Source organism: Coenobita brevimanus, chromosome 78 (genome assembly GCF_032717465.1).
Source record: "Coenobita brevimanus isolate Jiangsu-jjx chromosome 78, ASM3271746v2, whole genome shotgun sequence".
Taxonomy (NCBI): domain Eukaryota; kingdom Metazoa; phylum Arthropoda; class Malacostraca; order Decapoda; family Coenobitidae; genus Coenobita; species Coenobita brevimanus.
The window spans coordinates 17,762,250-17,829,842 of record NC_137031.1 but is presented as its reverse complement, the minus strand read 5'-3'; the positions used below and the strand labels follow the sequence as shown (position 1 = coordinate 17,829,842).

Here is a 67,593-nt window from a genome sequence, read left to right as displayed (position 1 = left end):
GGAGGAGAAGGAGGAGAAGGAGGAGGAAAGTATACAAAATTCAGATCAAAAGAAAAGAGAAGATAAAGTGGAAAAAAGAAGAGGAAAAGGGGGAGGACAAGGAGGGGGAAGAGGGGGAACAGGAAGAGGCAAGGAAGAGAATATATTGACAAGTGATTAAATAAATAAACACCACCACCACCAACAACAACTGGAGATGTAGCGTTTGAAATGTGGCACCAAGGACACAAGCAAACAAATAAATAAACAACTAGCAACAGAGAAAGAGAGAGAGAGAGAGAGAGAGAGAGAGAGAGAGAGAGAGAGAGAGAGAGAGACAGGCAGACAGACAGACAGACAGACAGAGAGGGGGGGGTAGAGAGGGGGTACGAATAGTCCCTGCAACCCTGTGCAACTGAACGTCGACATGCCAGAAAACGAGACTTGAAATAACGACAATGGGGGACCTTGAGCGAGAGAGATTAAATCGGTGATAGTCTAGTCTTAGCAGTAGATGTGGTCCTATGTGGGTATCAGAGTGTGGGGGCAGTGGTGTGGGTGCGTGTGGGGAGTGCTGGTATGGGTGAGTGTAGAGGAAGTGGTTGGGTGTGTTTGGGGGCAGTGGTGTGAGTGGGTGTGGGGGCAGTGGTGTTGATGGGTGTGTGGGGAGTAGCTATATGGGTGAGTGAAGGGAGTAGCTATATGGGTGAGTGAAGGGAGTAGGGATGTGGGTGTGGGTGTATGGGGTAGCAGCGGTGTAGGTGAGTGAGTGGGGTTTTGGTGTGGGTGGATGAGTGGGACTTTCGTGTGGATGGGTGTGTGGGACAGTGGTGTGGGTGGGTGTGCGTGGTAGTGGTGTGGGTGGGTTTAGGGGGCAGTGATTTGGGTGCGTATGTGTGGCAGTGATGTGGGTGGGTGTGGTGGGCAGTGGCGTTTAAGGATGTATGGGGAAGGCAGAGGTGTGTGTGTGTGTGTGTCTGTGTGTGAGAAGGGAGTAATGACCGAGGCTGCAGTGTGGGAGGGAGTATAGTGGCACAATTTGCGTGGGAAAAGGTATACTTTGTTCTCTTTAACTAGGCGTATAACTACCATCTCTCCATCTTGAGTTTTGAGTTGTAACAAAGATTAACACTAAAATATAATGCTGGTCACGAAGAAGAGCTATGGAAAGGATGAAGAGCCGTAACATTGTCTTTTTCTGCCAACGTGCTACATGAAAAAGTAAGGGCGAAAATCTGGGCCAAATTACAGTGAAAGAACTATACCATAAAACTGTCATCTCCATCTTGAAAGCTGAGTAGTATGAACAGATTAATCCACGAATGTTATATTAGTCACGAACAAGAATTATGGAAAGGATAAAGAGCCACCGTATTGTCTTATTCTGCCACAGAACTACGAGAAATTGGTCTCAGAAAGATATAAATACATGCCAAGTTAAAGAGAATGAACGATACACCATTACACCAGAGTAACACTATTCTCACTATCATCTGAAGTGGTGACGGGTGTGGGGAGGATGGTGAGGGGGGGAGATAAGCTGCATAGGTTGGGAGGGAGGGTGCGAGACAGGGAGAGAAGCTTGGCCTGAGAAACTACATCAGTGTCTCTCCATCCTCTGCAACAATGAGTGGTGTGGAGAGGTTGGTGTGGGAGACAGTGATTTGTAGTGGTATTAGGGACAGTGACTTTTAGTGATGTGGGGTACAGTGAAATGTAGTAGTGTGGGGATCAGTGAAGTATAGTGGCTTGGAGACAGTGATGTATGGGGACAGTGACGTGTAATGTTGTGAGGGACACTGAAGTGTAGTGCTGTGGGGGACTGATTTATAGTGGTGTGGGGGACAGTGCAGTGTAGTGGTGTGGGTGGTTGATGTACAGTGGCGTAAGGGATAGTGAAGCATAGTGGTGTGGGGGACAGTGAATTTAAGTGGTGTGGGGACAGTGAAATGTAGCTGTCTATGGGAGTGTGATGTATACAGGTGAGGGAGACAGTGAAGTGTAATAATGTGGAGGACAATGAAATGTAGTGGTGTGGGGGGACCATGATGTATAGTAGTGTGGGAGGTTACGATTATATTTCCCATGTAAATCAAGCAGTGACTAAATTATTTTACTCAACCAATCCGAAAACACTGAAATGTCGCCTTACACCCTGAAGATGCCTAGAGTATATTGATAGCTATCTACCTACTAAGTTTCATGCCTTTACGACAAACTGTCTCGCATGTGGTCCTCTTTTGAAGATTTTCGACATTCTGCACTTGGCGCGTGTCATGTGTCACGTACACCGCCTGGGTGTGACGAAACCTGTCAAAAACAAATCTTAAAGAATTGGGCTATCATATGGTGCAAATCACGCAGTGATCGGCCCTGTGGATGCTGAGATATAAGCTCCTTAAAAGCATTACGGTCGGGCCAGGTTGGGCCGGGCCGGGTTGGGCCAGGCCGGGTTGGGCGGCTCATATGTGAGAAAATGCCACTACTTGACAAGAGAATCGCGAGGACTTCGCCCTCGCTCGTAATCAGCTGAGCTAAAAGGGGTTGCAGATCTCTGCCAAGCTGGAGTAAACACACTTAAAATAACTATTCTGTTTTGAGACTTTTTGAATGAGATAGGTTAAGTATAGCCCATAAAATTCTTTTAATTGCTAAAAATATCTGATCTAAGTTTGATAAAATCGTCTGCAGGAAGCAAGAATAAAATAAGGATTGCATCGTAGACAAGGGTTAACTTCTTCAGGGCAGAGAGAGACCACTGTTCATTATCAACATCACCAGCATCGTTGTCATCATCATTATCATCCCCACCACCAGCACAATCGTCATCATCATCATCACCACCACCACCATCATCATCATTATCATCATCATCACCACCATCATCATCACCACCATCTCCACCATCACCACCATCGTGATCATGATCATTATCACCTTCACTACCGTCCCAAATTTCTCTCATGATTAAAGTCATCTGGTGTAAGCAAGAATGAAAATACAAGACACCAAAGAATTGTAAAAACTTAAAATGTTCTGACCCCTTCCCTACAAGCAGTTTCTCCTGACCTGAATAATATCATGAGACGTTAGGATCTTCTCTCTCTCTCTCTCTCTCTCTCTCTCTCTCTACCCATCCATTCATCATCCAATCCTACGTTGCCCCATGAGAGGCGTAGGAGCTCTGGGCTAGGTAAGTTGGTCCTGACATTTAAGTTGAGAGTAACCAGCCTCACTCATCCCTGATTGGCATTACATGAGAAATTACCTCAACCACCACTTGGATATAAACCTTCACCGGCTCAATCCGATTGGAGCGCCGTAATTACTCACAAAACCACCAGGCGCCATAATATGGTTATATGGTTACCACCCGGCGTAGTAAATGGTTTCTTGGTGTACAGGAAACCTTCGGCTTGTCATTCAGTGCTGAGTCATCCACAGGCAGAAGGAAGAGGAAGGAATGAAGGACAGACAGACAAAAGAGGGAGTGTAAAGTCACCCGTAGGCAGAAGGACGTGGAAAGAATGAAGCAGAGAAAGACAGAAGAGGAAGGAAGGAATGGAGAGAGGAGAGGAAAGGGCAAACACCCGAGAGCAGCACTACATCGAATGAGTGGATGGTGGGCACCGACCCACCCACCTACACACACACACACACACACACACATATATATATATATATATATATATATATATATATATATATATATATATATATATATATATATATATATATATACAGTATATATATAAAGACAAACAAGGATGGAGACGACACCCGCCAGCATTTTCTTTCGATATATTTCTCCAAATTTTCGGACACCACGTGGCCATCATCAGGGTACATACGTGGGATCCTACCAATGAGCATTACTCGTTATACTACAACAGTCATGGATCTAAAGTTCATCGTTGTCTACACACACACACACACACACACACACACACACACACACACACACACACGTATTTCATCATCATCATCATCATCAGCCGTTGAGGTCCACTGCAGGACCGGCCTATCCCTACCGAAGCAGGGACGATACAGCCAATGTATCTCTACCCAGTGGCTTAGGCTGTCTGGTAGAGACCGTATGTAGGGTGAGAAGTGCTTGTAAGTGTGATTGTAGTGTTGTAGTGGCTTTGGATGTGTGTGTAATCTGTAAACCAAGTGTAATCGGACCGCCTTAAGCCGACTGGGTGCAAGCAAACTAGTATGCGACACTGGTTCAACCACAGCACCCCTTGTGTCGGCCAAAGTAGCAAGTGGCTTGGTGAACGCTTCCCAAAGTTTTTACAACTCTGGCGGGAGACGAACCCACGCTCACCAGCTTATATATATATATATATATATATATATATATATATATATATATATATATATATAAACATCTCATCTCATCAGCCGTTAGAGTGTCCGCTGCAGGACCGGCCTATCCCGACCAAAGTGGGGACGATACAGCCAATGTATCTCTTACCAAGTGGCTTAGGCTGTTTAATAGAGATTGTATGTAGGGTGAGAAGTGCTTATAAGTGTAATTGTAGTGTTGTTGTGGCTTTGGATGTGTGTGTTTAGTCTGTGAACCAAGTGTAATCGGCCCGAGCAAGCCAACTGGGTGCAAGCATACTTTATAGTATGTGACACTGGTTCAACCACAGCACCCCTGACGTCCGCCAATGCAGTGCGTGGCCAGAAGAACGTTCCCAAAGTTTATTACCCTGGCGGGGCGCGAACCCTCGTTCTTCAGTGTACGAAAACGCACAGAGGCTCTCTCTCTCTCTCTCTCTCTTTATATATATATATATATATATATATATATATATATATATATATATATATATATATATATATATATATATATTATATTAATAATACCAAAAAAAGGAGATTTAAGTGTGTGGGGCAATTGGAGGGGGATAACTTTGACACCTGCAGTTGCAAAAGTCTTTTCCAAAATCTTGTTGAACGGAATAGAGCCAGTAATTGATAAAATTTTAAGAGAAGAACAAGCGGGATTTAGAAAGGGTCGAGGTTGTAATGATCAGATTTTTATTGTAAGGCATCTAATGCAACAAGCTAATGAGATGAAAATGCCACTTAGTATGTGTTTTGTGGATTTTGAAAAGGCGTTTGATAGTGTTTCACGTGGAGCTATGTTGAAAATTATGAGATTCTATGGTATACCCGAAAAGTTTGTAAATATTATTAGAAGCCTGCATGAAGGTACTTTTTGTAAGGTAATGGTGGGTGGTTCTTTGAGTGATCCATTTGAAGTTAGGTCAGGAGTGATTCAAGGAGGAGTTCTTTCGCCATTGTTGTTTGTTTTGGTTATGGATTATGTTATGAAAAAGGTTGTAAGGAGAACAGGTGCAGGAATTAACTGGAAAGAAAATAAGAAGCTGATGGATTTGGACTATGCTGATGATATTGTACTGATTTGTGGAAGTATTTACGAGATGCAGAGGGTGCTTGATTCTCTGGTGGAGGAAGGAGAAAAAGTGGGATTGGTAATAAATTGTGGAAAGACTGAAATTATTAATATGAACGTGGAGAACCAAATCGATTGTGTAATTGGGAATAATGTGGTGAAGAATGTAGAAAACTTTAAATATCTAGGAACGATTGTATCATCTAATGGACCATTAAACAATGAAATTGAGGAGAGGATTAGACAGGCTTGGCGAGCTGTTGGAATATTGAAATCTGTTTGGAATAATAATATGCTTTCGGTACACACTAAAGTGAAAATTTACAAGTCCATGGTTAGATCAATTTTAATTTATGGGCATGAGTCATGGTACAGTAAAATTGCAACAGATCAGAAAGTATTAGGATTTGAGAATAAAATACTGAGAAGGATTCTTGGGGTAAAGTGGCAGGACAGAGTTACAAATGCGAGAGTAAGGGATATTACGAGAGTGGAACCAGTTAATGAATATGTGAGACTGTCTCGCTGGAAGTGGCTGGGGCACATATACAGAAAAGAAGGTAGTTTAATACAGGATGTGCCAGAGTGGACTGCTAGAGGAAGAAGAGGTAGAGGTAGGCCGAGGGAAACCTGGTTGAGGACAATGAAAAAAGAAGCAGGAGAGGAGTGTTGGTGGGACCTGAAGGAGATGGCAAGAGACAAATATTGGTGGAGAGAGTTCATCGAGGCCCTATGCATCCCGTGGGGTGTCACAGGAAATGATATATATATATATATATATATATATCTGTATATATAAATATATATATATATATATATATATATATATATATATATATATATATATCACATTATTAAAATGAAGAACACGAACAAAATCATACATTAACATAAAGCAAACTTTCCAAACCTATAGTCTTCGTATAGTATAAATAAAGAAAAGAAAAGAATACCACAGCAAAAATGCACATATAATATTAATACACAAAAGCAATGCACACAAAAAGAAAAAAAAAAAAACAATCCAAGACACAAAGCTGACTAAACTTGTTTTATTTTTTTGTGCATTGCTTTTGTGTATTAATATTATATGTGCATTTTTGCTGTAGTTTTCTTTTCTTTATTTATACTATACGAACACTATAGGTTTGGTAAATTGGCTTATGTTATTTTCTTTTGTTTAAACGCCTGGTGGTCTAGTAGGTCAAGGCACTCCAACCGAATGTAGTCTGTAAAGATTTTCTTTCCGAGGGATTTTTTTTTTCTTGCGGAACGTCACTCGAGGAAGAGCAACTGGTCACTCTCGTATATCGAATCAGGATAAAGATTTGGGTTGTAAATACATAGACAGACGGATAGGTAGACATACAGACGCTGACTGAGAGATCTATCTATCTATCTATATACCTAGGCTGCTTCCCCCAAGGAAAGGGAGGTAGCCGAGGCAGGACGACACACTCCCCATTTACTCATCCATTCAAACACATTCATTCGCATCTTAGCCCCAAGGGGAGAACGGACAGATCCTCACCGCACCACACCGCACAAGGGTCAACTGCACAATGCAATCAGTGACATCCGCAGTAGGGCCCGACAGCAGAGCTGGTTTACCCCTGCCACATCATAACAGACCCATCCCCTTACCCGCACCTGACCTGACTAGTTGATCAGACCAAATGTGGGAGAATATCCCCTCAGGGCTGCGTCATCACTTATTCATTCACAATTTCTCTCCATTTATTTCTGTCACGCACAGCCACTCTTCCTTGCTCAACAGACATCCCTCTCGCATCCAGTGCTCTCTTCACACTGTCCATCCATCCTATTCGTGGTCTTCCTCTCAGCCTTACACCTCTCACATCAGAACTAGTTATCTTTTTCACCATTCGCTCATAATCTATTCTCTCCATATGCCCAAACCATCACAACACCCTCTGCTCAACTCTACCAGCCATCTCCCGAACAACTCCAGTTCTCCTTCGCACTTCATCATTTCGCACTCGATACATACGCGTCACTCCACACATACTCCTCAGATATCTCATCTCCATTACATTCAAACTTTTCCTCTCTGCTACACCCATATTCCATGTTTCAGCCCCATATAACGCAGTCGGTACCACAACACCCTCATACAACCTTCTCTTTACATCCATTCTAAGCAAACGACATTTAAACACTTTTTTCATTCCTCCCAGCATCTTTCCTACTTCATTTATTCTAAACTTCACTTCTTCATCTATTCTTCCATCCACAGCAACATGCGACCCTAGATATTTAAAACACTCTACCTCCTCAAGCAACTCGCCATTCAAAGCTATATTCATCCCCCTACCATCTACCAACCTCGTACACTTCATCACTGTAATCTTATTCTCATTTACTTTCAATTTGCTCCTTTCACACACCCTTCCAAACTCCTCTACCAACTGTCTCAATCTCTTCTCTGAATCAGCCACCAGTGCAGTATCATCTGCAAACAGCAGCTGCTTCAGATTACACTCTCCACCATCAACATTCACCAGACTCAGACCTCCACCTAAAACTCTTGCATTCACCTCCCTTACAACACCATCCATGTAAATATTAAACAACCAAGGCGACATCACACATCCCTGTCGCAGCCCCACTCTCACAGGAAACCAGTCACTCACAGCATTTCCCACTCTTACACATGCTCTGCTATTTACATAAAAACTTTTCACCCCTTTTAGTAACCTACCATTAAGTCCATACAATCTTAAAACAGTCCACAAAGCCTCCCTATCAATTCTATCATACGCTTTCTTTAAATCCATGAATGCCCAAAACACATCCTTGCCTTTCGCTAAATACTTTTCACACACTTGTCTCACAGCAAACACCTGATCCACGCATCCCCTCCATCTCCTAAAGCCACACTGCTCTTCACCAATCACTCCCTCTGTATCCTCTCTAACTCTCATAATTAACACTCTACCATAAACCTTACCTACAACACTCAAGAGACTTATACCCCTAAAGCTAGTACATTCATACTTATCACCCTTGCCTTTATACAACGGGACCACACAAGCACTTGCCCAGTCAATTGGCACCATACCTTTCACAAAGCACACATTGAACAATCTTACTAACCAGTCAACAATGGTCACTCCACCACTCTTCAGGCATTCAACAGCACACCCATCCATACCTGCAGCTTTCCCTGTTTTCATCTCCTTTACTTCCTTCTCCACTTCCTCCTTCGTGATCAAAGAATCATTCAACTCTCTCAACACATTTATTCCTTGCACCCTTCCATCTGCCACAATCTCAGCCACCCTTTCCTCCTCTACATTTAACAATCTTTCAAAATACTCTGCCCATCTCTTCTTTACTGCATCCATCTCAATTAACATCCTTCCATCCTCTGCTTTTACTCGTTCTTCCTTCCCAGACTCTCCCTTTTGCACCCTTTTCACCTCCTTCCAAAACATTTTCATATTCTGTTGAAAATTCTCTGTAAGCCGCCTACCCGACCTCTCATCTGCTGCCACTTTAGCATCACGCACAGCTCTTCTCGCCCTATTCCTCTTTTCCTTATACCTTTCATATGACATCTCATCCTTCCTCTGCAGCCACACTTCATATGCACGTCTCTTCTTAGCCACAGCCATACTTACTTCCTCGCACCACCATTCACTTCCTTCTCTTACACCACCACCCACACGTCTCACACCACACACCTCTTCTGCATGCCCCACCACAGCACTCTTAAACAACTGCCATTCCTCCTCCACACTGCCATTTTCCTGATCTTTCACTGCTTTCCACTCATCTTTCAATTTCTCCTGATACTATATCTTTCTCTCTTTTATCCAACTCACTCACTTTCAAAACCTCCCTGCCACACCTAACCCTCCTAGCTTTCACCCATCTCTTAACTTTCCCTCCACCAGGTAGTGGTCAGACATACCTCCACCCTCCCCTCTCAGAACTCTCACATCCAACAATCTTCCTATTACATTCCTAGACACAACCACATAGTCCATCAAAGCTCTATCAACAACCCTACCACCCTCCTGTCTCACCCATGTATACTTATAAATATCTTTCTTTTCAAACAGCGTATTCCCAATCACCATCTCTCGCTCAACACATATCGCTATCATTCGTTCCCCATTTTCATTTCTTCCAGGCACACCATGCATACCAACTACACCTTTAACTGCTACATTTCCCACTCTAGCATTCAGATCTCCCATCATTACCACATTCACATTCGCTCCAAAACTCTGCAGACACTCAACATCATTCCAGAAAGACTCCCTCTCTTGTTCATCACTTTCACTACCAGGCCCATATGCACTCACAAACACCCACAACTCACGTTCAAATTTCGCTTTCACCCACATCAGTCTCGATGACACCTCCTTCCATTCAATCACACACTGCTGTACTTCCGGACTCACCAACAAGGCCACACCTTCTCTTGCCCTTCCTCTATCAACACCTGACAATCTTCCATTCACACTTCCAAACATAGACTCACCCTTCCCTTTCATCTTCGTTTCACTCAAAGCTAACACATCCAACTTTCTTCTCACAAACATTCTCCCAATCTCCTCCCTTTTAGCCTCAATTGTACTACATCCACGCACATTCATAGACCCAATCTTCAGGGTACGGGGATAACTCCATCCCCCATCCCTTTCCCTGGCCTGTCTCTTTTTAGGAACTAAAAACAGAGGAGGGGGTCCCTAGTCCCCTCACCCCGCCCCTTTTAGTCGCCTTTTACGACACACAGGGAATACGGTGGCAGTATTCTTCCTAACACAACCTGGCCGCAGAGTAGTAGTACCACCCCATAGTGCGGCCGGATTGTGTCCCCCCCGCCACAGGGGGGACTGAGAGATAGGAAAAGATAAATAGACAGACACAAATAGGTAGACAGACAAATAAAAAATAGACAGACAGACAGACAGATAAACAGATAGTTACCCCTACGTTTCTTTGTTCTGTTATCACAAACATTCCACTGACTTTTTTTTTATTTTATTTTTGCCCTTTCCACACGATTTTGATTAACTTACAAACGTCCTCTGCTTTTTTTTTCGTATTCTCCTCTTTCATCTTCCAGAATGATGGGTGCTCAAGAGGAAGAGGAGGAGAAGAAGATATGGATGGACACTCAAGAACAAGAAATTCAAGAAGAAGAGGAGAAGAGGAGATTTCTAAACACTCAAAAGGAAGGAATTCAAGAGAGACAGAAGAAAAGATGGCTAGATGCTCAAGAGAAAGAAGCTCAAGGGGAGGAGGAGAAGAAGATATGGTTAGATACTCAAGAGGAAACGGAGAAGGAGAAAAGGAGATGGCCAACTGCTCAAGAGGAAAAAGAGAAAACATATCTAGATGCTCAAGAAGAAGTGGAGCACAAGAAGATGAAGAGATGGCAACACACTCGTGAGGAGGAGAATGAAGAAGAGACGAACATAGAAGATGATAAGGAGAAGAAGAAAGGTTGGCACGATATGCAAGAGGAAGAGATTCAAGATGAAAAGAAGAAACGATGCTTAGGTTCTGAAGATGACCGAGGAACACTGAGCAGCTTCGAGGAACTGCTTGAGGCGGCCGGGACAGGAGGAAGGTGGAACGTGCTGATGTTCCTTATGTGTGCCGCAGGTAAGAGAGAGATTTATGTATGCCGCAGGAGAGAGAGAGAGAGAGAGAGAGAGAGAGAGAGAGAGAGAGAGAGAGAGAGATATTCATAATTTTCGCAAGAACTACTTCATAGAGCCTCATTTTCGTAACAGAGGATATGTGAGTGTACTATGATCCGAGACGTACCGCATAAACGTGTGAGGGAAAAAAATCTGCAGATAATCCTGCCAGCCCTGACCTGCGTCCATCCGCCATTGTCTGCATAAAACTCCCAGGCTGGCGGCGCTCTCACTGCTTTGAGGGCTTGCCGTTCACACCACACCCCTTGCCATCACCTACCAAATCAGCTGAACACGACCACTACCTGTAGGCCATACTGGATGTCCGGGTATCTTGGTGGACGTGCAGGGAGAACGAGCCCCTGCGTACGTGGCACCGCCGACCTTCCTAGAGTGTGAGAAACACCCCCCTTCCCCTCCCTTGCTACCCCACACTTGCACAACACTGCAACCCTGCCACGTCTCCACTTCAGAACACAAAGTGAGTGACTCCACCTAAGATAACGAACAGACAACATCTGAACCAAGAGGATGAGCAACGATACCATCTTTCACCTGCGCATAATAGAGACCTCGTGGACTACCCGGCTACTGACCCAGGCTTCGGGCTTTGTTGCTCTGTCTGTGGTAAACCGGCAATATTGGAGCCGCACAGATGTGTAGTGTTGGAGCCGCACAGATGTGTGGTGAACGATTATCATATTTTCTTTCATGTATAGGGCTTTGGGGAAAATACAGAAAATAACTGCGAGTTTGCTGAGCAGCTAAGAGAACAAGTTCGAATTACTGACCCTGTTACCTTCTTTACAATGAGATCGGGAGTGTGGGACACACGAGAACTCAACATTGTTGAAAACAACACTTATCTTCTCAACTTCCCTATGCGAAATCTGGTATCAATTATTCACTCGTTATTGCAAGGGTTGGCCTCGACAAAAGCATACCTGACTCGCTATAGGCTCTAACTGAATGTTTATTTGAGAAACGGAGTGTCCTGGTAGAGGCCCTTTCCATTTTAGATACCCTGGTGATAACCCAGGCAGGCCTAACTTTGTCCCTGACTACAAAATGCATGAACTAAGTGAGAATATAGTAATGTGAGAGGCGTGGTAAAGTGAGTGCTTGTGAGTCCTGTGGGAGGTGCTTGTGAGGGAGGCGGCAGTCAAATAGTGAAGTTCGTTCGTCTCCCGAGCCTATTCCCCATTGCTGAATATGCTGATGTAGGGGACAGAGGTGGAGATTATCACCCTCAGAGGAATGTCAATATTCACCTCAGTCCACTACGTCATGTTCAAGCATCTATGAATCCAGCGATGAAACAGAGGCAAAAGATGCGAACAGACTTTAGTATTTGAATAAGAAACTCGTTTTAAAATTATTAACAATAAAATAACGCCTTTCTGCCGGCAGTGGGGTTCATCTCTCCGTTTCATATGCTGTCGTATCAGTTCCTGGGGGCGACCCCTGACCACTGGTGCCTGGTGCCCCAGCTGGTGACCGCCAACTGGACCCAACACCAAGTGTTATCCCTGGCCATCCCATACAGGTACACACACACACACACACACACACACACACACACACACACACACACACACACACACACACACTGTAATTTACTTGAACATGTGAGTGCCCGTGCAGCAGATGTTGTGTACTTTTTAAAACTGAGCATCAACATTAATCGAATACAATACCACGGAAAAACGAACAAGGTCGGTATTCTCGTTGGTTAAAAAAGTTTCCTAACACCTTTTTCTAAGCACTTAATTTTGCATATTACACTTTGTTATCCTCCGTTACATATGGCCTTCCAGTACAGGCATATTCTGCATTAATAACATGGAAGAGGATATTAACCATCCACATCAGAATACAAATCGCTAAGGAAGAATTGTCAGGAAGCTTCCTTAACCTACGAAAATATGAGCCCAAGTGTTAGATTTTTTCATAAAATGTCTAAGGCTGTTATTTAATAAAAGTTCAGGTAGAGCAAATTATTATAAATTGTTTTGTCATTATCTGCATTGACCTGGATACTATTCACAAAGGTTGAAGTCTAGCTACAGGTCTACTGTAGGTATAGACACACACACACACACACACACACACACACACACACACACACACACACACACACACACACACACACACACACACACACACACACATTCTTCTTCATGTTTACCTAATACAGACCTAATCCATCCACAGTAATGATTCAAGCAGCTACGACAGCTGCAGGATGTATGACTACGACTACGATGAGGTGGCTGCGATGGGCTACGAGGCTGCCATGGCCAACAGGTCGTCACTTGCTACAAATTCCGACAGTCCCAAAGAGTGTGAGGCGAGGGACTTTAACCGGACGCAGTACCAGTCCACCGTTGTTACTGAGGTGTGTGTGTGTATGTGTGTGTGTGTAACACATCCCTGACGATATTGCTTGTGGCGATGATGTATGTGTTTGTGTTGTACTGTTAGTAATACAACACGTTTGTGGTGGCAATGTTGGCAGCGAGGACTTACTACAGAGATCAAGTATATTTATGTGTTACAGTGGGACCTGGTGTGTGAGAGGCGGCCATTGTACTCCACCACCCAGGCTGTGGTGATGGCGGGAAAGATGGTGGGATGTCTCGTCTTCGGCTACGTCTCTGACAGGCAAGTGACTGGGACAGAGAGGCCCACTAGTGGTTCCTCTATCATCCTATATAAAATCTCACCAAAAGCAAGCGGTATCTTGTCGACTGAATCAGGAGTTTGTGATTGTTTGTGGTAGGTGGAAACGGTAGCCTACATGAGTAAGTTTGGGGAAGGAAATGGCTTTGAGATGATGAATGATTATGAGTGAAAGTAATATACAAGTCATTTTGGGGAAGGAAGAGACATTGAGATGGTGGACGTTTATGGGGAGTGGAAAGAGTGTATGAGTAAGTCTGAGGAAGGGATAGGCTTTGAACGACATATCTCTAGGAATCCACTTACTACATGATCCATGCTGTTAACTGTTCACACTTGGTAGACGGAGATGAAATGTGAACGGGTGATAATGTAACAGTCTACCTTTGAGCCTTATGGGTTTATAAGAAATACTCTGAATAACACATGAGTAGCTAGGTAGAGAAATTCCTTATCCCTTTACTTCTAGAAGTTTATCCTAAGCTGAACATAATCGTCTGGAGACAGCAACAATAATATAAAATATATACCACTTTAATAATGATGAAAACGAGGCTAGTGAAGAGTATATATAATTTGCAGAATAAATCGGTGAGGAAGAGGTGTTTCGAAATCTCCAAAAATCGCTTAGGAAAACGCTTTACCTCAGGTACGGCCGTCGCCCCATTGCCCTCATCACATCCGTTTTCTACATCCTGGGAGCCTTCCTCACCGCAGCCTCTCCAAACCTCTTCATTTACATCACCCTTAAGGGATTCGTTAACTGTATGGACACAGGGCTGTATCTATGTGCTTTTGTGTTCGGTAAGTCAAAATATCATTGCACACTAGTTCTTGTAGCCTCAGATTCATCTGAAATATAAACGGGATGGATTGCAGGCTTAAGCTGATCTGCAATCCACCATCCTCCTTTCGAGGGATAGGGAGGTAGTTAAGGTACGTTTGTACAACCAGGCCGTTCAGGGACCTCGTCATATCTGTGTCGCCACATGAAGGTGTCCCTCTCCAGTACCTCAATATATGATAAACAGCATCATCGTATAGCCACTAGCATCAGCGTATGGTAACTAGGTCATCGTACAGAAAGTAGAGTCATTGTACAGTAAGTCGCTGCATGACGGTACAGTAAGTACAGCATCATTATAGTAAGCTGAGTCACTGAATAAGATGTTGCATCATTGTATAGTAGGTCGTATCGCTGTATAGTAAGTTGCATCACCGTATGGCAAGTCGCAGCATCACTGTACAGTAAGTCACATCACTGTATATACCGTAAGCGGTATAATTGTATAGTAAGTCGAAGCATCACCATATAGTAAGTTGCAGCATCACTATATAGTGAGTCACAGCATCACTATATAGTAAGTCGCACCATCACCATACAGTAAGTCGCACCATCACTATGTAGTAAGTCGCAGCATCACTATATAGTAAGTCGCAGCATCACCATATAGTAAGTCGCAGCATCACTATATACTAAGTCGCAGCATCACTATATACTAAGTCATAGCATCACTATAAGGCAAGTCGCACCATCACCATACAGTAAGTCACACCATTGCTATATAGTAAGCTGCAGCACCGCCATATAGTAAGTCGTATCACCAAAGAGTGACTAGCATCATCATATACTAAAACACATCACTGTATACTAAGTTGCATCACCGTATAGTTTTCGGTGGGCAAAGTCGAGACACCTGCGCAGTCTTCGGTAGGTTGCAACCCAGTGCAGTCCCCTTGTCACTGTAGACACGGGTTCACCTTACCATACGACAATGTAGCCATGATACATCTCTACTTCACAACCAACACATAATGCAACAGACAAATAATCCACTCTGCCCTAAATGTAATGCGATTTTGAAACCATGTGACCAAAGTGTGAAGAATTACCTCATGCCTTTTGACAGTCAGGGTGGGTAAGCAACAGAGTGTGCTGCTGTCAAGGGTCTGCATTTAAGTCTAATATGGGACAATATTTAATTACTTCTTTCATATCCAATACTTTCTTGCATGATTTACTCATATGACGGAATATTAACGTGCCCTCTGCAGAAATAAGCTTCTAAACCAACGAGACCACGGCCCTGTTTATCTATACACCGTGTAATCTCCCACCAGTGATGGAGAGCTGTTCTACCAAGCACAGGGCCACGGCGGGGGCTCTCCTCATCTTACCTTGGGCTCTGGGATACATGGCAGTGCCTGGGATTTCCTACCTGGTCAGGGATTGGCAGCTGCTCCAGGTGGCCTACGCTTTACCCACTCTCTACAGTCTGATCTTCTTTTGGTGAGGTACAACACATGCCAGAATTCACTGTTAAAATATTTCGTTCAATTTCAACAGTGTAACTTCGTCCTGTTTCATAATGGTATGACTTTTGTGCCTGTTTATAAAAACATTCTTCATATAAACGCACAATTAACAAAGCTGCAGAAGCATTGCCAAACACTCATCACATGGACAAAACTGTGAGTAAAACTTAACTTTTCTCAGTTCTGTTCCAATGTGTATGGAATAAGTTTATATCGACAGTTGAGCCCCGTCCTCTGAGTATGACTGAATGAATGTGATAGGCTGGCAGTGGAGAGGTGAGCGCCCTTGAGGTTTGAAGAGTGTCAAAGGAAAACACAAATGAGATAAGGTCATGGGAACCACAACACCGAGAGACATCAGGCTGTCCCCACAAAAACACTGAGATAACTGAAAAAGAAACTCAAGCTGGCTGTAGGAACGATCCAAGGGAATTCTGAAGTAAAAGGCATGTCCCACCGTGTGAAGCGAGGAAAGGCTTGAAAAAGGACGAAAAGCTGAAGAAAACAAAAGGGGGAAAGAAACAAAAATGGACCAAGTATGCACATAAATAAACAAATAAAAGCACCATCTCCGGAGTAGATTCATGGTATACAAATGTCTCACCGATAAGTTTTTTTTATCGAATATACCTGTTTCTGCTGAGCAAGTGCTGGGAGCCTATCCTATACGCGGCATAAGATTTAGTGTAGAGCATTGAACAATGAAGATCTGTACCTTTCAGGCGGGCAAAAGAGTTTTACTCTAAAACTGGTCAATTTCCAAGAAACTGTGCAAGTAGAGGTAAAGTAGGGAATGTGAAGGTGGATGGAGTAGTTAGTGAGTGGGGTGTGCTGCTGAGATACAAGAGAATGGCAGTGCTTTAGTGGACATTTGTGCCGGGAGGGGGTTGGTGATGGCCAATTCCCTCTTCAGGTACAAAATGATCCACAGGTACACATGGCGAGTGATGAGAAGGGTGGATGGTGAACTAAATGAAAGGAAGGCAATGACTGATTATGTGTGTGTGGATGAAAGGATGCGAAGATGTGTATTGGATGCAAGAGGATATAGAGGTTGGGGGAGTGGACTTTCTGACCACCACATGGTAGTGGTCAGAATCAAGGTCCAAGTAAAATGAAGAAATAGAAAAAGGGAAGGACGGGAGGAAGGAGTAGATCTAAGGAGAGTGGAAAGGTTACAAGAGGATGAGAAAAAGGTAGAATATAATAGAGAAGTGGAGGAACGACTGGGTAAATATGAATTGAAGCAGATGGGGGACGTGGAAAGTAAGTGCAAATTGTTCATAGAGGAAAAATATGCAGCATGTGAGGTGGTGTGTGGGATGAAGAGAACACGAAATGGGGTACAAGGGACAGCATGGTGGAATGAAGAGGTGAGACAGGCTGTGGCACAAAAGAAGAAAGCATATAATGAATGGATGAGAAATAGTGGCGTGGAAGAAGTTGAGAGGCGGAAGAGAGAGTTATATGTAGAAAGGAAGAGAGGTGAAAAGATTAGTGAGGGAGAGTAGGAAGAGAGTGGATAAGGAATTTGGAAGGAATTTGAGTGTAAAGTGGAGGGAATGTAAGAAAATGTTCAGGAAAGAGGTAAAGAGAGTCAGACAGGGTGACAATGAAGTTAGGAGGGAAGTGAAAGATAAAAATGGAAGGTTACTAGTTGGGAAGGGAGAAAAAGTGAGCAGATGGAGAGAACACTTTAATGAATTGTTGAACATAGAGAATGAAAGTAATGCGAGCATAAGTGGCTGAGGAATGGCTGGGAGAATGAGGGAGGTGAGAAGACAGGAAGAAATCAGTAGGATAGAAGTTGTGGAAGCAATGAAGAAAGTCAAATTAGGGAGAGCCTCATGAACTGATGGAGTGTGTGGTGAAATGCTGAAGCATGGAGGAGAGATAGTAGTAGAATGGAAGTGGAAGATGTGCAGATTGGCCTGGGAGGAGGGTAAAGTCCCAGGTGATTGGAAGTCAGGTATAATTATTCCCTTGTACAAAGGAAAAGGGGAAAAGAAGTGTGTGGTAATCATAGGGGCATTAGTCTTCTCAGTGTAATAGGAAAGTATACGGTAGGATACTTATTAACAGAGTTGGGGAAATAGCAGAGGAATTAGTTGGAGAAGAACAGCGAGGCTTTAGGAAGGGAAGAGGTTGTGTAGATCAGATATTCATTCTTAGATCTTTCGTAGAAAAGTGTCTAGAGAAGGGAAAGAAGTTGTATGTGACCTTCATGGATTTGGAGAAAGCATATGACAGGGTGGATAGACAAGGACTGTGGAAAGTATTATGAATATACATATACCCCCCCCTGGGGTTAGGTTTTTTTTTCAAGAATACTTCCCCAGTATCCCTGCTTCTCGTACAAGGCGACTAAAAGTGTTGGCAGAGGGTTAGTGTCCCTCCCCGGAAAACAACTAACTAAAAAGTCGAACAAGAAGCCTCGGACAAGGACTGACCAAAAGATGACGATCCAGGACCGGACAAAGGACATGGTAATTGCAACATGGAATGTAAGAGGTGCGAATGATGAGGTGAAAGAGAGAGAGATTGTCAAGGTGCTTGAGGGTGCAAAAGTTGAATGTATGTGGAGTAACTGAACTAAATGGAGAGGGAGAGTGTGAGAGAATGGGAGTATGGATGGGGTATATGTGCAAGAGTAGGTGAGAATGAGAGGGCAAAAGGAGTGTGTATAGTTTTGAATAAAAGACGGAAGAAGAACATAAGAGAGTATGGATCAGTTGGGTTAAGGAATGTGTGGGTAAGATTGAAAGTTGGAATACAAATGTGGGTGATTGTGTGTGTGTATGTGCCAACACAAGATAGTGCAAGCAGAGTGAGAGAAGAGTTCTGGACAAATGTGGAAGTGTGCATGGAAAAGTTTAGAAGGAATGAGAGAGTGTTTTTGATCAGTAATATGAATGGTAAAGTAGGGAATGTGAAGGTGGATGGAATAGTTGGTGAGTGGGGTGTACCTGCTGAGATAAATGAGAATGGTAGTGCGTTAGTGGACATTTGTGCTGGGAGAGGGTTGTTGATAGCCAATACCCTCTTCAGGCATAAAATGATCCACAGGTATACATGGCGAGTGATGAGAAGAGTGGGTGGTGAACTAAAAGAAAGGAAGGCAATGATTGATTATGTGTGTGTGGATGAAAGGATGCGAAGATGTGTACTGGATGCAAGAGCTTATAGAGGTTGGGGGAGTGGACTTTCTGACCACTACTTGGTTGTGGGCAGAGTCAAGATCCAAATAAGATGGAGAAATAGAAGGGAAGGACGGGAAGAAAGAGTATTTGCAAGGAGAGTGGAAAGGTTACAAGAGGATGAGAAAAAGGCAAAATATAAGAGAGAAGTGGAGGAACGATTGGCCAAATATGAATTGGAGCAGATGGGGGACGTGGAAGGTGTGTGCAGGATATTCACTGAAGAAATATGTGCAGCATGTTATGTGGTGTGTGGGATGAAGAGAAGATGGAGAGGGTCCAAGGAACAGCGTGGTGGAATGAAGAGGAGAGACAGGCTGTGGCACAAAAGAAGAAAGCATACAATGAATGGATGAGAAATAGGGGCGTGGAAGAAGTAGAGAGACGGAAGAGAGAGTTATATGTAGAAAGAAAGAGAGAGGTGAAAAGATTAGTAACAGAGAGTAAGAAGAGAGTGGATGAGGAATTTGGAAGAAATTTGAATGTAAAGTGGAAAGACTGTAAGAAAATGTTCTGGAAAGAGGTGAAGAGAGTAAGACAGGGTGGAAGTGAAGTTAGCAGGGGAGTGAAAGATAAAAATGGTAGATTACTGGTGGAGAAGGGAGAAAAAGTGAGCAAATGGAGAGAACACTTTAAGGAACTGTTCAACATAGAGAATGGAAGCAATGCGAGTATAAGTGGCTGGGGAATGGCTGGGAGAAGGAGGGAGGTGAGCAGACAGGAAGAAATCAGTAGGATAGATGTTGTGAAAGCAATGAAGAAAGTTAAGTTGGGGAAAGCCCCAGGAATTGATGGAGTGTGTTGTGAAATGCTGAAGCATGGGGGAGAGATTGTAGTAGAATGGATGGGAAGATCTGCAGATTGGCCTGGGAGGAAGGTAGAGTCCTGGAGGATTGGAAGTCAGGTATAATTATTCCCTTGTACAAAGGAAAAGGGGAAAAAGAAGTGTGTGGTAATCATAGGGGCATTTGTCTTCTTAGTATAATAGGAAAAGTGTATGGTAGGATACTTATTGACAGAGTTAGAGAAAGAACAGAGGAATTAGTTGTAGAAGAACAGGGAGGCTTTAGGAAGGGAAGAGGTTGTGTAGATCAGATATTCATTCTTAGATCTTTAGTGGGAAAGTGTCTAGAGAAGGAAAGAAGTTGTATGTGGCTTTCATGGATTTGGAAAAAGCATATGACAGGGTAGATAGTAAAGGATTGTGGAAATTATTAAGAATATATGGAGTAGATGGGAAGTTGTTGAATGGTGTAAATAGTATGTATGATGGTGCGAAGGCTGCAGTGCGTGTGGATGGTGAACTGAGTGAATTTTTCTCTTTGAAGGTTGGGTTGAAACAGGAATGTGTCATGTCTCCATGGTTGTTCAATCTGTACATGGATGGGGTAATAAAAGAGGTACAAGGTAGGGTAGTGGATGTTGGAGCTGCCCTGGTGAGAGAGGGTAGTGTTTGGAAACTCCCTGTACTGTTGTTTGCAGATGATACCGTGTTGTTGAGTGAAGGCGAAGGGGAGCTGCAAGGCTTGGTGGATGAATTTGGGAGAGTGTGTAAGAAACGAAATCTAAAAGTGAATATAGCGAAGAGTAAAGTGATGGTCTTTGAGAGAGGTGAAGTCAGTGAATGTACATCGAGGTTGGATGGTGAGGAATTGGAGAATGTGAGTACGTTTAAGTACTTAGGTAGTGTGATGAGTAAGGATGGAGGTTTGGAGGGTGAAGAGCTTGAAAGGGTACAGCAGGGAAGAGAGGTTGCTGGTTCATTGAAAGCAGTGTTAAGAAACAGGGAAGTGAGCATGGAAATGAAAAAGTTACAACATGACAGTATTGTGATACCAACTCTAACGCATGGAAGTGAAGCTTGGATGTTGTTGGAAGGACACAAGTCAAGAGTGAGAGAATTGGAAATGAGTTATTTAAGAGAAGCCTGTGGAGTCACATGGAGAGACAGGCTGACAAATGAGGATATAAAGGAGCATTGTGGTATGGATGTGGATGTGATAAGAAGCGTTAGGATGTATACACTGAGGTGGTTTGGCGATGTGGAGAGTATGGAGGATGAAAGACTGGCGAAGAGAGTGTATGTGAGTGAGGTGGCGGGGGGGAGAGGGAGGGGTAGGCCGTGGATGAGATGGAGGGCTGGGGTGGAGAGGTATATGAGAGAGGGGGGTGTGAGCTGGGAGCAGGGCAGTGAAATGGCAGTGGACAGGGCGACGTGGAGGCGATTTGTTTGTGGCCACTCCAAACGGGATTGAGGCATTTGGCAAAATATATATATATATATATATATATATATATATATATATATATATATATATATATATATATATATATATATATATATATATATATATATATATATATATATATATATATATATATATATATATATATATATATATATATATATATATATAGCAGGGGAGTGAAAGATAAAAATGGTAGATTACTAGTGGAGAAGGGAGAAAAAGTGAGCAGATGGAGAGAACACTTTAATGAATTGTTGAACGTGGAGGATGGATGTAATGCAAGTATAAGTGGCTGGGGAATGGCTGGGAGAAGGAGGGAGGTGAGAAGACAGGAAGAAATCAGTAGGATAGAAGTTGTGGAAGCAATGAAGAAAGTTAAATCAGGGAAAGCCCCAGGAATTGATGGAGTTTGTGGTGAAATGCTGAAGCATGGGGGAGAGATAGTAGTAGAATGGATGTGGAAGATGTGCAGATTGGCCTGGGAGGAAGGTAGAGTCCCGGAGGATTGGAAGTCAGGTATAATTATTCCCTTGTACAAAGGAAAAAGGGAAAAAGAAGTGCGTGGTAATCATAGGGGCATTTGTCTTCTTAGTATAATAGGAAAAGTGTATGGTAGGATACTTATTGACAGAGTTAGAGAAAGAACAGAGAAATTAGTTGGAGAAGAACAGGGAGGCTTTAGGAAGGGAAGAGGTTGTGTAGATCAGATATTCATTCTCAGATCTTTAGTGGAAAAGTTTCTAGAGAAGGGAAAGAAGTTGTATGCGGCTTTCATGGATTTGGAGAAAGCATATTACAGGGTGGATAGACTAGGATTGTGGAAAGTGTTAAGAATATATGGAATAGATGGGAAGTTGTTGAATGCTGTGAAGAGTATGTACGATGGTGCGAAGGCTGCAGTGGGTGTGGATGGTGAACTAAGTGAATTTTTCTCTTTGAAAGTTGGGTTGAAACAGGGATGTGTCATGTCTCCATGGTTGTTCAATCTGTACATGGATGGGGTAATAAAAGAGGTACAAGGTAGGGTAGTGGATGTTGGAGTGGCCCTGGTGAGAGAGGATAGTGTTTGGAAACTCCCTGTACTGTTGTTTGCAGATGATACCGTGTTGTTGAGTGAAGACGAAGGGGAGCTGCAAGGCTTGGTGGATGAGTTTGAGAGAGTGTGTAAGAAACGGAATCTGAAGGTGAATGTAGGGAAGAGTAAAGTGATGGTCTTTGAGAGAGGTGAAGTCAGTGAATGTACAGCGAGGTTGGATGGTGAGGAATTGGAAAATGTGAGTACGTTTAAGTACTTGGGTAGTGTGATGAGTAAGGATGGAGGTTTGGAGGGCGAAGTGCTTGAAAGGGTACAGCAGGGAAGAAAGGTTGCTGGTTCTTTGAAAGCAGTGATAAGAAACAGGGAAGTGAGCATGGAAGTGAAAAAGTTACTACATGACAGTATTGTGATACCAACTCTAACGAACGGAAGTGAAGCTTGGACGTTGTTGGAAGGACACAAGTCAAGAGTGAGAGCCGTGGAAATGAGTTATTTAAGAGGAGCACTTGGAGTCACATGGAGAGACAGGCTGACGAATGAGGATATAAAGGAGCGTTGTGGTGTTGATGTGGATGTGATAGGAAGCGTTATGAGGAACACACTGAGGTGGTTTGGCCATGTGGAGAGGATGGAGGGTGAAAGACTGACGAAGAGAGTGTATGTAAGTGAGGTGGAGGGGGAAAGAGGGAAGGGGAGGCCGTGGATGAGATGGAGAGATGGGGTGGAGAGGTATATGAGAGAGGGGGGTGTGAATTGGGAGCAGGGGAGTGAAATGGCGGGGGACAGGGCGACTTGGAGGCGATTTGTTTGTGGCCACCCCAAACGGGATTGAGGCGTTCATAATATATATATATATATATATATCTATATATATATATATATATATATATATATATATATATATATATATATATATATATATATATAACTTGTCCGACTCTGGGCAAAGGCTTCAGGGCATATACCTCAGGGGCAGTAGCCTATCCCAAGGCCCAATAATCCTCCTACACCTCCACATGTCACCACTTCAGCACTAACACCCACCATTCATACTGAATACATGCTAGGGCTGTCTCATACAGGACTGGTGTATTGGTATTAGCAGGGGTACTTTTATGACATGTCGGCGGGTCATCTGGTAGATCAGGAAAGTTTGCTTTTTATGAAATTCAAATCCTTAACCCACCACGTCCTGTTGACGTGTATATATGTCCACACATTTTTTTCACTGTCAGTCCCGTTGACGTATATAAATGTCCATCAATTGCAAGGTCCGTAATTTGCACAATTGTCAATTTTTGCATTTGATTTTTGGTACGTGTACATGAGACACCTTCCTCTACAAGATGCCAGGCAGGGTCAATGCCTTACCCCACATGACCTCCCCACCCCCTCGCACGCCATTGTCTCGGCAATTCACCTGTTACCAGTGACCTGGCCAGTAAAGACATGTCATGCCACGGTACAAAATTCAGGGTCAGAGTGATTCCCCAATCAATGATAATTTGGAGGACAATGTTAACATAGCATTAGAGGAGAAACAGTCTGAAATTATGATCAGGTAATGTCGCCAAAAAAGGTCAGGTATGTTGATGTGTTTGGTGAGTGAAACAATGCTTATATTGCCTATATTACTGTGTGAAAACCAATATCCTCTCGTACTACATATAAATTTGCACTAAATAAATAAATAAATACCATTTATGAGTTGTATGGAATAGTTACCCTCCCATAGAACTCGTTTTCTTTTGAGCCAGCCTGATAGAAAACCCAGTAAGTTATGGGGTACTTCTACCCGTATTGAGTATTTTAAACCTCAGGTGAACGATTTCTTTATGAATTTTCGATGTTTCTCACCAAAAGCAGAGGTTTGAGCCAAATTTTTTTTTTTCCAAAATTGGTTGGGACTGGGGGGAGTCAGTGGTGGAAAATTGGTCGGGATGGGGCGGGTTAAATTGTTCCCTGCCCTAGCCGGGATTCGAACCTGGGTCCATCAGGACTGCAGGCCGCCTCTCTACTGATTCAGCCATTGCCTTCCTGAGTCGATGGGAAGTTGCTGAATGCTCTGAAGCGTATGTATGATGGTGCCAAAGCTGTAGTGCGTGTGGATAGTGAACTGAGTGAGTTTCTCTATTTGAAGGTTCGACAGGGATGTGTCATCTCCCTATAGTTGTTCAATCTGTATATGGATGGGGTTATAAAAGAGATACAAGGTAGGGTGGTGGATGTTGGAGTGGCCCTAATGAGAGAGGACAGTGTTTGGAAACTCCCTGCACTGTTGTTTGCAGATGATACTGTGTTGTTAAATGAAGACAAAGGGGAACTGCAAGGAAGGCTTGGTGGATGAGTTTAGGAGAGTGTGCAAGAAACGGAATTTGAAGGCGAATGTAGGGAAGAGTAAAGTTATGGTCTTCGAGAGAGGTGAAGTCAGTGAATGTACAGTGAGGTTGGATGATAAGGAAATGGAAAATGTGAGTACGTTTAAGAACTTGGGTAGTGTGATGAGCAAGGATGGAAGTTTGGAAGGTGAAGTGCTTGAAAGGGTGCAACAAGGAAAAAAGGTTGCTGGTTCCTTGAAGGCAATGAAAAGAAACAGGGAAGTGAGCATGGAAGTGAAAAAAATTATTACATGACAGTATTGTGATACCAACTCTGACGTATGGAAGTGAAGCTTGGATGTTGTTGGAGGGACACAAGACAAGAGTGAGAGCAGTGGAAATGAGTTATTTGAGAGGAGCCTGTGGTGTCACATGGAGAGACAACCTGACAAATGAGGATGTGAAGGAGCACTGTAGTGTAGATGTAGATGTGATAAGAAGCATTAGGAGAAACATGTTGGGGTGGTTTGGCCATGTGGAGAGGATAGAGAGTGAGAGACTGATGAGGAGAGTGTATGTGAGTGAGGTGGATGGGGAAAGAGGGAGGGGAAGGCCAAGGATGAGATGGAGGGATGGAGTGGAGGTATATGAGAGAGGGGGGTGTGAATTGGGAGCAGGGCAGTGAAATGGTAGGGGACAGGGCGACGTCGAGGTGATTTGTTTGTGTCCACCCTGTATAAGGTATTAAGGCGTCTGGCAAGAGACAGATAGATAATGTTGAATGAATGAAGGACAATAACAACTTCCCCCGATCAGAGGTTAATTAGGAGGAGGCCATAGCACTGGCCGAACAGGGTAGTACTCCCGAGGGGAATGGGAATGCTGGCGACAGGGAGAGCTGGAGCTCCTGTTTCACCAGCTATCTAACTATCCCCCTTTGCTGACCTTTTCAGTGTGACAGTAACATGGAGAGTAGACCAGCATACTCTCCCAAACATTTCCTCTAACTATCTATGCACTACACCACATGCACTTTACATTTCACACAACGTATCCCACTACGTTACAAGGGTTGGCGCCAGCAAGGGCATGCGGCCAAAAAACTTTACCCCCACTGCCTAGTGGCGGACTTCTGGGGGGAGGCGTGGCGGGGGTTCGGCCGGCATAGATCGTGGGTCCAGGGCGAGATGGGGCTCTGGCCTGTGCTAGAGGGTACAGGGCATTACGGTTCCCAGCCTGTCGCTTCTGCCCAACAGAGAGGGGCCCGAACCGGGGAGTAGCGCCCCAGGAGGCTGCCCTATCAGTGGGTGTATAATGGTGGGATAGTTGCAGTGCCAAGGCACACTTGGAGAGTGTCCCTGCAGCTGTCCTGGCAGGGTGCCCCGAGGCCACTACCACAGCCACTGGTAAGCTGGTGGGCTAGGGGTCCCAGATCAATTGCCTGGACCTGGGACTGTGCAGTGAGTGGGACCTGTGCTATGTCTGTCCCCCTTTATTAATACTGAAGATGACAAAACAAAATAAGTTTTAGAGCTAGCCTGAGGACAGTAAATCACCCATGGGGATGAGGGTGGGTTCATGGAATGTGGGAAGTTTGAGGGGAAGAGTGGGGGAAGTCGTTGAGGCATTCACTAGGAGGTGGGTGGATGTGGCGTGTTTGCAGGAAGTCCGGTACAGGGGTGGATCAGCCAGAAAGATTGTTGGGAAGGACTGTTGCTATAAGTTGTTTTGGCATGGGGGGGACAGACAGATATGGAGGTGTTGGTGTGATGGTTGCAGAGAAATGGGTGGAATATGTTATGAATGTTTTGAGAGTATGCGATAGGATATTGGTAGTGAAAATTCTGTTGGGTAGAAAGGTAGCTGCGATTATATCGGCATATGCACCACAGGCAGGATTGAATGAAGCAGAGAAAGATAGATTTTGGGATAATTTAATACGTGTAGTGGGTGGTATGCGGGATGATGAGATAGTGATTTTGGGAGGGAACTTAAATGGTCATGTAGGTGAAGCAGCACGAGGTTATGAAGGAGTGCATGGGGAATGTGCATATGGTCTAAGGAATGCAGAAGGGGAATGGATACTCGAGTTTGGGGGGGCAACGGACATGATTGTGTGCAACACATATTTTAGGAAAAGAGACAGTAGGTTAGTTACGTATGAGTCTGGGGGAAATAGCAGTCAGATAGATTATTTTCTGGTTAGGAGGGCTGATAGGAGGTTAGTGAGGGATGTTAAAGTTATAGGAAGTGAGGAGTGTGTGCAGCAGCACAAACTATTGATTTGTGATATGGTGCTTAAAGAACAAGTGATGAAAAAGAGGACTTACGTACCTAGAAGGAAAATATGGAAGCTGAAAAACCAAGTAGTAAGGGATGCCTTCTATAGTGAGTTGAGGAGAGTGGTGGCTGAACAGGGAGCTGTAGACATAGGCGTTAATGAACAGTACAGAGCCCTCAAGAACAATTTCTTGAGAGTTACTGATGTAACATGTGGTTGGACAAGAGGACCACCAAGACATAAAGTAACATTGTGGAGGGATGAGGGTGTAGAAGCTGCAGTTAAGGAGAAAAGAAGGCTTTCCCGAGAATGGAAGAAGGGTGGTAGCAAAGAGGAATATTTGGCTGCCAAGCGTGGGGCTAGAAGAGAGGTATACAGGGCAAAGTCTGAGTCACAGAGACTATTACTTGATAAACTAAATCATGAGGAAAGGAAAAATATGATATTTAGGGTGGCAGGTCAAGTGAAGAGGGATAATCGGGATATTATAGGTGAGCAGTGTGTGAAGAATGATGAAGGAAGGATAGTGGCGAACAGTGAGGATATTAAAGATGCATGGAGAGAGCATTATAACCGGTTGTTGAATGAGGAGTTTGACTGGGACAGGGAAGGTTTGGAACCAGCAGATCCAGTGTCTGGCCCTTGGCCTTTGATTGATACTGCTACTGTGAGTGAGGCAATAGGCAGGATGAGGGTGGGGAAGGCAGCAGGTGTGTCTGGGTTGACTGCCGAAATGCCGAAGGCCTCAGGCGATAGGGGGGCAAGTTTAGTCACTGACCTGATAAATATGATTATTTATGAGTGTGTTGTCCCAGATGATTGGCTGAAGAGTGTAATTGTAAATGTGTATAAAGGGAAGGGTGATGCCCTGGAAAGAGGAAATTATAGAGGTATAAAGCTTTTAGATCAGATAATGAAGGTAATGGAGAGAGTTTCAGAAAGTATGATTAGAGAAAGAGTGAATATTGATGAGATGCAGTTTGGGTTTATGCCAGGTAGGGGGACCACTGATGCTATATTCATTGTTCGACAGCATCAGGAAATATATATTGGTAGGAGAAGGGATCTTTATTTTGTTTTTGTTGATTTGGAAAAGGCCTTTGACAGAGTCCCTAGAGAGGTGGTGAAGTGGGCAATGAGAAAGCTTGGCTTGGAGGAATGGCTGGTTAGGGTGGTTATGGCTATGTATGTGGGTGCTCACACCCAGCTAAGAGTGAATGGAGATTTGAGTGATGAGTTTTCCGTGAATGTTGGTGTGCATCAGGGGTCAGTCTTGAGTCCCATGTTGTTTATCATAGTACTTGAAGCCCTTTCACGTGACTTTAGAAACGGACTCCCGTGGGAGTTGTTGTATGCTAATGATTTGGTGTTGATTGCAGAGAACGAAAGGGAGGTGGAGGAAAGGTTTAGGAAGTGGAGAGATGGTATGGGGCACAAGGGTTTAAGGGTGAATGCAGATAAAACAAAAGTGATGATATCTAGGGTTGGTGGCAGTACTGTCATAGACGAGGGAGAGTGGCCATGTACAGTTTGCCACAAGGGCGTGGGAAGTAATTCCATCTTGTGCAGTGTGTGTGATAAATGGGTGCATAAAAGATGTAGTGGTATCAGGGGTAGACTGCGAGATAATGCTGATTTTATGTATATGGCATGTCGGGATGAGCAGGTGGAGATTGTCAGACGTGAAAGGATTGAACTTGCTGGTGAATCTCTTGAGTGTGTGGAAGAGTTTTGTTATTTGGGAGACATGTTGTGTGCTGGAGGTGGGGCTGGAGCTAGCTCTGTGGCTAGGGTGAGAAGTGGTTGGAAGAAGTTCAGGGAGCTCTTGCCTCTCCTGACATTGAGAGGACTCTCCCTACGTGCTAAGGGGTCTTTGTATGCAGGATATGTTAGGAGTGTAATGCTGTATGGTAGCGAGACCTGGGCAGTGAAGGAGGAAGATATTCGCTGGCTCAGATGTACAGAAATGACAATGATTAGGTGGATGTGCAGTGCGTCCCTGCGTCCAAGGCCTGGAGGGGCTGGGTTTACGATGGAAGAGTTGAGAGGTAGGATGGGACTGAAGTGTATTGGTGTTGTGATGAGGAGAGGTAGATTGAGGTAGTTTGGACATGTGGAGAGGATGGGGGATGATAAATAGGTGAGGAGGGTGAGAAGTGTTAATATTGGGGGTGGGGTTATGAGGGGTAGACCAAGGAAGACATGGGATGAGGTCATTAAGTGTGACCTCAGGGTTAAGGGACTGAACAGGGAGGCTGCAATGGATCGTGCAGCATGGACAGCCGCCATTAGGTGACCAAGGCCGACACATCCAAGCATGTTGGAGCCTTTAAAAACGAAAACGAAAACGAAAACGAACTGGGTTTGGTGACAAATTAAGGATGTAAGGAACCTCTTTGATTATCTGTCAAATCGATCCTCCAATCTGATCACACCTGGTCATCATCTGAGACGAAAAGGGTTAGGGATTTGCGTCAGGTTAAGAAAAAATGCTCTTTAGTCAATAACTGAATAGACCACGTACACCAGGTGGCTGCCGGAGTCTCCCCACTGGCTGATCACACTGGGCAGGTTTCAGGAGGCCCTCCAAGTGCTGACGTGGGCGGCCAGAGTCAACAGGAAGACCCTCCCACACGATAGTGTCGTCCTTGCGGCAATGGCAAACATACACAAGCAGGTCAGGTGGGGGTCTTGGACACATTTAGGCTTACTAATTATTTCTCGCTGTGCCACTAAAATCTTTCTCCATTAATAATAATCCTGAGAGTAACGGGAAAACACTCCTGCCAGGTACCACCATCACTGCAGCCATGATAAACATACACAAGCATATAAACTAAGGAATACCATGGACAGATTGATGTCTTCAGCGTGGCAGAGTCTGCAGTGGTAAACATGTCATTTCTACGGCCTCGTCATACCTAGCAGTCGCATCGTCATCATCATCATCATCATCATCATCATCATCAGCAGCAGCAGCAGCAGCAGCAACAACATTCCAGTGCAGAATAAAAGCCCCACCCATCTTTATCCACTCTGACCCAGTGACTGTTAACCTATTCAACTCAGTCATATGAAATCTGAATATCTAACCTGAGTGCAAAACACAAACCATAATCTCTCCACCACCAGCTTCCACCAAATCATTACACGACAATAAATTCTTAAACATCAGCTTTCTCCAGACAAATACACAGAACATAAACACAACTTCAACATTAGCTTCTACCCTGTACTGGTACACAAATCAAAATATAACAGTAACTTCTTCCCCACCAGCTTCCCCATACCAGTACACAAATCCTCGTCAACAGCTTTTTTTCATCAGAAAATGGGATGAGGGACACAAAAAAGGAAACCATGGAAATTTCCTCTCCATCTCCTTACTCCACATTAGTGCAAAAATCAACATCATTATCATCATCACGATCATCATCATGAACTCCCCCAAATCAGCACAGAAAGCATCATCATCATCTCCCGCATCAGTGCACAAAACATCATCATCCCCATCGTCCTTACCCCTTTCCCATATTAATGTTACCACAACCGTATCTTCTCCACCACCACCACCACACAAACACTCCATCTCCTCAGGGCTCTGATGATGGTGGACTGGGCGATGATGTGGACAGGGCGTGGTGGCGTCGTGTGCTGGAGATGATGAAACATTTCGTCATCCTCCTGCTCATCCCTCAGCTCAGGTTTCGTGCGGCCGTCGTCTTCTTCTGTTGGTTCGCCTCCTCTATGATTTGCTACGGCATCGCTCTCAACGCTGACAATCTTGGGTATGTTGAATATATTTTTGTTCACTTCGATAGTTTCTCCTTCTCCTTTGTTATTTATTCTGCTTTTCTCTCTTCGTCCTTTCTTTTTCTATTTTCTTTCTTTCTTTTTTGTCTGTTACATATCTATAAAATATTGTTAAGATGCTGCATTGCTAGTTAAGTAGTGCTGGAGATATCCGATGATTCTTGCATTTTTCCTTGACGAATCAGTTGCCAGATAGCCTGCTGCTGTGAATGGAGATACTTTATAAAGTTATGTATTCATTCTTATTCCCTGTTTATTTGCTCCATAATGTTTTATTTAGGTGATTGTTAAATTATGTATTTTAATTTCAATTTGTATGCTAAAGAATTTAGTGCAACGTAATGTAAGGATACTCTGGAATATTTTGGATGTCACTGATTAGGTAACTGTTGTTGCTAGGAGTAGGTACCAGCACGTCCTAGAATGTTGGAGAAGCAAGGAAGGCTATAAATGGATGGGGGAGGGAAAAGGGTTTCAGAGTAGTTTGACTTGTGCCCTTATGAAGTTAGTGTAGCTTTTGAGTTTTAAAGCAGACACTGTAATTATTTGGTAAAATAGAAACATCGGACGTGAGAGGCTTGTGTTATTACGCCAGAGTTGATCTTGTGTAAGGATCTGCTGCTGTACACAGAAAGGCTGACCCTAAGATAAACGATTCATTGGGTGACGTCCTTCCTATGCTGGGATCCTGTGGCGGTGTGGGACGTGACATAATATTTTCCGTAACTGTGGTCTACTATCGGCATCGCTTTCAACGTTCACAATCTCGGGCAAGCTGAACACTAGGTTGTATTCCAATTCACTCAGTTGTGCCTCTTGCTAAGCAATTCATTGTGGTATTACCCATTTATTAATATTTTTCTGCGTATACTTCAACGTTATTTTCGTTTTTCTTTCACTTTGGATCTTTCGTAGCACCCCCTCCAAAGTGATTTATTTTGCCACTTTCATATCTAATATTTGATATTCTCCGTCTCTGGTCTATTTTGGCGTAGCTCTCAAAGATAGATAGACAGATATGTAGAGAGATAGATAAAGAGAGAGAAAGAGAGAGAGAGAGAGAGAGAGAGAGACACACACACACACACACACATACACATCTACACATTCCCCCAGCACGGATCCCTACCTGTACATCTTTCTCGGAGGAGTAACAGAAGTGATCTCCTACCTTCTTTTGTGGCCCGCCCTAGTCTTCCTGGGTCGCAGGAGGGCCCAGGTCATCCTCTACCTGCTGGGGGCCGTCTGTATCTTCGGCGTCATGGTCCTCGTCCTGGAGAGGCCTCAAGGTGGGTGCCAGAGGGCGAAGGAGAAGGGATTCTGTGATAAAAATTCTGTTAGGCAAAGAGTCCGCTTGGAAGTGATTCTTTGAGGGGAGAATGCTGTCTGGGAGCGATTTTATAATACAGATTCTGTCAGGGAGCAATTCTATAATAGTGATTCTGTTTGGGGGCGATTCAGTAATAGGAATTCTGTTAAGGGCAACTCTGTGATAGGGAAGGTTTCTGTTAGGGACGGATTCCGCAATTGGGTTTCTGTTAGGGACGGATTCTGCAATTGGGTTTCTGTTAGAGAGGGACTGTTTAATAGGAATTATGTTAGAAAGAGAAATCTGTCCCAAGTTTAGGTAAAAGGACAATAACTGATCTCTCTCTCTCTCTCTCCCTCTCTCTCCAGCTGTTACACAGTGGGGAAGGAAACAGCAACAGCCGCCTATCGGTTAACAACTCACAAGTTCATATGACTCACTGGGGACAGTATTAACATTCAGATTCCTATAACTCAATAAAGACGCCTGACATTAACTGTAATACAGTACTAGAGTTGTCCTGTTCATCAAGTGCTAATCATTGTCCTAAGCTTTTCTTTTCTTCTTCCTCTTCTTCATTTTCTTTTCTTTCTTTCATTTTTTTATTTTTCTTCTTGCACTTCTCCTTCTCCTTCTTCTTCCACAGGGTCTCAGTGGGTGGTGGTGTTATTCTCACAGGCGGGCAAGGTGGCAGTCAGAGCCGCCTTCCAGCTAGCATGGGCCTACATCCCAGAGCTCTTCCCCACCCGCTACCGATCACTGGCCATCGGGCAGGCAACCTTCTTCTCGAAATTTGGTTCCCTCTGTTCGCCCTACATCAATGACTTACTGGTGAGAATGTTGGCAAGATTTTTTCCCCACACTTGTGAGAATGTTGTCGAAAAATATCTCCACACTTGTGAGAATGTTGCCAAATTTTTCTCCATACTGGTGAGAATACTGTAAAAATTTTCTTTATACTGGTGAGAATGTTGCCCACATAATCTCGATAACGGTTCTGAGGGCTGAAACCTGTCTCGTGGATGTAGCCTACCGTATGTATGTATAACTGTGACAATGCGTTTAATCTAACCTGGCCAAAATGTCCTTAATGCCTTTCAGTTCAGTTGATGGTCAAGTGAAGGCAGACTGAAGGGTAAACAAAGAGAGGGGCGCCTTCATGTAGTGACATTAATACAACCAGGCAGTACCCTTGTCTGATTATATAAACGTTCCTCAGTTCTCTCCGAGTCCCCGAGGGATGGCAGAATGCAGAGGAAGGGCAACTTCAGCCAGCAGTCTATCAAATTCTGAATGAACCTACAGCCATAACTATAACAGAGGCCAACTGAATTCATACAACAATGACATCATGCAAGTTGTGGGAGTGGTCCAATTCCGTCAGGTGAAAACAAACCTACTATACATGCCTTTCTTCGGGCAGGGTGAGAGGGCAGTATGGGCGCCGTCAGCACTGTTCAGCGGTGTGTCCCTCTCCCTAGCCGCCCTCACTCTCACATTTCCTGTAGACGAGCAAAACTGATTTCCAGGTATGTATACTGTACACTCAGGGGCAAAACTTCACCTATTTTTTTCTTCACTTTTTTTTATTTGAGGATTTGTTGAATGTAGAGAGTGAGAGCAGTGCGAGTATAAGTGGTTGGGAAATGGCTGGGAGAAGAAGAGATGAGAGGAGGGAGGAAGGGATCAGTAGGGCAGAAGTAGTGGAAGCAATGAAAATCAAGATGGGAAAAGCCCCAGGAATTGATGAAGTGTGTGATAAAATGCTGAAGTATGGGGGTGAGATTGTTGTGGAGTGGATATGGAAGTTGTGTAGATTGGTTTGGGAAGAGGAAAGGGTTCCAGAGGACTGGAAATCAGGTGTAATTGTTCCTTTATACAAAGGAAAATGGGAGAGAGAAATATGTGATAACCATAGGGGTATTTGCCTTCTTAGTGTGACTGAAAAAATATATGGTAGAGTACTCATTGATATGGGTAGGCATAATATCAGAGGAGCTAGTTGGAGAAGAACAAGGGGGATTTGGGAAGGGAAAAGGGTGTGTAGATCAGATATTTGTTCTAAGATGTTTAGTGGAGAAGTATCTAGAGAAGGGAAAGAAAGTGTATGCTGCCTTCATGGACTTGGAGAAAGCTTATGACAGAATAGATAGGCAAGGTATGTGGAAGGTATTAAGAATATATAGAGTGGAGAGGAAATTGTTGAGTGCTGTGAAGAGCATGTATGAAGGAGCTAGGGCTACAGTGTGAGTGGAAGGTGAGCTGAGTGAGTTCTTTGATCTAAATGTGGGCCTGAAACAGGGATGTGCGATGTCTCCATGGCAGTTTAATATATACATGGATGGGGTTGTAAAGGAGGTGCAAGGTAGAGGATATAGGGGTGGCTCTGGTGAATGAGGGTGAGATGTGGAAGATTCCGGTGTTGCTGTTTGCTGATGATACAATATTGTTGAATGAAGATGAATGTGAGTTGCAAGGTTTGGTGAATGAATTTGGGATAGTGTTTTGGAAGTGGAATCTGAAAGTTAATGTTACCAAGAGCAAAGTTATAGTGTTTGAGAGGATTGGAGTCACGGAGTGCACAGTGAGGTTGGATGGTGAGGATATGGAGAATGTGAGTGCATTCAAGTACTTGGGTAGTGTGATGAGTAAGGACGGAACTCTGGGGGATGAAGTGCTTGAAAAGGTACAGCAGTGAAGGAAGGTTGTTGGTTCACTGAAAGCAGTGATGAGAAATAGGGAGGTGAGTATGGAAGTTAAGGAGTCACTGCATGTTAGTATTGCGATCCCTACCCTGACATATGGAAACGAGGCATGGACTTTGATAGAGGGGAACAAGTCAAGAGTGAGAGCAGTAGAAATGAGTTACTTGAGAGGAGCATGTGGAGTGATATGGAGAGAGGCTGACGAATGAAAAAGTGAAGGAACATTGTGGGCTGGATGTGGATGTGGTTGAGAAAATTAGGAGAAATACACTTTGGTGGTTTGGACATGTGGGGAGAATGGAGGGTGAAAGACTGACTAAGAGGGTGTATGTAAGTGAAGTGGAGGGAGGGAGAGGAGAAGACCGAGGATGAGGTGGAGGGATGGAGTGGAGAGGTATATGAGGGAGGGGAGAGTGAGTTAGGGGGAGGGTAGTCAAATGGTGGGTGACAAAGTGACTTGGAGGCGTTTTGTCTGCGGCCACCCTTTGCGGGATTAGGGCGTCGGACTATAGATAGATAGACTTTTGTTTTTTTAAAGTGTTCGACTCTGGGCAAAGGCTTCAGGGCATATTTCTCGGGGGCAGTTACCTATCCCAAGGCCCAGTAGTCCTCCTACACCTCCACATGTCACCATTTCGGCACTAACACCCACCATCCATGCTGAATTCATGCTAGGGCTGTCTCACACAGGACTGGTGTACTGATATTACAAAACACTTCACAACCACACTTCCTTGAGACTAACTGTTTATATGTTTATAGCTTCACTCATACAGATACCAGACACTACACAGATAAGATTAAAGCGAAATATAACACCCACACTATACAGGGTGGTCCATACATAACGCTCCTCTTCCACTTCACCGGGCTATTTCTCGTGTGTTTCGGCTGCTGCTCAGTCAGCGTTACCAATGTCTACCCTGCATTATTTATTTAATTTTCCTGCTCCCATTGCCACACCCACACCAGCAGACTCAGCCATCTCCAAAATACATAAGATACCACCAGGAGAGTATAGCGCAATTCACGGACCACCCAATATAATATCGAATAATGAATATCTTCTGCATGGATGGCTGTTAACGCAAAAATTAGTTAAAATCCTTTCTCAAAACTTCTCCAGGATTTCTTAGGGCCTGTGTAGGAAAATGGGAGACGAGGGAAAGAAGTAATAGGAGGAAAGGAGAACAACGGAGAACCACCCGAAGCGGAACTAACCCTCGCTGTAATCCAGTGACAACGTGATGCGAAATGCGAGTGATGTAATGAAAGAACTAGAACAAGGACAGGCGTCACAATACGAAGGGACGAAGCTGGAATAGTGAGTTTGATACGAGAAGGAAGTGATATATAAAACTAAGACAGGCTTTATAAGAGAAAAGGATTAAGTCGGAGATAAGGCCAATGTGAAACGATAAGGGGATGATATGATTACAGAAACATACAGGCTTTTTCTTTTTTTTCTTTTTTCTTTTAATACGGAAGATGGACAGAGGAAGGAAAAACATATAAAATAATCCATACACCTTTTTATCATCTGCTCTGCACTGGCAAATTATGTCGGTACTTAATTATATACAGTACATCCGAGTTAAGATAAAATATCAAAGTGCAATAGGCATATTGAATCACTAGGAAAATGGTGCTACACACACACACACACAAACACACACACACACACACACACACACACACACACACACACACACACACACACACACACACACACAATACGACCCTATGGCAAGCATCCATCACTAACCAGGTCTCACACACACACACACACACACACACACACACACACACACACACACACACACACACACACACACACACACACACACACACACACACACACGCACGCACACACACACACACACACACACACACACACACACACACACACACACACACACACACACAATACGATCCTATGACACGCTTCCATCACTAACCAAGGCACACACACACACACACACACACACACACACAGACACACACACACAGACACACACACACACACACACACACACACACACACACACACACACACAGAGTAGAGAGCAGAGATTAATGCATCTGAAGGAAAAGTAACTGTGGCAAATTTATACATGCCACCCAGACCAAACACTTGGGAAAGAGGCGAAAATGAAGACCTGGCAGGGAGTACAATTCAGAAATTAAGAGCATTACTACATAGAACGGAGGAGAAATCTGAAAAAAAATTATATTAACTGGAGATTTCAATACAAATATAAATTGGAATATTGCAGATATAAAAAGCCAGGAAAACTGTTGGGACCAAAACCTCCTCGATCTTGTGCAGGAGTTTTTCCTAACACAACATGTAAAGGAGAACACCAGAAAAAGAGGACTTGATGCACCATCAGTACTAGATCTTATATTTACTAGGCAAGAAAATGTTATTGACAATATATCACCCTCCGTTCTGCAAAGCGACCATGCAGTGTCAAACTGCAACTTCAAGATTGCATATGACATACGTAACAATAATGAAAGTTACAAAAAGAGCATAAACTACAAAAAGGGCAACTATCATGACCTAAAGAAACACTTCTTAGAAACAGATTGGGGAATAAAGCTTAGAGGACAAGGTTTAAGTATTATATATAGAAAATTCTGTTTTATGAAACAGGAGTCCCAAAATACATTCCACAGCACAAAGAAGCAGAAATGAAAATAAAGAAATGGTTTAATAAAGAATGTAAAAAATCAAAAGAAAAAAGAGACGTTGTGGAATAGATACAGAAGACACAACAGTGAGAGGGCATATAATAACTATAAACAGGCAAGAAACGATTATACAAGAATAAGGAGAGAAGCCCAAAGACAGTTTGAGGAAAACATTATAAATAAAAGCAGCGATCAACCGAAGTTATTTCACAGCTACAACCGAAGCAAAACCAAAGTAAAAGACCAAATACAATCCATTACGGACGGGGAGATCATCTATACACAAGAGAAAGATTTTTGTGAAGCACTAAGTAAATATTTCCAATCAGTTTTTACAAAAGAAAATAATTTTGAGAGGGATGACATGGAACATGAATGCCCACACGTATTACGACATATACATATATCAGAAAAAGAAATACAGGAGGAGTTAAGTAAAGTAGACAAAAGAAAAGCAAATGGTCTGACGAAAGTTCATGTTGGGTGCTACATGAATGTGCAAAGGAGTTATGTAGACCAATATTTTTTTTAGTATTCAAGGAATCCTTGGATCAAGGTAAACTATCCGATATTTGGAAGAAAGCAAACATTTTTTCTCTATTCATGAAAGGGGATAGACAAAATCCACTCAGCTACCAACCAGTATCACTAACCAATGTTGAAAGATACTGGAAAAGCTGAGAAGAAAAGTTTGGGTTAACCATCTAGAAGAACACAGTATGATAACAGAAAAGCAATTTGGTTTTAGAAAAGGAAAATCATGTGTTACTAACCTATTAAGATACTATGACAGAGCTGCAGAAACATAACAGAAAAGAGAAGGATGGATGGACAGTATCTATGTAGATTTCAAGAAAGCATTTGACAGAGTACCACACCAAAGACTTTTATGGAAACGGTACAGTCGAGGGGGAATCCGAGGCATGACTTGCGGTACACCCTGTACATTTCATGTCACATCTTCGCAAATATTTTAAGATTAAGTATTGAAATAATCATGTTCTACCCAACAAAGTACTGCACTTGAAAACATCATTGCTCAACATATTGAACGCAGTACGGCTCAGCATCAAATATACACTTGCACAGAAATTTTTGCTTGTTTCTACTATTCTCAGGCATCGTGAAAATATTACTTATGTTCTACACAAATTATAATATTTGTATTTCAGCTCACAAATAACAGTTCATGTCACATCTTCACAAATATTTCAAGAATATTTGAAAAGAAATGATAGATCTACCCAATAAAGTCATCTTCTTACGTGCACACTTGGCTTTCATACATCAAGTAGGGTTACTCAAGGTACTGTCGAGCATGGCATCACATTACCATAAAAAATTCGTTTTCACTTTCCTTATAAACCCCACCCTCCCAAAAAATCTGCACACCTGTTCACGTTTATTTACTTTCCAACACAGCTTCTCAATTATCATATTCAGAGCGATATTCAAGGAAACAGAGCATAACGGGATCTTGCAGTCACCATATTGGTAGTTGTTCTTTTTTTTTTTTTTTCCATGCGGGGGTGCAGCATTTTGTCTTGCTGCACACATAGTAGCGCCTGTAGGCCAGCCGACCTGCAGATGTAAGGCCTACATCGACATGACAGTAAATACTGAGTACAGCTCAGCCTGTTTGCCTTTGCCGCCTGGTACATCCCCTGCCTTCCAACTGTTAACTGTGCAGTTGCATACTCTGCAAGTAGCTCACTTGCTAGTTCTTTCTTGAACTCTCATACAGAAAGATTCCTTCACCACACATGCTTGAAGAGAATGCACCTGTTCAGGATGACAATATCAAGAAGGTTTAAGAACACCTTCTTGTACCACCGTCAGGATTTACGGAGGCAATCAACTTTCCCTATCTGCATGTTCGGCTTATCAACGAGCCGCATTTTGTTGTAGTCATTGACAGCATTAGGCTTGAACACGGCTTCGCTGGTCCTGAAGTCTGTCTTGTCTGTGTCCTCCATTACTATCTTATTAACTGTGGTGAACATGTTAACCTTACGGATGCCACATAAGGGCTAACATGTTACCACATTTCCTAGTTAAGAGGGAACCTTCCTCTGTTTTCTCCCAGAAAGATGGAAAATTCTTTCTACCAGCACGGGCAGCTCCACAGGATCCAGTACCATGTTCAAGTAACTACCTGGTCAATGTGGGGTATTTGTAATAATTGTCAGTGAACAGGATGTGGTGCCTGTTGAAATACCTGTCCATGAGGACTTTCACAAATGATACCGAGAAACCATGAGGATTATCAGTAGGTATATCAGCACATAATTTATCAAGTTTTGCAGTCACATAGGCTACAGTAGGACAAAGAACTTCAGTCCAAAATGGTGACACTTTGAGGGATTATACTGAATAAATGCGACTCGTCAATAACCACTTTCTGAAACGGCCGGAAAAGCCATGCAAAAGACTCATTGAACATGGTCAGAATGGGCCTTATTTTCCATAACCTGTTATTGGGTGCTGGCCGATAATTCCTGTTGAAATAATGGAACCATAATATGGCCAGGTACCTATTACAGGCTGAGTGAAAATTTTCCATATGTGGAGGGCCAGGTTGAGGAGATAATGCCCTCGAAGTACTGGGCTATGGTGACGAGGGACACTGGAGGGAGAGACTGTAATGGACTGGCTGCGAGAGTGATGGTGAGATGCAGCAGAGGTGTTTATGTAGGAGATGACCGTCACCATCTCTCTCACAGTCTTGATGGCCAGGGTCATCCAACTATTCTTCTGACGTGAATTCATCACTGTCATAGGCCCTGCCCTCCTCCTGTAGCAACTGAAGAGAATTTTCAGGCATCTTAGGGTGGGTTCGGGTCAGAGGGCATGAGACTTCACTTTCAACATGATAGCTTCCCCCTCCATCGGAGGAAGTGTCGCCACTCATGCTAATGAAGGACACAGTTACTCCAGGGCATGACCTATGGCACTGCCACTTAGCCCTTTCCCTGCCGGTAAGGGCTGAACTTTGGTGGGAGTAGATGATGCAATCGGCGCGAAGGATAAGGGGACAGAATCAGATGAGGAGGCTGAAGAAGACATCACTCCACACTGTTAGAAGGCATGTATTTGGGGTACTTCCCTAGCATATGGTAATGAGAGGAAATGGTCGCGCGTTCAGATGGAGGCGGGATGATGCTTGCGTGTCTAGCCGCTACCCAGCAGCCCCGTAGCAGCCCGATTGTGACGTGTACACACGTTACCTGGAGGATGGGGGTTAAACCTTTCTTATTCATTTCTTGCATTTGTTCTGCTGTATTCGTAATGACTTTTTTAAAGTTAAATCGTTGAGCAATTCATAACATTACCACTGATAGTTTATGTACAGCAGATGAAGAAATTTTTTTTATAAAATGAGTCATTCTATATAAGAAGGTGGTAACTTGCCACCTTCCTCAAAACTGTGTGTGTGTGTGTGTGTGTGTGTGTGTGTGTGTGTGTGTGTGTGTGTGTGTGTGTGTGTGTGTGTGTGTGTGTGTGTGTGTTTAATACACACTGAAGGCTGAAGGACAGCCAATGAGAAAACTTACTGCTGTTAAGAACAGTAAGTCAGGGTGAAGGCAGAGGGTTATGTCAAATGCTGACCTATAAAATCAACTTAAAATGGTTTTTATCTAACATAGATCAAACTTGCCGTAAGGGGTGATGACAATGCATGAATGAGATGATTCAGTTTTGAGAACCATTAGTCATGGGTCTAGGTCAAAAAATATTTTTCGACTGTTTTTTTTTTTTTTTTTGTGGGCATAGGCTTCACAATTGTTCCAATGGCCCAGCAGTCCTCCTACGTATTATACACCTCCATATGTCATCACTACGGCATTAAAACCAATCATCTATGTTGAATACTTATACATATTAGGCATGTCTCATACAGGGCTACTGTATTGATATAAGCTAGGGTATTATTACAACATGTCGGCAGGTCTTCTGGTAGATAAGTAAAGTCTGCTTTATGAAATTCAAATCCTTAAACTGTTACCTGCCCAACTGGGATTCGAACCCGGTTTTATTAGGATTGCAGGTAGCCTCTCTTTAGATTTTATCAGATTTTAGACAAACTTGTTGGGACGGACAAGAGTCAAAGATTAAACCAACTGTTTTTGAGATCATGAGGTCAAAGGTGAAGGTCACAGGGCAAGGTAAATTTAAACAGTTTTTATTTATTATTGTGGAAAACTTGTTGATAAGGTAAGAATAAAAGGAATCTATTTTGGTAACAATCAATCAAAGTTTAGGGTCACACCAAATGTAAAAGTGACCTTTTGCACAATGAACCTTGGAATTTCTTTTCTATCTCCCATCCCAGACATTGTGGTGCACAGTGTCACTGTGGAAGGTTTGGAAAAACTGAAGTAAACTGAAACTACCACGCATACAAGGGGTGATGATTCACTCAAGCAGTAGCAGTAAGGGATCATGGAGAGAAGTGTCAAGGTCAAGTGGGGCAAGGAGGAGTGTGAGAGTGCTAGCGGGGATTCCCCATCCAAACCAGGCAGACATGTGGGTTGTGTGCCACAGCCACTGACCCGCTCTCTCGTGTGATCACTGCCTTGTGCAACCCACGGAATTGCCACCATTCATTATCTTATACCTCCTCAACGCCTCCGCCAAGTAGAACGAGTAGCCTACAATGAGTGGTGAATAATTTTATATTTACTTGACCGTTCTAGGTACTGTAGTTACACAGCTATGAGTGGTTGAAAACAGCTTACATTTGAAGAAAAAAAAGACGTATTCAGAAAAAGTTCAGCTCGCTAGATCCTGAAGTTTAAGAGTTAATTCTTGCCAATAGTATGGCAGGTATAGACAACATAAGGAGTTTTCAAGAGTTCTTTTAGCCCACCTATACTTAACCATACATGTTTAATTTTTAGTCATTTAAGTTTTAATCTCTCTACTAGCCTCTGAAAAAACAAAAAAGAGGTTCTTAGGTTGTCCACAGTCAGCAGGAGAGCTAGTTGAAGAGGAGGCATTTTGTGGTGTTGGCAACAGCAGGTCACCTAGGCAGGTACAAGACAGTTTGCAAGTGGCCACCAGGCCATGTGTAGAACAAAGTTTGGGAGGTGACTTCCGTGCTACATCACAGTAAAAGACAAATTAGTCACTAATAAGGACACTTGTTGCAGTGCACAGTAACAAGAACATAATCTACAATAGCAAAATCATAAGTGCTACACTTCTTGCTGAACATACCACACAAATATTATAGTAGTTGAATTGACAACACACTATTTTCCTTGTTTATATTTATTTTTAAAACACCCGGGGTCCCAGCACAACCGGTCGAAAGATCTACCGCATTTCTAGCTTAAAAGGGGGCAGAAGAAAATGCGTGCAGCAACCCCCGAGTCACGGGATACGAGTGTCCACCCAAAAAGGACACAGGGAGGTGGCGCATCTCACAGCCGGAAGTCCCTCTAACCCGGAACCGCCACACCGCCCATACTGCCGATCAAGCCACCAGTACCAGCAGCAACTAGGGTTCACCAACTTGGTGCTTGCAAGAGGCAGCACAACTGGGCTTGCTAGATGCGGCTTGGCAATGCAGGAGCTCTTATGTTTCAGTGTGCTTGCTAGATGCGGCTAGTGGTGGGCATATCAGTACCAAAGTATTGATACTTCCGATACCAGCCATGTACTTGAAAGCAGGGTTGGCACTGATTACATCAAACTGATTTAATCATGTGATTAAACCATTGATTTTTTTTTTTGCCAAAAAAATCATTTATTTATTTATTTATTTATTTTTTATCTAAAAGTTAACGAAAATATAATCTGAAGGTTTATAAAAGTTGTGTATAACATTGTGTCGGCATTCATTTATTCAGATACTTAAGCATTAAGTTAGCAGATTTTGGAGAATGATGCTATTAGAAATTGCTACATTGTATGACAGATTTTTTTTTTTTTTTACATTTGTGTAACTGTTAAAATTATTCGTAGATCTGATACAATGAGCCATAATTCAAAAACCAAAGCCACAAGACTAGGTAGGCTATGCTTGGTCACATAAGGCCATGTCATAATAATATCAGCTTAAGATTTTTCTGTGTGGTAATATAATCAGCTTAAGATTTTTCTGTGTGGTAATATAATCAGCTCTGGAATAAGCTGTCTTGATTACCACTGGCAACTCAGCCTTAACAAGTAGTGTACAGACAGGACTTGAACAGGTATGTATTTGGAGTCTGGGCAGTGGCTTTCAGCCTGAAACATCAGTGGATATAAACAGGACATGAAGTTAACAGTATTCAGTATAATGCTTTTGAAATATTAGCTATAACAGAAACAGAAAAAAATCAAATACATACAAAAAATCAAATAAATCAAATAAAAAATAATTGATTATTTATTTGTTTTATTTTTTAAAATAAATAATCACCAACCATGCTTGAAAGAGTCAATAACAGTTACTAGCTATTGAGTACTTTGAATACTTTAGCATATTCAGCCAAATTTCGCTAATGTAAATAAAAGTACCGGTAAGTATCCTTATCTAGCACTTGGCAGTCTTATCCCCTGCACCACCTCGATGGTGGTTGGTGGGGCAGGAAGGGGAGGCGTTTCTGCGCTTTGGCTGATATGGTGTTGTTGCTAGATTGGAAAAAGCTGCTAAGTCTAGCATTTTACTTCAAATAATTTGGAACTTCATAAAACAATAAGCAGTATTAGAATATAATAATTTCTAAGTAATACTAAATAACAATGACACTCACTGACACAAAAATCAGTGGGTATGTACTATTTGTGTCGGGGGGATTTTAGAAATAGGACGTGTACAAGACCAGTCTGTTTTAGTTGGGTTACTGACATCCAGTAGTCACAAATACTTTCGGGACGGCATCTTTTCTGATTTTCTGACTTAAGTGCAAAAGCAGTGAAGTTTGGATATATTATGAAGAACATGAGGCAGTTTCAAGCAAAGTAGTGTGCCAGATATGTTCCACGATAAGTTAATCATAGTGCAAACACAAGTAATATACTTAAGCATTTGAAGACTGAACATCCAAATGAATACTCTGATGTTGAAACCAAAAGAAAAAAGGAAACAGAAACACCCCATACCAGCAAGACCAGACAGTCTTCAGTGCTAGAAAGTTTTACCAAAAGTGGTGGAAAATATCCAGATGAGTAGTAAAAATACTTTTTATTGAACATTTTAGATCAGTAGCAATTGTTAAGTATCGTATAATACGCGTAACATTTTAATACATTATCCGCTGTTAATTATTTTGTCACTACTGACAGTTGATAATTTCAAAAAGTCATGTGGAAGGTAGGAGGTTGGAAATATATAAGTAAGTGAAAGTACATCAGACCTAATAAAAGAAGAGGGAAAAATAAACGGGTGGAGAGCTGAAAGGTAGATTTAGGGATGTGGGAATACCTTGTACATGGAGTGTGGGAGATGGAAAGATGAAGTCGTGTTGAGATAAACTGAATGACACGGAAAGGAAGAAGATTAAAGTAAAAGAGCTGCAGGGAGGTTTAGAACAGGCAGCTGCTTAATAAGTATGGCGTAGCTGACTGGTGAGTTATGCACCTCCTTCTTGTTAGGTAGTATGGCGACCGAAAAAGTAAAAGATTAGGAAAGGCTGAGGAATGTATGAGGGATTTTGTGTTCGTATGAAAAGGGAAGTGGAGGGGAGGTTACTGAAGAGGGAGAGAAATAGTGTGAAAACTGAAGAGAGTAATGCATTACTGTAATAATGATCAATATGTCTATTTCAGATGCATCTCCAAGAGTGAAGGCCATATCAAGCAAGTTGTTGAAAATGATAGAAGTCGATCTTCAGCCAGTCTCAGTCGTTGAGGATCAAGGATTTCAAGAATTTGTCAGTGGATGCCAGGTATGAAATGGCAATCAGATGTTCCCTGATGCGGACAAACATTCCTAAACTCTTCAGAAACGCACAAACAACAGTCACCTCTGGCGGAAGCTACTGACATAACCATAACTTCAGACTTAAGGACATCTAGGGCATATTCCTTGAAAGCTGATCAGTCCTTGGGCACTATTTTACAGAAACGTAGCTCAATTGTTTCTTTTTTTATCATTCCACAAAAGCTTCTGTCTAGCTTAAAGAAATTCAAGAGCAGCAGAGCCTACCTTAAAGAAATTCAAGAACAGCAGAGCCTACCTCAGCATAAATTAATTATGTCTGTGGAGACTAGATGTAATCCCATGTAATATATGTTAGAGAGACTTTTTCAACGAAACCAAGCTGTCACCACTGCACTACTGTACTGTATGTGTCTTGGGGAAACAGTCACTGCCTGGATGTACTGTAGAAGAGGTAACAAAAGTAGAACAAGCTATCACTGCACCTCAGCCATTTGAAGAGGTCACTAGAGAAGTTTCTGCATTTTTTTTTTTTTCATTATCCAGAGTAATCCCTCTCATTACACTTCTCACAATAGCTTCGGCAGATTTGTCTAGGACAAGGCAATGAACTAGCTGGTCACTTGGTTCAAAAGTGTAGGAAGAGGTTTGTAAATACTGAGCAGAACTAACCCCTGGCAGCCAGCACATTTTTAGACCCAGGATTTAAAGATCTCACATTTAAGAACACCGAAACGGCTCAGGTTACCAAAGGAAAACATCTTGGTGAAATACAGAAGACAGTACAGAGTTAAACAGTGGAAAGTTCGAAAGCCTCAGTCTCAACAAGTACAGAAAGCTCAAGAACTCAAGCCAAATGTATTTGGACACTACTTGACATTGCAAGAGAACAGTCTCAACAGGCACGCTCTTCTACAACTGATGTTCATGTGGAAATCAGGATATATTCATAGGAGTTAATTATATCAAGGGAGAAAGACCCTCTTCATTGGTGGAAGGCCATGGAACTGAGTTTCAGTCATTTGAGCAAGTGTACCAAAAAACAAATTATGAATTGTGGCAACATCAGTCCCCTTAGAGTGCTTATTTGCTAAAGCTGGTGAAGCTATCAGTGACAGACGAAGCTGTCTGAAACCTGAGAATGTTGACATGATCTTGTTCTTGAACAGCTATTTGAGAAAGAAATAACTGATTTGTTCACAGCACAGTATTTATTACAGTTTCAAGTGGTATATTTGTAATATCATCCAACAAATATTTTACTAATATTTTCTTTAATACTAAGAGATGGAAGTTTGTTAGCAAATGTCAGCATTTGTTTTATTTTATTTCTTTTAAGAAGAACTTCTATTGCTTGAATTGTCCAATCACATCCTTTATTTTTTTCATTGAGTTGTGTATAACTTTTTATGTAAAAGTTTCTTAAGAATACACAAAACTGCTGTATCTCATTTATTCATTTACTTTCACATATATTTTAGCAAAGTACTCAAAAGAGCTCATACTGGTACACAAGTACTTGGTATCGATAGTCGATACTACCGATACTAAGGTAAAGTGTACTTGATATCATATTGAATCCAAATTATTGGTATCGCCAGTGTTGCGACACTTTTAAATGGGAATTATTGTACCCGCTCTTCAAAATTTTCGTTTTTCCGCTGAATTATCGTACACTATTAAATTAGTTTTTATAGTGTATAATAATAATAGAAGGAAAAGAAATAGCCTCTGTGCCACACTAGAAAATCAATGTTTCTATACTCTGTTTGCTTTATCTGGTCAGGGGTGTTCCTGGAGTATTTGGCAACCAGTGCAGACCTATCCACTGGCACCCCCTACCTCCCAGATATGAATAATTTACAAACGAAAATTCGTCGTAATAGTTTTATGGTAGTTCCAGAATTCAGGTTTAATGAAAATTAAGCAGCATAGAACCATTTAGTTTCGATCTAATTTCTGATAGAAATACTGAAACCCTTGAAACACTGAAATGAAAAAGTTGCCATTCTCCTAAATGGCACCCCCTACGGCTGTCATCCGGGGCGGGCCGCGCCCCTGCTGCCCCTCAGTACGCCACTGTATCTGGTTATTGGGAGGTTTAGTCTTTGCGGTAGTATGGCGGACCAGTTAACCAAGATCTAGGAGGCCTAACTGTTGGAACAGACTACTGTTTACACTTGACACCACCACTGACACCTGCATGTTTTTTTAGAAGCCATAGCCATGGTTAAGTATAAGCGAAATGAGGTAAGAAGAAGACAAAATACTGGGATCACACCAAGACACGCAGTGTAAATAATGCGTCATCACACTGTCAGTCAACATTATCTGTGGCCGTCCAGTAAACTATTCTTATTTTCACCAAGTCTGGCACCATTTGTGAAAAATATTTAACTTTGTATAAATCGGTATCCTCACTCGGTCTGGGAACCAAAAATGTGAAAAATATTTGGAGGTTCTGGTAAACAAATCGGGGCTCCTCTCTCAGGGCGCCACAATGTAAGAAATTTCTATTATTTCCTAGTAAACAACTCGTAGGTCCTTACTCGTCCTAAATTGTCCTTAAGTAAATTCAGACAAATCCCATAGAGTTAGGTGAACCGTAACTTAACCTTAACTCACCTACAGTAACTGTGTCTCTTCTATCTCCTAGCTAATCCCCCCTTGAATTGGCCAGTTCTTGAAGGTTACTTAGCTAGAGGGTTCGGACAGCATATGACGATGAGGCTGCTTTTCTGTAGTTGCTTTTCCGTAGTTGCTTGGGCTGTCAAGCGTACTTGAGTGTGTATGTACCAAAGAACTCAATGAGGTCTAGGAGCACAGTGAAGATTGACTGCTGGTTCCTTTCTCCCTCATCGGATTCGAAGGTGCCAACTATTAATAAATTACAGTACTAAATACAGTTAGATTACATCATGATATATACAGGGCGAATCTAACAAATTGATCTTAGTTTTAATTAAACTAAAGATTAACCAAATATTCCCTTTATGTGAATATCTTAAATCCAGATCTGCTTTACATTAGGACCTTTTCATCCTCACCACGTCATCCAACGTGCAGACGCAGTTTAGGTCCGTGGTTCTTTCCATATAATTACATGTACAGTCATTACAATATAGTAGTCCTCGAGGGTTAGACGTAGTAACATTTAATTTTCAATAATAAGAATTATTTAAGACAACGTAATTTCTGGGTTATAAAAACCGCTTGAACAAGTGACAATGATCTCAAGTTTTCCTTTCCTTCTAACCAGGGATGACTATTATAAAAGGTAGAGAGCACAACTGCTCTACGGGAAAATATTTCCCACAGTTTTGGGGTCGGGCGGAAAATGATACGCTGTATCATGTAATGTGACCCTTAGCCATGAGTTCCCTCCATAGATCTCGGGAACCCTGTGCTGCGGCCCTTCTAGGATGCGCATCCTGACCCGTTTGATCTTCACCATCCCCTGTATCTGGAGTAGCCGCTAGCTCAATGGGTACCAGTTTATCAATAGTTTTTATACTGGTATGTCCCCTACATTTTATTTTTACGAGTCTCAGCACCCCCTCTGAATCTGGGTGCGGGGAGATCACTTTAGCTAATGGCCATTGGGATCTTGGTTGTTCGGTTTTCACTAAGATCACATCCCCTATGTTTATAACAGATTTGTTGCTGGCAGCCTGAGCCCCATAAAATCTTTCTCATAGGCTCAAAAGATATTCCTCGCTCCAATGTCTATTCCAGGTATCCAACACCCTTTTCAGACATTGACATCGCTTCCGCAGATGTTGTCCTAAATCATTATTTTCTATGGTAGGATCATCTACTTCTTCATGGATATCCACAAAAGGCACCGGATGGAGTCCCTGCCATATAACGTATCAACCGGTGTCAAGGCCTCAAGCGAGATGCTAGTGTCATCTAGATAAGTCAGGGGTCTATTATTAATCCTGGTTTCAATTTTAGTTATTACTGTTCTTAATTCTTCTCTCGTGATCTTAGTTCTGTGAAATGTTTTCCTCAGTCAGTTCTTGACAATACCAATCATTTGTTCGGTAAATCCATTTTGCCATGGAGCTCTTGGAGCTGTGAACTGCCAGGTACAATTTCGGGTTCCCAGTGCTGACTTAACCTTTGGGTCATTCATTATATTCAACAGTAAAGGTGCTGCTACAACGAAATTAGTTCCGTTGTCAGGTATTAACTTGCCAGGACAAGACCTTCTATTGGCAACTCTTCGAAAGACATTGAGGAATGCCTCTGAGTTCAGATCTTCCTCTATTTCTAGATGGACTGCCCTTGTCTAGGCACAAGAGAACAAATGTAAACTTTATGGGGAGTTCCATCACCCGTAACAGTTATAGCCCCTGTATAATCCACTCTTGTTATTTCGAAGGGCCAACTTACATTTACCTATCCCTTGGAAGGGCCGGTGGTCCTGGATAGTCATGTGGTCGTTGTTCATACCTCCAACAAATGATGCAGTCTTTGAGATATTTTGTTATGACTTGTCTACTCTTAGGAATCCAATACCTTTCCCTAATTTGGGCCAAAGTCTGCAGCACACCTCTATGGAGAGTGGAATAATTGGCTTCCTTTATAATTAATTGTCCAAAGTATCTGCTCTTGGGTAATAAAACGGGGTTTTTGGTTTGGAGGGGCAAATCAGCCTTTACTAATCCGCCACGACATCTATTCAGACCTTTTCCGTCTAAGAACAAGCCTAAATCCTTTATCAGCTTATTCCTGTTCCCAGTGCTTTGGCCTAAAAGGTTATATATTTCCCCGTAATAGTTCTTTTGAATTCTTTTCAGCCAATATTCAAGGGGATCTAACTTCTGAAACCCCTTTTTCTTATTCAAAAATTCAACAACCAATTTAGTAGTGTTTATACTTTGTCTTATTGATGAGAATCGGCTGATGTCAATTACTTCTGGCACAGGTACTACAGGATCCAAGTTCACTACATTAACCTCAGCAATACTGTACCGTTTCTCCTCAGGCCAATCCTTAGAGAGTAACCATTTAGGACCTTTAAACCACAAGTTAACTTTGATCAGTCTCCTTACAGTCGAACCTCTCGAGAGCAGATCAGCTGGATTTTGTTTGGAGGATACATGCATGAAATTAAATTTGGAAGACAGCTCTTTAATAGTCTTCACTCTGTTATGGACGAAAGGAATTTTACTGTCTTCCTTTCCTATCCAGTAAAGACAAATCTCACTGTCAGTCCATATATAGATATCCTCAAACTGAGTATCAAGAGTAGTGGTTATATACCTGGCCAATTTAGTTCCTACTTCCAAGGAAGCTAATTCCATTTGGGGTAGGGTTCTTCCTTTAATTGGTGCAACTCTGGCTTTGGACATAATAATCTTACTATCCTCTCCTGTTGCGCAATAAGCTATTGTTCCACAGGCTCTTTGAGAAGCATCACAAAATATGTGTAAGTGCAACTTCTCATTACTGTTTATTTTCCTGGGAATACATATGATTGATGTGGTTTCAAACTCCTTTCTAATCTGTTCCCATTGTTCCACATATGTCTCACCCAATTCATTGTCCCAGTCTAACTTTTCTCGCCAAGCCTCCTGTACTAAACATTTACCCCTAATAACTATAGGACTGACCAACCCTAAGAGGTCAAATAACATGGAGACCTGAATTAACAAGGACCTCTTGGTGAGAGTGACATCAGAGAACTTCATTGGTTTCAGACTTATTACATCAGCTGTTGTATCCCAGTTAAGACCAAACACATTTTGAATTTTGGGAATGTCAGAATCTGGATAGTCCTCTTGTATTTTATTCCTCAAAAGCGGTGAATTTGTATTCCAGCTCTGTAACGGCAAATTTGCCTTCCCACATTCGGAATTGGCTACTTCACAAGCCTTCAAAGCTTCCGGCTCTGTATCAGCAACATCTTGTAAATTATTCATATAAAAAGCCTGCCCTATTTCTGGGCATGTGGCATTTTCAAAATGATGCTATAAAGTGTTGCAAAGTAGGAAAGGACTAGCACAAGAGCCAACGAGCACCGATCGGAAACAGTAAGTCATCAATGGACCATCCTCATTTTGAGGATCATGATGCCAGAGGAATTTTGTAAATTTCCTACCCTCCTCTCCCAGTCCAATTCTAAGAAAAGCCTTACTAATGTCTGCTGTGTATGCATAAGGTTTCTCTCTAAATCTTAGTAACACATTCCTTAACTTCTCTGTTAGTGTAGGTCAAGAATATGAGTAATCGTTCAAGCCAGGTGATCCCTTGGACGCTTTACTACTACAATTAAATACAAGCCTTATGGAAGTAGTTTAATGAATCCTTGCTTATAGCATGATGTGGAAAGTAATGTCCTTCTTTGTGGTTAACAGGGAATTCTACCTCTTCTATAAATTTATTCTTCAATTGACCTTTTATAATACATAATATCATGTATGATTAGATGTTCTGGTTTATCTCTCAACTTTCTTAGAAGAGAATTTAACTGAGCCTTAGCTGCTTGGTAATTTGTTGGTAACTCCGAATGGTTAAGTTTCCATGGTAATCATACCCAATACTGTCAATCCTTAAATTCCACAGACTGATTATACTAATCCAAGGTTATTTTATCTTCAGGGGTTGGTTCCTCATAGTGTATTCCTACACTGTTGGGTCCTACAATTTGTGTACAGGTTCCATATTTTCATCCAACAAGTCATTTATCCGAGTAGGTTCTAATTCTACACCTATTCTAGCTACCATCAATGATTGTGTGGGGGTAACAAAGACTGAATCTACTAGTTTGGCCTCTCATTTAACTTGTTTTGGGAAAGACAACTGACCCATAATAAGGTTACCCCCTGGACTCTTGAATAACTGTACCTTATTTCTTTTGAAGGTCATATGTAGGAATCTTCCACAATAATCAGAACTAATCAGGGGCGTACCTAGAGATTTGGGGGCCCGGGGGGCTAGGTTCTTTGCAGGGCCCCCCTCCTGGAGGGGGGGCCTCGCAAAGAACCTAGCCCCCCCTCATTCTCAAAACTTATCTAATATCTCAGCCGGGATTGTCAGGATGATAAATACAAATATTTTTAAATATAAATAAAAAAGCTTATAAATTTTTAAGGATTTTGGGGGCCCCCTCAATTGGGGGACCGGGGGGCAGTTTCAAACAGCCCCCCCTCGCCGCTCCCCGCCCCCCGCCCCCCTCAGGTACGCCACTGGAACCAATTGTCATTATTATGGGACCCACAGTATCTGATTCCACATTCCGTTTAGCCAACTTTGTCTCTGAGCTTTGTAGATGATCAGAGGTTTCCTTCAGTCCTTTTATGTATATATTTGTCTCCATAGTATCAAGCACAGCTGCTGTTATACGGCATTTATATCTGCCTAATTGTATTACAGGTCTAACTAAATCAAAAGACTGAGCTTTCTTAGTTGTTATGAATCCCGTAATGGCTAGATTTACCTTGCCAATAATAGGTAACTGTAATTTCCTCACAATGTCTGCAGATTTGAAGGTTTTCTGAGCACCCGTATCAAACAGGGTACATAATAATAGGTTTCTATTCTCAAACAATACCTTCGTATCGGCTATGGGAACTGCAGCTGGCATTACTAATGGAGCATTCCCTTTTGCAATTGTCATATTGACGCTTGCAGGTTTAGGAACCTTAATTTTCATCCTAGGGCATAAAGCACTATGATGATGGTCTTTTTTGCATTTAAAACAAGGATTTAATTTAGTCTTACAGTCCGCGGCAGTATGTTCGGAGTTCATACAGATTATACAACACTCCAGTTCCTGAAGCTTTCCTACTCTAGAAGCATAATCAGGATAATGGTGACAAGATGCATTGGAATGTTGCTCACCACAAAATACACAGACTTTCGTGTCTTTTACCATGGAAGGTTTTACTTCCTTAATATCCTCAGCTTGTCTATTCCTTGTCTTTAGTACTTTATCCTCAGCCTTTAAGGAGCTAAGGAAAGTACCTGTCTCTTCTTTAGGCACATACTTAGTCTTCTCTGACTTAGCTTTCCCAACCATTTGGTTAGTGGGTTTTTTCTTTATTTCAGTCTTCCGTTTGACCTCAGTAGGTTTTACTGTTCCTTGCAAATGTTTACAGAGGTGCATCAAGCCTTCCTCAATCTCTTCCCAGGAGAAATTATTCTTTTGGTACCTACCATACAAAGCATCCTTGGTTTTTGGTAGAAGCTTTAAGGACACAATTCTTGAAAGGACCCAATCTGATGCCTTAATATCTTCATAAGTACCTAAGGTTACAACTTATTGCATTTCTAAATTTTTGCAAAGGAATCAAAATCGTGTCTAGGAATGGGTAGTTCAGTTTGAGCCTTCAGTAATTGAGTAATAACTTGCTCCCTGTCTTCGTAGTTTTGTCTAAGGACGGTCAAGGCCACCTCATAATTATTTTCTTCTACCGGTAATTCTTTTATTAGTTGATATGGTGTTCGTTTGACCTGTCCTAACAGATATGTAAGTTTACTGACTTTAGGGAGATCTGTTCTTTCGTGTACTAAATATCTGAACTGGTCCCAGAAGGATTTCCAGTTCTGCTCCCTATCAAACTCCGGAAGCGTTATTTGTGGTAACACAGCTCTACTCTGCTGTTCCACAACTTGTATTTCTGTGGCAGTCTCAGCTAATTTTGACTCTAGTGTCTTTACTGCAGTTTTCTTCTAATTTACCTTCAAGCTTCGTAGTTTCTGACTCTAAGAGTTCCTTATCATCAGCCTTTACTATGGCCGCTTCTAAAGTTATATAACTTTCTTCATACTTGTTCCATCGGTCTTTCAGGATATTTAGGAGACTATATAATTTCTCCTTGGACAGAGGTATTTCGTCCAACGACTGTTTACAATCATTAATGGCTCTAGTTATCCATCCTGCTTTACTACTAGAAGATCTTTGCAGTAAAGAAGCAGACATGTTTACTGGATTCTAATTTAATAATTTAATTATGAGTTTCAACCACAGTTTTATCCCAGCTTAGTAATTATCTCCCGGTGACGACTCGAGGTGCCTGGAACCACTGTCTGACTCTCTTCTTCTTCATTTCTGCAACATTCGCGGCCTTTCCTCTAACTTTCGCTCTGTTGAGAACCACCTCTCCTCCTCTAAACCTCACCTTCTTTTTCTAACGGAGACTCAGCTGTCTGAGGCAACTGATAGCAAACCCTTTTCTGTATCCTCCTACTTTCTCTATACTCATTTCAAATACTCATTTCAAGCCAAAGATGGCTGTTGTGTCTATATACGCAACGACTTATCTTGCTCTCGTGCTCCTGAACTCGATTCTTCTGAATTCTCTACACTCTGGCTTCGGCTTTCCTATCATTCTCTGACTAAATATATCTGTGCTGTTTACTTATCCCCTAATTCGACTATCAAAAATTCTTCGACTATCATACATCTACGATGGAACACATTCTGTCCATTTCTCCTTTCTCTGAAATCTCCATTCTAGGAGATTTCAATGTTCACCACCACCTTTGGCTCTCCTCTCCTTTCACAGATCCACCTGGTGAACAAGCCTACATCTTTTCTATCCTTAATGACCTAGAGCAGCTTGTACAGCACCCTACCCATATCCCTGACCGCCTTAGAGAGAGCTCCAACATACTTGACCTCTTCCTCACATTTAATCCTTCTGCTTACTCTTTTAATCTTTTCTCTCTGTTGGGCTCCTCCGATCACAACCTTATTACCTTAACCTGTCCTATCGCTCCGGTGCGGCCTGTGGACCCTCTAGGGAAACGTCGTCTGTGGCATTTTGGAGCCGCGGACTTGGAGCCCCTCAGGCAGTACTTCTTTGATTTTCCCTGGAATGGTTATTGCTTCCATGGCCGGGAGCCATTTGAGTGTGCCGTGCACATTACGGAGGTTATTCTCTCGGGCATGGAAGCATACATTCCTTTCTCATACCCTTTGACTAACGCAAGAAAGCCTTGGTTTAATCACGCTTGTTCTAATGCTGTCCGCAACAAGGAGAGGGCCTATAAAAGGTACCGGAGCCAACCCACCCCTGAATCACATCATCTTTACGTTTCTGGCCGGAATCATGCTAAATCTGTTCTTCGCATTACTAAAAATAATTTCATCCGTACTAAATGCTCTCAACTCTCCAACTCGAATTCTTCCCGCTCCTTCTGGCACCTTGCCAAAAATCTTTCTAACAACTTTACCTCATCATCCTTCCCTCCTCTTTTCTACCCTGTTGGTTCTGTAGCTATTTTTTCTACTGATAAAGCAGATCTCTTCGCACAGACTTTTTCCTCCAATTCCTCCTTAGACGATTCCGGTGCTGTTCCTCTATCACTACCCCCCTCTGACTTCCTCATGGCTGACATTAAAATTTCTTCAGTTGATGTATTTTCTGCCATCACTGGCCTCAGTACGAACAAGGCATTTGGGCCGGATGGAGTCCCTCCTGTTGTTCTCAAGAACTGTGCTTCAGTGCTTACACCCTGCCTAGGCAAACTCTTTCGCCTTTGTCTGTCAACTCGTACCTTTCCTTCTTGCTGGAAGTTTGCTCTCATTCAGCCAGTCCCAAAGAAGGGTGACCACTCCCAACCCTCCAACTATCGTCCAATTGCTTTAACGTCTTGAATTTCAAAAGTTTTCGAGTCAATTCTCAATAGAAAAATTTTAAGGCGTCTTTCCTATCACAACCTTCTTTCCGATCGTCAGTATGGGTTCCGTCAGGGATGCTCCACTGGCGATCTTCTCACCTACTTTTCAGACTCCTGGTCATCCTCCTTTCGGGACTTTGGCGAAAGCCTTGCCATTGCACTTGACATCTCAAAGGCTTTCGATCGAGTCTGGCATAAATCTTTAATTTCCAAACTGTCCTCCTATGGTTTCTATCCTTCTATCTGTGCCTTCATCGCTAGCTTCCTTTCTGGTCGTTCTATAGCCGCTGTTGTAGACGGCCATCGTTCTTCTCCTAGATCTATCAACAGTGGTGTTCCTCAGGGCTCTGTCCTATCACCAAATCTCTTCCTTTTATTCATCAATGATCTTCTAAACTGTACACCTAACCCTATCAACTCATATGCTGATGACTCCACCCTTCACCTTTCCATTCGGTTCCCGCAACGCCCATCTCAACAGTTACTTCAACAAACAAGGGATGAGGCTATGGCACACCTAATGTATGACTTGGCTCGTATCTCTGACTGGGGTAAAAATAATATGGTTGTTTTTAATGCATCTAAGACTCAGTTCTTACACCTATCAACCCGACAAAATCTTCCACAAGTATACCCACTAATGTTTAATAATATTCAGCTTAATCCTGCATCATCCTTGAACATGCTTGGGGTTTCATTTACTCGGGACTTATCTTGGAAAGATCATATTACATCTCTTGTAAAATCTGCTTCCAAGAGATTGGATGTGCTAAGCCGACTCCTCTCTTTCTTTGCCCCTGCACAATTGTTGACTCTATACAGGGGTTTTATCCGCCCCTGTGTGAAGTACAAGTCTCATGTATGGGGAGGCCCCCCACATACGGCTCTTCTCAATTGGGTGGAGTCAAAGGCTTTTCGTCTCATTAACTCTCCCCCTCTTACTGACTCCCTTCAGCCTCTGTCTCTTCGCCGCACTGTTGCATCTTTATCTCTTTTCTATCGCTACTTTGATGGTCACTGCTCCTCTGAACTGTCTGCTTGCATTCCTCCACCTCAACGACGGGCGCGTAGTACCCGTCTGGCAGCAAACTCTCATCCCTTTTCTGTCCAACTCTCTAATGCAAGAGTTAACCGTTACTCCCAGTCTTTCATTTATGCAACAGGTCAGCTCTGGAACTGTCTCCCTCTGTCTGTATTTCCTGCTGCCTATGATCTCCAGTCTTTCAAACGCAGTGTGTCCAGGCATCTCAAAATGATCGGATCTTGAATTTGGCTCTCTATTGTATTTTGTTTTTCTCTTGGAGGGAACTATTAACTGTGGGCTCATGGCCTTTGGTTCCTTCTTTTCGCATAAAAAAAAAATTATCTGATTGATTTAAATTTCGAAGAGGGTAGGGATTAGGTCCTCTATATCAACCCTGTCCCCCTTGGTTATTAAACCTGTAGGGTTGTATTTATCCCCCCTCTCAATTTCCAAATATTCATTACAGCTCAGGTAACTAATCATTTAATTTGGAGGAGTTTAGGGATTAGGTCCTTAACTTCAACCTATCCCCCCGGGTTATTAAACCTCAAGGGTAGTATTCTATCTCCACACTTAGTTGCCAAAACACCCATATTCCCCGAGCTCAGAATTAATTATCTCCTAATACACCATAGGCCCACCCATAGCTTGTATAGCATAGAACTGTCCATTCTTATGTTCTATATAATTTATAAGTTTCTGCAGAACTGCTTCCCTACCATGACGTTTCCAATGTATACCATCTGCTTTCAATGTGGCTTGGAAGGGCTTACAACTTCCTGTTCACAGCTCTGCTAATTAATTCATATGTTCCATAACAAACTGGAGAGCCATATGGCAGGTTTCTTGGCTCAAGGAGGGTTATGACTACCGAGGATTTACAAGAACCCTATATGGCTCCTACCATGGCTAAAATATTCTCCACTACTTCATTAACCTCCACTTCCTCATGGAGATAATTTCCTCCCAGGAATAGGATAGTATGGTCATGCTCCCAATCTAATACGGCATTCGGCCTTTCATCTTCAGAGAAAGATCTTGCCCTTCCTCCCGGAGCTCGATATACACGGATTTCCACGTCCTCCACTTCAACCGAACGTGGTGGTAAATTATGCCCAACGAAATCAACTTTAAACACATTCAGCGCTTCGGCACACATTGGCTTTCCTCACTCGGTCAGGGCACCAAAAATGTGAAAAATATTTAACTTTGTATATATCGTTATCGTCACTCGGTCGGGGAACCAAAAATGTGAAAAATATTTGGAGGTTCTGGTAAACAAATCTGGGCTCCTCTCTCCAGGCACCGCAATGAAAGAAATTTCTAGTATTTCCTAATAAACAACTCGAAGGTCCTTACTCGTCCTAAATTGTCCTTAGGTAAACTCAAACAAGTCTCATAGAGTTAGGTGAATCGAAACTTAACCTTAACTCACCTACAGTAACTGTTTCTCTTCTATCTCCTAGCTAATACCCCCTTGAATTGGCCAGTTTTTAAAGGTTACCTAGCTAGAGAGTTCAGACAGCAGATGACGATGAGGTTGCTTTTCTGTAGTTGCTTTTCTGTAGTTGCTTGGGGTGTCAAGCGTCCTTGAGTGTGTATGTACTAGCTAACTTGATGAGGTCTATGAGCACGGTGAAGATCGACTGCTGGATCCTTTCTCCCTCATCGGATTCGAAGGTGCCAACTATTAATAAATTACAGTACTAAATACAGTTAGATTACATCATGATATATACAGGGCAAATCTGACAAATTGATCTTAGTTTTAATTAAACTAAAGATTAACCATATATTCCCTTTAACTATGTGAATATCTTAAATCCACTATCTGCTTTACATGAGGACCTTTTCATCCTTGCCACATCATCTAACGTGCAGATGCAGTTTAGGTCCATGGTACTTTCCATATAATTACATGTACAGTATTTACAGTATGGTAGTTCACGAGGGTTAGACGCAGTAGCATTTCATTTATCAATAATAAGAAGTATTAAAGAGAACGTAATTTCTGGGTTATAAAAAACTCTTGAACAAGTGACAACGATCTCAAGTTTTCCTCTGCTTCTAACCAGGGATGACTATTATAAAAGGTAGAGAGTGCAACTGCTTTAGGGGAAAATATTTCCCACACCATTAGTGATATCCTTAACCCGAGGCATCCCATCGACGTATGGGTATGTCGCAACATTTTGTCACAGCTAGTCCATTCGACATACTGGTACGTTGCACAATTCCAAGGTTCATAATTTCCACAATTTTCAATTTTTGCGTGTGATTTTTCATATGAATACACAGGACACTTTCCTCTATTCCTCTGCAAGATGCCAGGCAGGGACAATGCCTTACACCGCATAACGTCCCCCCCCCACACGCCATTGTCTTGGCAATTCGCCTGTTACCGGTGACCTGGCCAATAAAGACATTCAGGGCCAGAGTGATTCCTCAGTCAATGACAATGTGGAGGACAAAGTTTACATAGCATTAGAGGAAGAAACAACCAGAAATGATGATCAAGTAATGTTGCCAAAAAGGTCAGTTATGTTGATGAGTTAGTGAGTGAAACAATGCTTATAATGCCTATATTACTGTTTGAAAACCAATATACTCTTGTACTAAATATAAATTCGTACCAAATAACCGTTATTAGTGGTGTGGAATAGTTATCCTCCCATAGAACTCGTTTTCTTTGGAGCCAGCCTGACAGAAAACCCGGTAAGGTAAGGAGGTACTGCTACCTGTATTGAGTATTTTAAACCTCAGGTGAGAGATTTTTCTATGAATTTTCGATGTTTCTCACCAAAAGCTGAGGTTTTAGCCAAAATTTTTTTTTCCCAAAATAGCTCGGGATTGGGGGGTGTTGGAGGTGCGAAATAGCTCCGGATGTGATGAGTTAATGCCTGTATTGTTGATGTAAATCCTCTGCACTAGGTAAGCCTTTATAAAGGCAATACAAAAAGTATATCCAGTGCATGTTGAGAACATCACTGATGGTGCCAAACTCAGTGAAATGGAATATAGCAGCAGAATGCAGTCCATAGAACTTAAATAGATAATTCATAGAAATTTGCTTACTCTTGCATATAATAACTCGGTAAGACCATTTTCAGTTATCACCATTATATTAGCCCTTAAGATCCTCATCTGTCAAACTATGGAACAACTGTGCATGATTAGCTATGCCTGCAAACATATCTTTAGAGTGAGTAAATTTGACACATGACCCTCGTGAATTTCTTAGGCATTCTGATTAAAGAAGACCTCCATTTACAATTTTAGTTTTTAGACTATTTCTTAGCTTTGTTTTGAGAAGATTAACTTTGCTGAATACTCTTTCACATTCAGCATTAGAATGTGTGGTCACAAAATTTACTGCCGTGCTAGCTTTCAATCCAAAATTATTTTACAACCCGTACGATAATAGAAAATGGTATTGTACATCGTTCCAGAGGCAATATTATCGTACGTGTGGCAACACTTGGTATCGGCCATCACTAGATGCGGCACCCTCGAGATTGCTAGAGGTGGCTTGGCAATGCAGAAGGAGCTCCTGAGTTCCAGTGTGCATGCCAGATGCAGCATCCCCAAGCTTGCTAGAGGTGGCTTAGCAACGAAGAAGGAGTTCCAGACCACGCACTTCCCCGAGTCCGACAGGCTTCCCAACTGTGATGCTGAGGCTGGAGCAAGTCCCCCCCACATACACACATCCCCTCCCACAGGTAGAGAGTGTCCTCCTACCCCTGGAAAAGGAATTCCGGGCTTGGTAACATAAACTTGTCCTGACTGTCTCGGGTCCATTTTAACTTCACCGCTAGACCCGCTCTGGGTACAAATCACACAACCTTATTGCCAGACTAAGAGGGAGAAAGAGCCAGGCATCAGGCCTCCACTTTTCTGGAGCCAGGTTCATAGCCTACCTCCCCCTTAGCCTTATTGTCACTAATTCACCACACTACAACTCCCGTACAGATATAGAGTTAACCCGCTGCATCCTGGCAAATATTTCACCAATGACCCCCTCAATCCCGGAAGATTTTTGAATTTTTTTTTGTCTAAACCTCCGCTTTTTATGAGAAACATCGAAAATTCCGAAAGTGCTCAGTTGAGTTTAGAAATACCAATACATTTAACAGTACCCTCACCTTGGTATCGTGTTCTCTCAGGCCAGGCTCCAGAGAAGACTTTTTCTTGGGGGGGGGGGGTAACTGTTTCAAAGCACTCATTATATGTAAATATTTATTTATTTGGTACGAATTTATATGTAGTACAAGAGTGTACTGGTTTTCACACAATAATATAGGGGATATAATCGTTGTTCACTCACCAAACACATTAACACATGGCACCTTCCTTTACGGCCTTACTGCCTCATCACTTCTGCTTGTTTCTTCCTCTGGCTTGTTTCTTCCTTTGTCCTCCACCTCAGGAATCACTTTCGCCCTGAATTTCGTCATTGGATAGACCATGGTGCGACATGTCTACTGACCAGGTTACTGCTAACAGATGAGTTGCCGAGAAAATGGCGTGCGGGGGGGGGAGGGGGGGCAAGTGGGGCCAGGCATTATCCCCACCTGGCGTTGGGTAGGGGAAGGTCTCCCACATATGCCTACTAAAAATCACCCCTGAAACTTGAAAAATGTGCAAATGACGGACCTTGCAATTGCAGATTGTATGGATACATTGTCAGGTGTCAACGTGACAAAACGTGGCAACATATCCATACGTTGTCGGGATGCCTCGTGTTAAACCCCGGTGTCATATGCATGGAGTGACTTATGCTGGAAGTTACCGTTCTGCTCAGTGCACATGCGTTGAGTGCCCTTTTTAGTTGCTGGCCGAAAATATCCACATGTTATCTCAAGTAGTGTCCCATTGATCAACATTTTATGAAATATATGTGTCAGGGAAATAGTTGGATGTCTTATTGACCTATAGGTAACTATATGTCAATATATAGATATATATAGATAAATATACATATGTTTGATACAGCCAGATTGTGAACTCAGTAGTTTTGTGAATTATGGTTAGTTTAATTTAGGTTTATTTAGGATAGGTTGATCCAGGATAAGGTTAGGTTAGTTTAAGTTGGTTAGGTTAGATTAATTTAGGCTAAATACAGGAGGGAATGGTAACTTCCTACATAAAGTCACTCCATGCATACAACATCGGCCCCCTTCCTCTTCCAGAGAATACCCCAGCGGTGAGTGTGTCATATCTGGGACATCTCCCTCCAGATTTCCTTCTCCCTAATTCTCCTTCACTCCAGTTGACCATTTCCTACAGATAGATTTCACGATCTCGGATGAAAAGCTGTGTATGAAGGATAGTGAAGTTATAAATCTTTCGCCTTACAATCTGGAGTTTCTGTGTTCACCCTGTACTCTTAAGGTCTAACAAGTCCTGCTTTGGTGTTCCTCCCTGTTCAGAAGAACTCCAGTGGACTAGAAAAATCCTAGTATAACAATGGAGGCTAGCAGTCATTCTAAAAACGAAGGGAAGACAAACCGGAGTTTCGGTCACCAAGGTACACGGTACACAGACACCAACATGGCAGCGCTGAGACCCCACATTCCCATCCCCAAGTATGACCCCGACCTATGTGATCCCTGCTTGTATGGAAATGGTCACGCCAGTGTTGGACTTGGTTTATGGGGAGGATGCCCAAAAGATCACTGTATACTGTCTCACTTAGGGAAGTCGGTTGCCCTGGTAGCTGGGAAAGTTAAAACAGCCCTAACATGGGCAAAATAATGGCAAATAGTAATCGATGCCATCCAGCCATCCCTTGGGGCAGTTGTTACATTGTTGCAACTTAATGACATAAAGTTTGATGGAGACCTGGCTGCTACCCTAGCAGAACTGTGGAAACTTATAATGTCTGCATATGTCCAGCTCAAGAAGGAACAGCATAAGTAGCACAACTAGGACTTGCTACAAAAACTGGGAGCCACCACAGACTGCCAGAACAGGCAGCTCTGCTTCAGGGGCTGCCCACAAGCAGCTGGCCCACACATGGTGGTACAGGATGTCACATGAAAATAAAAAAAAAACACCATTCCCCCCTCACTACCAGGCCTGGGTACCACTGAATACCTCGGCCCAGCAACCACTGCTCTTCTTCCCGCAGATGGACCAACCATTTGCCGCTAACTTTTGATTTCCCTAGCCATTGTTCCTCTTCACCTCAGTACTGTTAGAGTCGCGAATGTCTCAGATGAACCCTTCACTCTTCCCAAAGGACTAGTCATAGGAGAAATGGAGATATTCGACACCCTTCTGGAATCGCCAGGCGTGACAGGATTGCCTGACTCCAGCATCCCCTCCTTGCCACACATTCCTTCTCACCTTCCTTCACAGTACTAAGGGGACCTGGAGGAACTACTCATCTGATACCAGGAGGTCTTTGCCTCGCATCCGGGAGATCTGGGCCGGACCATGGGATCCTCCATACGCCAGCCACAGTGCCGAAAAAAAAAAAGGTGGAATGCCAAGAGAAAGACTGTCAGGTCCAAGAAATGCTTGCAGTGAGGATAACAGCGCCCTCCAATAGCCCCTGGTCTTCCCCCATAGTCCTAGTAAAAAAGAAAGACGGATCTACAAATTTCTACTGCCACCTTATTGACATGACCATAAATGATGCCATCCCACTTCCTCATTTCGATGACTCCTTAGACTCTCCATATGGCGCACGGTGGTTCTCCACCATAGACCTGCAATCGGGCTAATGGCAGGTACCTGCCCAGTCCAAGCACCATAGCAAAACCACCTTCTCCATAAGCAGTGGCCGACAGTACAAATTTAACATCCCCCCCAAGTCTGTGTGATGTGCTGGACACCTTCTCCCTCCTTATGGGGCCAATACTGCGAGGGCTTACTTAGGAGACGTGCCTTGCTTAGCTGGACGATGTGATTGTATTTGGTCACACAAGGAAGAAACACCTCCACCACTTAGGCCACATGCTGCACTGCATACAGACAGTGAGACTTAAACTGAAGCCATCTAAATGTGACCTGGCCTGAGACTCCATCACTTTCCTCGGCCATGTCATCTCATGCAAGAGGCTTGCCCCAGATCCAGAAAAGCTGCGAGCCATTGCAGAAATCACCCCACTTTCAGACGTCAGAGGAGTCCATGCATTCCTTGGCCCAGACTCCTGCTACAGGAGATTCTTCCGATGTTTTGCTTCCATTGCAAAACCACTACATGATGTGATGAAGAAAGGAGAGGCCTTCCAGTGGAATATCCAGAGGCTGGAAGCCTTCGAGGCACCCAAGCACTATCTCACCACAGTGCCAATAGTTGCCTTCCTGGATTATACCAGCCTTTCTAACTATACACCGATGTCTCCCTCATCGGGATTGGTGCCATCCTTGTGCAAGTCCGGGAGGGCAAGGAACACATCATAGCATGCGCCAGTAGGGCACTGACACCATTGGAAGCCAACAATGGCGCCACGAAATGCAAGTGCCTCGGCGTGGTCTGGGCACTGAAGCACTTCTGATCCTACCTGCTGGGCACCTGACTCACCATCATGAGCCCAGATTACTGATGCCTTGGTAGTACAGTGGAGGGAAACCTTGGAGGAGTCAAATTTTGACATCGCATATCGCCCTGGCAAACTCCACACTAACGCCGGTGCCTTGTTGAGGCTTCCCCTTAATTTGCTCCTCGTAACGCAGAAAACAGGACACAGTGCACCACAGAACACTGTAATGTGACAGTGGGAGACTAGCCAAAAACCAGTGTGGATGTTTCACCATATCTTTACCAAGCTGGTGAGGGTAGGAGACCACCACTATACCCCTTCTGGTCATGTCATAGTGGACCCGGAATAAATGGATGACCTAATCCACCTTCACCACGGGAACGGGATCCACCTCGAGTAGCAGAAGTTGTTATAAACTTTTAGAGACATATTTTGGATGCCACATCCTTCAGCCGCAACCAAATGAGTTGTAGAAGCTTGTAGGTCCTGTGCCTTAGAGAAGGACGTCTCTCAAACCCTGCGACCCACCGGATACTTAACAGCTATCCAACCCTGGCAGCTGCGGGCCATGGACGTCATGGGCCCTCTTCCATCGAAAACCAGGGTCCAATTTCCAAATATCTTTGCAGGCTAAGTATGGGAACAACTGTTGCAGCTGTTTAGGTACCAACTCTCCTACTCCTCTCCTTACCACCCACATGGAAACGCCATCTGTGATAGAAGCCACCGGAGCCTCGCTAATCAACACTGGACCCAGCTAGTCACCCTGGATATCAAGGACTGGCCCTCTCAATTTGAAAATCATACTGGGTGGATGGTACCATGCCCCGTGAACACATCTTTGGAGAGTCCCTGCTACTGCTCCCATTTTGGCACTTGGCCCTGCCACTTACCAGCTCCACCACCAGAGATCCACTCTTGCACCTCAAGAACCGGCTCTGCCACATGCAATCCTGCCAGGAACTACTTATGGATGAGACTCCACCAGAAAACCCTATCAAGTCGGCCAGAGAGTCATGGTTGCTATGTTGTCCTTCGACCACAGGTTACAAATCAAATTCTTGGGCCTTTTTTAAATACATGCATGCCAAATTGTTACCAGGTCATTGTTGACTTTCATGGCAAAGCCAGGGTCTACCACAACCGGCCTGTAAGATGATACAACCCACTCCTGAATGACCAGACCAACACCGAGCCTAGCGAAGTGAAAAACCCCTGTCACACAACACTGTTGCAAACCATCCCTGATCTCCACCTCCCCCCCTCAACTTTTCACCCGATCCCTCCCCACCTGGAATCACCACCACATCACTCCTTGCCTCCCTGCCCACCCTATCTGCTCTGCCAACATCTAGTCCTATGCCCCCTTCCCATTAGGGTCGCCTCCTGCCTCTACCTCACCCGCAACCACCTCTTCTGTTCCACAAAACCCCAGCCACCCACCCACACCAACCAACACTAGATCCCCAACCCCATGCTCCCTGCCAACCACCTCACCCCATCCCTCCCCCAAAGCTGCCCCCTCTCCCAACCCCTCCCCTAACCCCCGAAAACCTGCCTCATCCTCATCTCAGCTCACAACCACTCCACACCCTGTGCTTCCATCCAGAGATTCTTCCCCCTCCCTCACCATAAGTTCCACCTCACCTGCCTCTTCACGGCCCCCTCAGCCTTCCTCAGTCCCATCTCCTTCTTCTCATTGCCCTAACTCAGCCTCCAGCTCCACATCCTCCTTCTCCCGCTTGATCAACCAACAGAGTCACATTTCAATCGTCACCAGATCAGGTGGGCAATAGCCACCTGCAGATAGATACAGCCCCACAATACCACCACACCCTGCAACCCCACCCACAGCAGCCCAAGCAACCCCTACTACCACTACCCCACCCCACACAACACCACAACCCCCCAAAATCCGGTTCCTCACAAACACATACTCACACCCACCCTACTAGGCCAATACGTTCCCCCCTCACAGCAGTACTTTTGCTTCGGCTTCCATGGATGACCAGTCAGTCGCCAGATCAAAGGTCACCATCCGACTCCCTGCCACGACTACAGCCACTACCATCTGTGCCATCTCCTTGCTCCAACCACAGCCAAACCAAGTCAGTATGTTCATCCGATATGCCTTCTGGGTCTCACAAGATGGTCAACAAAGAAGAACTCAGAGGCCCCAGCACTTGCCCCAGTTGTTAGCCAGCTATCCCCACCCCACCTTCTTGATCTTCATCGAAGATCCCACCAGAGAACCTCATGAGCGATCCCACTTCCAATACTGCATCCTCCACAAGCTCAAACCAGCCACTGTCACCAACCGAGAGCAAATACTCCACCTCCTGCCACGAGGACGTGGCTTACAAGACGACGGGGTTGGTAATATACTTGGGGCCCCAACATGACAAGTTGAATGATCTACTACAGCTCCCGTTCAAAAGGGGCAGGAGAAAATGCATGGAGCCACCCCTGAGTTGTGGGTATATGAGCATCTGCCCAAGAAAGATACAGGAGCCAACGCACCCCACAGTTGGAAGTTCCTCTAGTCTGGAACCACCACACCACCCATATCACCGATTGAGCCACCAGTACCAGCAGCGATGAGGGCTTGTCAACTTAACGACTGTCAGAGGCAGCACATCTGGGCTTGCTAGATGCGGCTTGGCAACGCGGAAGCAGTTCCAATGTTCCAGTGTGCATGCTAGAAGCAACACCCCCGAGCTTGCTAGAGGCAACTTTGTAATGCAGAAGTTCCAGTGTTCCAGTGTGCTTACTACATGCAGCACCCTCAAGCTTGCTAGAGGTGGCTTGGCAACAAAGAAGGAGTTCCAGACCACTCATCCCTGGAGTCTGGCAGGCTTCCCCAGTGTGATGCTGAAGCTG

At 43.2% G+C, this 67,593-nt stretch overlaps 1 protein-coding gene across 1 annotated transcript; it reads left to right on the top strand.

Annotated features, from left to right (window-relative positions):
* Positions 1-13,327: 13,327 nt before the first annotated feature.
* On the top strand, positions 13,328-33,814 carry LOC145408714 (organic cation transporter protein-like). The gene is made up of 9 exons (XM_080279379.1): positions 13,328-13,489; positions 13,652-13,755; positions 14,423-14,577; positions 15,895-16,063; positions 29,700-29,847; positions 30,768-30,958; positions 32,100-32,272; positions 32,939-33,123; positions 33,716-33,814. The coding sequence occupies exons 1-9, from the start codon at positions 13,337-13,339 to the stop codon at positions 33,812-33,814; spliced, it is 1,377 nt and encodes a 458-aa protein (XP_080135505.1). The 5' UTR covers positions 13,328-13,336.
* Positions 33,815-67,593: the final 33,779 nt, after the last annotated feature.

What these genes read in the sequence shown, in the direction of transcription:
- LOC145408714 (XM_080279379.1), top strand. Translation starts at nt 13,337, where the DNA reads ATGTATGACTACGACTACGATGAGGTGGCTGCGATGGGCTACGAGGCT. An exon ending in AGTCCACCGTTGTTACTGAG is followed by an intron (nt 13,490 to 13,651) that starts GTGTGTGTGTGT and finishes TATGTGTTACAG; the next exon opens with TGGGACCTGGTGTGTGAGAG. An exon ending in CTCAACGCTGACAATCTTGG is followed by an intron (nt 30,959 to 32,099) that starts GTATGTTGAATA and finishes ACATTCCCCCAG; the next exon opens with CACGGATCCCTACCTGTACA.